The sequence below is a fragment of the Sylvia atricapilla genome, chromosome W, assembly GCF_009819655.1.
Source record: "Sylvia atricapilla isolate bSylAtr1 chromosome W, bSylAtr1.pri, whole genome shotgun sequence".
Classification (NCBI taxonomy): domain Eukaryota; kingdom Metazoa; phylum Chordata; class Aves; order Passeriformes; family Sylviidae; genus Sylvia; species Sylvia atricapilla.
This window is the reverse complement of record NC_089173.1, coordinates 19,647,445-19,719,533: the sequence shown is the minus strand read 5'-3', so window position 1 is coordinate 19,719,533 and position 72,089 is coordinate 19,647,445. Positions and strand designations below refer to the sequence as shown.

At 45.7% G+C, this 72,089-nt stretch overlaps 1 protein-coding gene and 1 pseudogene across 1 annotated transcript; one reads left to right on the top strand and one right to left on the bottom strand.

The window, feature by feature from the left end:
- The first annotated feature begins 20,882 nt into the window (after positions 1–20,882).
- LOC136373434 (interferon-like) lies at positions 20,883–21,590 on the top strand (annotated as a pseudogene).
- Positions 21,591–27,559: 5,969 nt separating this feature from the next.
- On the bottom strand, positions 27,560–54,234 carry LOC136373433 (uncharacterized). The gene is given in 9 exon segments (XM_066338332.1): positions 27,560–27,803; positions 37,527–38,152; positions 38,154–38,443; positions 38,446–38,494; positions 38,496–39,953; positions 40,100–40,298; positions 41,001–41,005; positions 50,176–50,310; positions 54,004–54,234. Coding segments are annotated over 9 exon segments (3,237 nt in total).
- Positions 54,235–72,089: the final 17,855 nt, after the last annotated feature.

Here is a 72,089-nt window from a genome sequence, read left to right as displayed (position 1 = left end):
GTAAATTAGTTGTGTGTACTTGTCCTGGTTTGGAGTAAATTAGGGAAGAACCTCCAAAAGGAGTCCCCTAAACCAAACCTCCACCACCCCTTCCGCCCCCCAGCCCTGGGTTCAGGAAGGAAAATACCTCGGAGGAAAGTGGAAAAACTGGTTTATTGACAAAAATACACTCCCCAACACCGAATAGTGGGAAAAGACGGGTTACTGTGACGATGGGGAGGGTGCTGACGCGTCTCTGTCTGGCCCGGGTCTTCTCCAACTTCTCAGGTCAGGTCAGGTCCGGAGCCGGTTCAAACCTTGGTGGGGAGGGGAGAGAAAGGAAGGAGGGGAAAAAAAAACGAACAGAAGCAGCGGGGGGGAAAGAAAAAAACGGCGGCAGGGGCAGCCGGAGAGCAGAGCGAGGCAAAGCAAAGCGAAGAAGGCAAAAGCAGCCGAGCCAGCTGAAGCAAGAGCCGAAAGCAGCCAAGAAGCAAAAAGGAGGCAGGAACTGCAGGCTCCTGCCCAAGAGGTCAGGATTCAGCTGCGAGACATAACAACATATCCAAGATATGGGATGGATATATGGGATAGGAGGCAGCTCAACCCAGAACATTCCACCCCTTATCCCATATATCCATCCAATTAAAACTTTCATCTCACTTACTCAGACCTTTAGCACTTACACATTTCCGTCCGTCTTACTTGCTCAGACCTTCGACACGTACACATTCCCTTCTGTTTCATGTCTAACTGATCTAACACGCAGACAATGGTAGTAACATTCAGCACGTATCAATCTTACCCCATATTCAGATCTCCCTGAGGTACACATCGCATTGTTCCATCTTTCTGCATTATCCACCATGTACAACCCGGTCCTTGAGCAGAGACAACTCCACGGATGGGTTTGCCCGTACTCGAGTCAGGGTTGATCCATACTGTCTTTCCCAACAAACCTCTAACATGGGCCACTGGGACTTCATCTACTACATTAAGGTGCTGGGACTGAGCAGGACCCGCTCGGTTGGTGGAACCTCGAGTGTTAACTAACCAGGTGGCTTTTGCTAAATGCTGCTCCCAGTTGTTTAAGGACCCTCCACCCAACGCCTTCAGGGTGGTTTTTAACAGCCCATTGTACCTCTCCACTTTACCCGCGGCTGGTGCATGGTAGGGGATATGATATACCCATTCAATGCCATGTTCCCTAGCCCAGGTTTTAATAAGATTATTTTTGAAATGAGTCCCATTGTCTGACTCAATTCTCCCGGGAGTGCCGTGCCTCCAAAGGACCTGCTTTTCAAGGCCCAGGATGGTGTTGCGGGCTGTAGCATGAGACACAGGATAGGTTTCCAACCATCCTGTGGTGGCTTCTACCATGGTCAGCACATGACGCTTGCCTTGACGGGTCTGAGGCAGTGTGATGTAATCAATCTGCCAGGCCTCCCCATACTTGTATTTAGACCACCGTCCTCCATACCAGAGAGGCTTCATCCGCTTGGCTTGCTTAATGGCAGCGCATATTTCACAGTCACTGATAACTTGAGAAATGCTGTCCATGGTTAAATCCACCCCTCGGTCTCGTGCCCACTTAGAGGTGGCATCTCTACCTTGGTGACCTGAGGCATCATGGGCCCATCGTGCTAGAAATAACTCTCCCTTGTGCTCCCAGTCAAGATCTATCTTCAACTCCCCTATCTTTGCAGCTTGATCTACCCGCTGATTATTTTGCTGCTCCTCATTAGCTCTACTCTTGGGGACATGGGCATCTACATGGCGAATCTTCACAGGTAGGGTTTCTAACCGGGCAGCGATATCTTTCCACTCTTCAGCAGCCCAAATTGGTTTACCTCTACGCTGCCAGTTCGCCTCTTTCCATTTCTTCAGCCATCCCCACAGAGCATTGGCTACCATCCAAGAATCAGTGTATAGATAGAGCCTTGGCCACTTCTCTCTCTTTGCAATATCTAGGGCCAGTTGAATGGCTTTAAGTTCAGCAAATTGACTGGATCCACCCTCTCCCTCAACGACCCCTACGACCTGTCGTGTGGGGCTCCATACAGCTGCCTTCCACCTCTGACCCATCCCTACGACACGGCAGGAACCGTCGGTTAATAAAGCGTAACATATTTCCTCTGCTGGCAACTGGTCGTATGGCGGAGCTTCCTCAACCCGGGTCACTGGTTCTTGTTCTTCATCTGCAACACTGAAACTTTCACCTTCGGGCCAGTTTGTAATTACTTCCAAAATTCCAGGGCGATTTAATTTCCCAACTTGAGCGCGTTGTACAATGAGGGCAATCCACTTGCTCCAGGTAGCACTGGTGGCATGGTGGGTGGAGGGAACCTTTCCTCTAAACATCCACCCTAGCACTGGTAGTCGGGGTACCAGGAGGAGTTGTGCTTCCATACCTATAACCTCTGAGGCGGCCCGAACCCCTTCATAGGCTGCTAGAATTTCCTTTTCTGTTGGAGTATAGCTGGCTTCTGACCCTCGGTAACTTCGACTCCAAAATCCCAGTGGTCGGCCTCGAGTCTCCCCAGGCACCTTCTGCCAAAGGCTCCAGGACAGACCATGGCTCCCAGCTGCAGAATAGAGCATGTTCTTCACGTCCGGTCCCGTCCTGACTGGGCCAAGGGCTACCGCGTGAGCAATCTCCTGTTTAATCTGAGTAAAAGCATGTTGCTGCTCAGGGCCCCACTGGAAAGTGTTTTTCTTGCGAGTTACCAGGTGGAGAGGGCTCACAATGTGGCTATATTCTGGAATATGCATCCTCCGAAAACCTATGACGCCTAGGAAAGCTTGTGTCTCCTTCTTGTTAGTTGGTGGAGACATCGCTGTGATCTTATTGATGACATCAGTGGGAATCTGACACCGTCCATCTTCCCACTTAATTCCCAGGAACTGAATTTCTCTAGCAGGTCCTTTAACTTTGCTCTTCTTGATGGCAAAACCAGCTTTCAGGAGAATCTGGATAATCTTCTCTCCTTTTTCAAACACTTCAGCTGCAGTGTTCCCCCACACAATGATGTCATCGATGTATTGCAGATGTTCTGGAGCCTCACCCTCTTCCAATACAGTTTGGATCAATCCATGACAAATGGTAGGACTGTGCTTCCACCCCTGGGGCAGTCGATTCCAAGTATACTGCACACCCCTCCAGGTGAAAGCAAACTGAGGCCTGCATTCTGCAACCAGAGGAATGGAGAAAAAGGCATTGGCGATGTCAATAGTGGCATACCACCCTGCTGCCTTGGACTCCAGCTCATACTGGAGTTCCAGCATGTCCGGCACAGCAGCACTCAGTGGTGGAGTCACTTCATTCAATGCCCTGTAGTCCACAGTCAACCTCCATTCTCCATCCGACTTGCGCACAGGCCAGATGGGGCTGTTAAAGGGTGAGTGGGTTTTACAGATCACCCCTTGGCTCTCCAACTCACGAATCATTTTGTGGATGGGAATCACTGCATCTCGAACTGTTCTATACTGCCGCCGATGCACTATAGAAGTGGCGACTGGCACCTGCTGATCTTCCACCTTCAACAATCCCACAGCAGATGGGTCATCCGATAGTCCAGACAGGGTGTTCAGTTGCTTAACACCCTCTGTTTCTACAGATGCTATTCCAAATGCCCATCTGAATCCCTTTGGGTCTTTGAAATACCCATTCCAAAGGAAGTCTATGTCCAGAATACACGGGGCCTCTGGGCCGGTCACAATCAGGTGTCTCTGCCAGTCCTTTCCAGTCAGGCTCACCTCAGCCTCCAACAAAGTCAACTCTTGTACTCCCCCTGTCACCCCGGCAATGGAAATTGGTTCTGCCCCCACATGTTCCGATGGCACCAAAGTACATTGCGATCCAGTGTCCACCAAAGCCTCATGTCTCTGTGGTGCCGATGTGCCAGGCCATCGAATCCACACAGTCCAAAACACACGATTCTCCCCAACCTCTACCTGGCTAGAGGCAGGGCCCCTCTAAGCCTGATTATCTTTCTTTCTTTGGACATATGTCCTAGAGGTTCCCTCCAGGGGATCAGACATATCATCATCGTCCCGGCTGCAGACAACTGGTGCTGCTCTCTGTTTAGTAGGACTCCCTCTTTGAATCCTACCTTCTTTCAATTTACGCACCCGTTGTGCCAGAGCAGCAGTGGGTTTTCCATCCCACCTCCTCATGTCCTCCCCAGCTTCACGCAAGAAGACTCACAACTCGGTTTGCGGAGTGCGCCTTCTCTCCCCAACAGAGGTACGCCCGCGTTGAACACCAGGGTCTCTAATTTGAATGGCCGAAATTTGGAGGAAGTCCTCCCTAATCTCTTCCCTGAGTTTTTTGTGATTTTCCTCTAATTTATCTTCCAATTTCTGCAGTCGTGTTTCCACAGCTGCAATCCTGGCGTGAGTTGGGCCATGTACTGAATCAGCATATGCTCGAAGCTTCCTTGCCATATCGTGCACGATTTCGTGTGTCTCCTCCCGCTTCATTATTGCTAGAGCAGAAGCGTATTCAGATGGTCCAAGTCGTACAAGTTTTCGCCACATCACGGGTGTACATGGTACCAAATCTGGGTTCTTAGTGTTTAGGTCATCTGAGAAGATAATCTCTGCCACTGCCATTTCTCTCAAGCGTTGAATCCCTTGTTCTACGGTCTTCCACTGGGTCTGCTGCATGTAGAGATCGTCTGCGCACAGGTATCTTTGTGCCACACTTCCCAGGACTCGTTCCCAGAGACTGCAAGGGGTAACCTCCCTCATCATTCCTTGGTCAATAACTGGATCATGTGACAGAGAGCCCAAATGCCTTGCTTCAGTGCCATCCAGAATTGTAGCTTCGCCTGCAGCATCCCAGAGACGGACTAACCAACTAATTATAGACTCATCTGGTCGTCGGGTGTAATCCTTTCTCAAACCTCGGAGGTCCTTCAGGGAAAAAGCATCAATAGTGGGTCCTGATCTTGTGCCAGCTGGTTGGACATTTGATCTTAGGCCAGTTGATCTGGCTCCCAATTGGGTGTCAGTTAGTTCGGCTTCTGATTGGGTGTCCTCGGGAGGCCTTGAGGGCCCTTCACCTTCATCATCATCATCCTCTACTGGTCGATCAGTCTTCCGTGCTCTCTTTGCCCCTGCAACTGCCAGTGTCTTAGACTCCCTGTCTGGTTTAGCTGTTGGCTCGGAGCCCAGGATATTAGCTGCAGCCTGAGTGACTGGGGTGGTAACTAGCTTATCTCCCTGTTCCCTTTCTTTTATCTGCTGTCCTTCAGTATCTAGCAGAGTACGGTAAACATATGCCAGGGCCCAGCTCACTGCAACAATCCTTTTCTCCTTACTATTACCACAGCACTTCTCTTTCAAATACTTCGCCACCTCAGCTGGGTTCTGAATTTGTTCAGATGGGAAGTCCCACACTATAGGATCAGAAAATTCCTTTAAAATTTGGCCCATATCTTTCCATTTCCCACTCCACTCAAGATTTCTCTTTGTTGGCTTTACCCCTAAATCAGGAGTCTCATTAGCTCTTTTAGAAATCTCAGCTTTCATTTTATATAAACTGCAGACAGTATAGAAAAGACTTACTAGATTAAATGCCAGAAAGATGGTCTCTTTAACACTCAGGGGAAACTGAACATTTTCTAATAGAGATGTAAAAAATTCAAAGGGGAAGAGGGAAGACAGAGGCTGAAAAAACTCTTCCCCTGCTTCTCCCCTAACAAACTGAATGCACCACCATAACAACGAACTATACACTCCTGGAACAGATTCAAGCATCTTAACAGCCCTCCTATAAAGCATCACAAGCAAGCCCAGCCCAATGAATATTCTGGTTAGTGCCCCACGGCCCCAAAAACTACATATTAGTAGCAATACCAGAGCTATTTCTGGGTAAGGGAATAACCCTAGGTACCACAGAGGTATTAAGACCTCAAAAACTCCTGGGGACCAGAAATATTGGCAGGCTTTCACCCCGAATGACATTATGAATCCAGAAAAAACCATCCCAATACACCCAAAAAACAACTAGAACCACCAATATTATTATTAAGGTTTTTCCACTTTCTCTGGCCTCGTTTCCCGGGCGGCGCACCAAGAAATGTCCTGGTTTGGAATAAATTAGGGAAGAACCTCCAAAAGGAGTCCCCTAAACCAAACCTCCACCACCCCTTCCGCCCCCCAGCCCTGGGTTCGGGAAGGAAAATACCTCGGAGGAAAGTGGAAAAACCAGTTTATTGACAAAAATACACTCCCCAACACCGAATAGTGGGAAAAGACGGGTTACTGTGACGATGGGGAGGGTGCTGACGCGTCTCTGTCTGGCCCGGGTCTTCTCCAACTTCTCAGGTCAGGTCAGGTCCGGAGCCGGTTCAAACCTTGGTGGGGAGGGGAGAGAAAGGAAGGAGGGGAAAAAAAAACGAACAGAAGCAGCGGGGGGGAAAGAAAAAAACGGCGGCAGGGGCAGCCGGAGAGCAGAGCGAGGCAAAGCAAAGCGAAGAAGGCAAAAGCAGCCGAGCCAGCTGAAGCAAGAGCCGAAAGCAGCCAAGAAGCAAAAAGGAGGCAGGAACTGCAGGCTCCTGCCCAAGAGGTCAGGATTCAGCTGCGAGACATAACAACATATCCAAGATATGGGATGGATATATGGGATAGGAGGCAGCTCAACCCAGAACAGTACTCCTCATGCAATTCGAAATATATTAAATCAGAAGGCTGAAAAATGGTTAACAGACTCTAGGATGTTGAAATATGAAGCGATCCTGATAGACAGTAATGATCTGACATTAGAAGTAAACAAGAGTTTAAATCCAGCACAATTTCTATATGGAGAACCAAAAAATGACTTAACACATAATTGTCTAGAAATTATCCAATACCAAACTAAGGTACGGGAAGATCTTGAAGAGCAAGCCCTTTTAGAAGGGGAAACAATATATGTGGATGATTCTTCCAGGTGTATACAAGGGAGAAGAATGTCAGGATATGATGTGGTTGATGGGAAAAATATGCAAACCATTGAAAAGGGAAAGTTACCTTCAAATTGGTCAGCTCAAGTTTGTGAATTGTATGCTCTAAAAAGAGCACTGGAATATTTGACACATAAAAAAGGGACTATATATACTGATTCAAAATACGCCTTTGGGGTAGTACATACTTTTGGAAAAAATTGGGAAGAAAGGGGATGACTAAATTCAAAAGGAAAGGGGTTGATACATGAAGGTCTTATTTTGGAGGTCTTAGAGGCATTAAAATTGCCTGAGGAGATAGCTGTAGTACATGTAAAAGGACATCAAAAGGGAATGACCTCTGAAATAAGGGGGAATAATCTGGCAGATCAAGAAGCTAAGGATGCAGCAGAAAATGGAACCCAAAAGATTAAGCTAATTCTGACTTCAAATGAGGAGGAATTGGAAACTCCAAAATTCAGTGAAGCAGAAGAAGAATTAAGTAAGATAGGGGGAAAGTTAGATGAATCAGGAAGATGGAAACTTCCTGATGGGAGACAGTTACTTAATAAACCACTCACTACGAAAATATTAGAACACATGCATCAAAAAACCCATTGGGGTACTCAAGCTTTGTGTGATCACTTCCTAAGAAATTATGGATGTATTGGGATTTTTAGACTGGCAAAACAAGTAACTGAAAGATGTATAATTTGCCAGAAGGTAAATAAAAAGGTGATGAGAAAAACAACATTAGGAGGTCGAGAGTTAGCTCTCCGACCGTTTCAAAGCATCCAAGCAGATTTTACTGAACTTCCTCAAGTCCAAAAATGGAGGTTTTTATTAGTAATAACAGATCACCTGACTCATTGGGTGGAGGCTATTCCCACTGTCAAAACCACAGCTAATGTGGTATGTAAAATCCTTTTGGAACAAATTATTCCCAGATATGGAATGGTCAATAGGATAGACTCGGACAGAGGAACACATTTCACGTCAAAAATCTTACAGCAAATAGTTCAAGCCTTGGGAATAAAGTGGGAATTACACACCCCATGGCATCCACAAAGTTCAGGTAGGGTAGAGAGGATGAACCAGACTTTAAAGAGAACCCTAACAAAACTAGTAATTGAAACCCAAATGTCGTGGGTGAAATGCCTACCCTTGGCTTTATTGAGGGTTTGCACACAACCCAGATCAGACTTGGGAGTGTCACCTTATGAGATGATGTTTGGATTACCCTTTCTGACCACTCAATATGAAACAGCCACTTATGATGTAGGGGAAATGAGTGTTAGGAAATATGTCAACACAATTGCAAAAACCCTTGAAAATCTGCGGTTGAAAGGGATAATCTCTCAAACCACACCGTTAGACTTTAAAATCCATAATATCCATCCAGGAGAGTGGGTACTAGTTAAAACTTGGAAAGAACAATCCTTAACTCCACAATGGGAAGGTCCCTTTCAGGTATTGCTGACAACTGAGGCTGTGATCCGGACCAGGGAACGAGGGTGGATCCACGCCAGCAGGATCAAAGGACCCGTGGAAGAACCAAAGGAATGGACTGTAACTTCGAAACCGGGTGATACCAAACTGACTCTAAAACGAGGACGGAGTGGTAATGAACTGGGGAGAACCTAAATAACCCAAGAAATATACAAAGAATCACACCTAATTGGGAAATAAAGCCAAACTTTCAAGTTCAGCCTGGAAGAATTCCAGAACACCTCTATTACCCCCTCTGGGGATGAATACTTCCACTTCAAACAGGAGGATCAGGACTGTTACAGTTAGAGGATTCTTATATTCTCACCTTAAGACTTATACACAGAAGAGGAGTTACTACCTTCATCAGAATTATACTATATACCCTGCTTGATTTATCCCAAAGAGTTAAAAAGTAAATGTTTAAATTGTCATTATTGTAATTCACAAAAGTAACATCCTTATTGTATGAAGTAACAAATGTATTCCCCGTCCTGGTAGAACTAAGAACAACTGAAACAATAACTTTGCCCTGTATGGGAATAACTAGTGCCTGTTGAGTGGGAAAACATCTGAGGAACAGTGGAGAAATTGAGGTAAGAAGTATCAAAGAAGACTTGCCTGGAAATTAACAAAAGGAAGGTGACAAGGAAATAGAGGGCAAGACTGGGTTGGCCACTGTACTTGCCACCAAGAAGATCATATACTCCTGCTGTGGGTTGCAACCCCATAGGCATGGAAGGTGGAGGTACAAGCCATACCAGACCTCTGTTATACCTTTTTTTGTCACTCATTCTTCTTTTCCCTTATGGGACATTGGCTAAGTCATGCCACAGGTGTTATCGAAAGTTGTATATGGAAAGACACCGAGGTTCCTTTCTTATTACACATACCCACATCAACAATCACTGTTATAACCCATCCAAATTAGAAAATTGTATTCATAATGGGAAAAAATATTGGGTTGTGGAAAACCTGGGGGCAAATGGTGACAGATTGGGAAGTAAGTGTCCAAAAGGAGAAAAATGGATTTGTCTCACATATGCTGTTGGGAGTAAAGGCCAAGATTTAGTAAAAGAGCAACTGGTGAACAAAAAGACAAAGCTAACACAGAAATCAAAGCCGATACAGATTTCACTCCAAGATTTGTATACAAATCTGGACCAACAATTAAAAAGAGAGATAGATATCTCAAAACCGGGGAAAAATCTATTTGTGGAATTGGGGGAAAGAATAAGCCGGGAACTTAATGTAACTAACTGTTGGGTCTGTGGAGGGGCTTTGATGTCAGAAGAATGGCCATGGAAAGGCAGTAGCTTAGGCCCAGTTGAATTCCTTAAGTGGAACCAGACAAATATAAAAGGGGAAAACTGACCAGAAGGGTGGATTTTAAGCTCAACAGTGATAGGGGAAGAATGTCTCTGGCGTACTGGAAAAAACTTTCTTAATGAAGTAGGAAACACTCCCTGTAAAAGATATAAGGTAAGCAATGGAACTTTTACCAGGTGGATCCCAGAGAAACCAACTTGGTATTGTACTCAAAAGAAAATGAAAAAGGGAAATTGTGAATATAATAATGAAGTTGAACTTTTTCAATGTAATGATACAGAAAAAAATCCTTTTTTGGGATCCCAGAAATATCCAAATTTTGGGAAAATATAAATCAACAAGAAAAGAATTACTGGAAAGCACCAGATGGCTTATTTTGGATATGTGGAAAGAGGGCATACCCAAGACTCCCCTCTAGATGGAAGGGAAGTTGCACTTTGGGAATCATACAGCCAGGATTCTTTCTTTTACCAGGATCAAAGGGAGATCAGCTAGGAATACCAGTGTATGAGGACTTAAAAAGAGATAAAAGGGATGTGATTGGAGGATTCCAAAAATGGGGAAATGATGAATGGCCCCCGGAACGCATATTGGAAACATATGGGCCAGCCACCTGGGCACAAGATGGGAGTTGGGGATATCGGACCCCAATTTATATGCTGAACCGCATCATAAGACTCCAGGCTGTTGTAGAAATAATAGCAAACAAAACTGGTCAGGCGTTGGAATTAATATCAAGTCAACAACACCAAACCAGGGCTGCAGTATATCAAAACAGGTTAGCTTTAGATTATTTACTAGCTGAAGAAGGGTGTGTGTGTGGAAAATTTAATACGTCTGATTGTTGTTTAAAAATAGATGACAATGGAGATGCTGTTCTGGATATAGTCAATGATATCAGAAAAATAGCTCATGTACCAGTCCAAAAGAGGGAATCAATGTTAAAAAGCAGTTGGTGGGATAACTTACTGGGCATAGAATGGTGGAAAAAACTAGGATTTTTTTTCTCTTATTATGCCAGCTGGTGGATGGGGTCCGCCGCTTGGGACCCAGAGAGCCACAGCCACCCCAAAGGATGTCTCGCTAGAAACTGCTCCTTGGGGGGCCAGGGCGCTCCTCAGCTGGGTAGAGGGGCTTCTCAGCATCGGGCAGAGCAGTGATTTTTCAGCTCAGTGATTTCAGCTTTCAGTGATTTCAGCTCAGTGCTCTCAGCTCATGCCCTTGTGAGTTAGCCCCTCTTTTAGCCGGTTGTGGTGAGAGAGAGAGAGGTCTCGTATGGAATTTCCGCAGGTGGTACTTTATTGAGAGGGTACCAGCGAAAGGGGTCCAGGGACGAGGAACCTCTGCTGGCCAGAGGAAACTCAGGGGTTTTTATGGGACACCAGGGTGGGAGGAAAAGGGTACAGAACCAATCAATTGTAACAGATCTACATAAAATCCCGAGGGGGCTTGTGGGTCTCCAGCCAGGTCGCCGTGGCTAGGAGGTTTGTCTTTGTCTTAGGTGCTCTGGCTGAAGTTGCAAAATTCTTCCTTGACTCCTCAGCTTGGCTCCCTCCAGGGCAGAGCAGCCGGGGCTCCACCCACCTCCACATCTTATGTGCTACTGCTGGACTTATATTTCTTCCTTGTTTAATCCCCTGTTTTATTCGGCTGATCACAAACGTAGTTCAAGGCATGCAAGTGATAACAATGCCTGTGGAACCAAAATTGACTACATCTGGAACAGCACAAAAGATCATGGTGTTAAAGAAACAAAATAATGTAAAAGACCCCTTTGAAGAAGCAAAATTGATCTGTGAAAAAAAATGAACGAATAATGGAGGCTAGTAAACAAAGAGAATGGCTCAAGCCAAATGATTGTTAAAAAGAAAGAGGGAGGAATTTGTTATAAATGCCTATTATAAAGTTGGCTTTTCGCAAGATGTGTGTTATATGATTAATAACTTTGTGGTAAGGATATAATTTTTTATTTTCTGCTGTTAGTAAAGAAAATTAGGCATAGTGGTAGTAGTGATATAGTATGCTTAAACTGTCTGTTTGGCTGGGATAACATCCAGTGAACATGTAAAGAAGACCCTGCTATTGATACACCAACTATCAGCATCCACCATCTGAAGAAAGCATGGACCAAGGCCCGAGCTGGAGGTGATAATGAAGACGCAGCCAAGAAACACGCATGCTCTAAAAAGGCGGACTCGAGGAGGGGCCATGCAAAACAGTCCCTGGAATATGGAAACTAGTTCATGGAAAAATATGAATATTCAACAGACTGATACAATAGAAAGGGTATTTAAAAAAAGTCTGTGAAATAGCAATTGGTGGACTTGGCCAAATGCCAAGTCACCTGGCCGGCTGTACTTTGCTTTTTTTCCTTATCTCCTAATTGTCTTATCTTTTTATTAAAACCTATTTCTTAAAATCTACCAAAAAGTGAATCTCGTTTTTCACAGTAACTGTTGGGATTTTTTTGAGAGTGTTATATTTGGATTGATTGAGGGTGAGAAATTCCAGACTGGGCTCTTTGGCCTGCAGAGCCTGTGGGCCCCTGAGCCCACAGGGCCTGCAGGCCACAGTGACGCAGTTAGAAATTCACAGTTGTGGTGTAGTAGAAAACTCACCGCTTATATTAAGGTGTTCTGGGAAGTAATGAGTTTCTAAATGTAGAGTTGTATTTCTAACACTTTAGCCACCTTAAGACTTAGATAAATAAGGGTTGTTTGCATTCTTTCTATAGCCTGCAATTATTAACTATGTAGTAAACCTATATAACTTGCTGCGGGCTGATAATAAAGGGGAATTCGACATGGAGGCCGTATCGGTTGGTGTGTCGTCTGTTCCGTCCGATCTCCTAAGAGTTAGGGACCCTTGCTACAAGTAACTGATTTTATTAGTGCTTGGCTTTTATTGTGACAAGAGTCAAGCTTACAGAAAAAGTCTGTCTGTTAAAGCTACAAAAATAATGCTGGCAGTATTACATTACTATGCAGAATGATGGATGAGGAGAGGGCACAGTGGACTGCAAACAGCTTGAAAAGAGCTTTCCCCTCCCACAATGTTCTGTAATATACAAACATGATTTCTTCTGCTACTTTTTTTGTTATACAAAAAATACCTTTGCCTATTTTTGCAATCTTAGAGGGGAACAAGTCCCTATGTACATCTTCTATTACTTAACATGTGACTCAATTGTCTTTTGCAACATGAAGCTCACACTGAGCAAAGGAAGAATTTCAATGACCTTTGGCTCCTTTATCACCCATTTGTATTCAGTCTCTGGAAAAACATTAAACTTTTATCTAAGTGTTCCAAGCTGGGCAGTTAGTGAAATGCGATTAATATAATCAACAGTTCATAAGGGAGCTCTCAAGGAGGGTTCAGTATTGCCTTGGAAGAAGGAAATTATCCAGCAGAATATGGCATCTTTTGCTGGCAGAGATCAAAAGAATAATTATATAACTAAAGCTGTCAGAGCATCCTGACATATCCATCATCCCTCACACACAGCCGCTGGTACTACCATGTATAGTGACAATATCTGAGCCAGAACTGCAAAAAGAGTAACATCAGTAATATTTAAAGAATGACAGTGTAAGGGAAACACTACAGTATAAATAAATGCCCTAAACCCAAAAGCAGTAGCTATGAAGTAAAGAATATAAACCCCATTGGAAGAGGACACACTTAAAAAGGAAAGTTTCCAAGAGTTCATGAACTGCTCCTACACATAGCTTCTGCTGAAACATGCCTGGGCCATGCACTTTGCTTCTAAACACTACATAGCACATCATTCTGCCTTTCTTGTCTGAATCTAAAGGGAAAACTTCTCAGCTGCATCTGGCCTAGATTACTGTGCCTAGACATCAAGCTTTCCCGGAGCTTGTACTTGTATTTGAAACTTGTATTTGCTCCATGTTCAAGGGGCAGTCCTCTTTCTTTTACAACATGTAAAGCACCAGCAGAGCACTGTGCCCTTTGCAGGGTTCTTCTCTGCTTGAATGGCACCGAGCAAATTACAGCTTTGAAAGGACTAAAGACATGGAGAGACATGTGCAGAGAAAAACATGCCAGGACAAAATCATGTTCTTCATGTCCCCAGACTGTGGTGCTTTGTTGAATGCCCTGGATATAGAGCACAACACACAGTGGTTGTGTGTAGTATATGTGTTGTAAAGCGACAATGTGGAATGCCATTGCTAGGCTTTCAGTTCTCCCTGGATCACCTAAAGCAAAGAATGAAGTGGCAGAGCAGGGGGCTTGCCTGAGCAGCGTACCAAATTGCAGAAGTCCAGGAAAAGATGGTTCCCAGAATCAGCTGAGCATGCTCTTGCTGCTGGAAAAAGTATTGTGCCGCTGTTGAACTTCATCTCAAAACGTGGTGCTAGTCTTTCTTACACCTTCAGTGTTGCAGAGTTCTGCAGAACAGAAGGCCTTCTTAAAGTTTGTGTTCTCCAAAGAGTACTGAAACAGCACATAGCACACTGCCTCGCTTCCTTCTCAGAGAGGCATGCTCGTCTACGTTTTCCACTCTCGCAGTTCAGTTGCCAACTTTCAGCAACTGCTTTTACAGAAAAAAGCTCTAGTAAAAAAGCCAGTGCAGGGCTGCACCTTCTGCTTTCCTCACATAAGTCACAGCCAACTCATCCAATCACTGTGTCCTTCCATTCTCCACTGCATCTAGAATTGTGTTGTCCACATCTCAGAGCCTAAAGGCAAGGTGCAATTGCTTCCACAGAAGGCTGCAAGAGGAATAGGCAGCAGCACAAGTAGCTCTTGTTGAACTGCTTCCTTCTGACTTACCACTATGTATTCGGCTGCATGGGTAGTGGCAGCCAGACTTTTCTTACAGTCTGTACGCTGTGCACGCCAGACCTTCTAACTTTTACCAAGGCTATTTAAGAGATAATTTCCCAATACCAAAGTGACACCTATATTATTTATGCTTTTGACCCAATAGTGGCCATTCGAGGTTCACGATGCAGACATCCTTCACCCAATTAGAGAAAGCCACCCAAATCCATGAAGAAGACAGAAGAAGGCGAAGAAGAACTCAGACAACACCCTGAATCCTCCATCTTCGCTCACACACATCACTATATACCAAAACCCCAAACCTAAGTTTTTACCCTGTGAGATCACACAACACCACTCTAACTACACATCCACAACCCCTGTCTCATCACACAATCTTGGAAGCACACTCTAAGGCTTCAAGTTGAATGTGGTGCCTGCCCGAGGGTCAGCTACCCTCAACACAGAAAGCCTGAAATTTTCAGCCTCCAGGGTTCCAACATCACCCCACTGGGTTCCTGGTGTCAGTATGGAAGAGGCATTTGGCACTCCAAGGGCGGCAAGAGTCCTAGGCTTTGAAACTTTGACCAGGGAGAAATCCTGCATTGCTCATAATTTTAGGAGACAGAACCCCAATGCCAGCCACAGGGCCCTGGTCGCAAATGGTGGCCCTTTTCCATGGGAAAGAATGCTCACCCTCCCAGGTTCCTGATGTCAGTTTTTATTCCTGTCTCGCTAAAGACAGCTCCTTAGGGGGTCAGGGCGCTCCTCAGCTGGCAGAGGGGCTTCTCAGCAGGAGGGCAGAGCAGTGATTTTTCAGCTCAGTGATTTCAGCTCCTGCCCTTGTGAGTTTGCCCCTCTTTTAGACAGCCGTGATGAGAGAGAGAGAGGTCTCGTATGGAATTTCCGCAGGTGGTAACTTTATTGCAAAGGTACCAGCGAAAGGGGTCCAGGGACGAGGTACCTCTCCCAACCAGAGGAAACCCAGGGGTTTTTATGGGACACCAGGGTGGGAGGAAAAGAGTACAAAACCAATCAATTGTAACAGATCTACATAAAATCCCGAGGGGGCTTGTGGGTCTCCAGACAGGTCGCCGTGACTAGAAGGTTTGTCTTTTGCCTTAGGGGCTCTGGGTGAAGTTGCGAAATTCTTTCTTAACTCCTCAGCTTGGCTCTCTCCAGGGCAAAGCAGCTGGGGCTTCGCCCACCCCAACAAGTTTTCAGGAGGGGTTTGGCACTCTAAGGGCACCCAGAGTCCTGGGGTTTGGCAGCCTTGGTTTCTGAGAAATCCTGCCATGTTCATAATTTTAGGTGACAGAAGCCCAATCCCAGCAACAGAGCCCTGGACACAAACAGTGGCCCTTTTCCATGGAAAAGAAAACTGAGCCATCCAGGTACCTGATGTCAGTTTGGAGGAGGTGTTTGGCAAACTGAGGGCAGCCAGAGTTCTAGGCTTTGGAAGCCTTGGTCTGGGAAATATCCTGCAATATTCATGATTTTAGGAGGCTGAAGCCCACTCCTGGCCACAGGCCCCTGGAAAAGAACAGTCACCCTTATCCATAGGAAACAGATCTCACCCTATTGTTACAATTCAGGACAGCTCAAATAATGATACGTAAAACTCCGGTTTCTTTGAAGGGCATTATAACAAAAGTTTATTGAGAGGCACATCCTTTGATACAGTATTTTGGTACAATGAATATTATTGGTCATTTGGAACAACACCTCTCGACCATTTCTTAAAGATAAACAGCAAGTTAGAAAAAACACTACCTGCTAACGGTCTTTCACCTTCCAAGGATTGTTTTTTATTCCTCCTCACAATCACAAGCCAGTGTGGGAAAGCACTAAGTTCCCACAGGCTCTGCTGCCTGATTCCTAAGATTTTCTCCCTGACCAGGGTGTCAGCACACACATCACCCTGCGGCTGCCCCTGAATCCCTGGAAGCGTCCAAGGGATGTTTACATGGGGCTTCCTGCCAAGGAGGGATGGGGTGGGATGGGACTGGATGGGACTGGATGCATAGGATGGGGTGGTGAAGTGTGGAGATGGAAGTGTGGGGGTGGGAAGAAGTTTGTGAGGGGTGGGGATTAGAATGGGGGGATAGGGTGGTTTGGGTTTTGCAGTGTGGCACTTGAGGAAGGGACAGCAGGGGATACTTTTGAGGATAGCTCCTGGTGCTTGTAGTAATTGTGGGGCCTTGAAGTGTCTTGTGCACGGTTGCGATGCAATTAGAAAGGCTGAGGTAAAGGTGTGAGACTGTGGAGGGATGAGGTGAAGTGGCAGGGATTCGGAGAGAGTGAGGGCACCTCCAAGAAAAAAAGAAAGAAAGAAAGAAAGAAAGAAAGAAAGAAAGAAAGAAAGAAAGAAAGAAAGAAAGAAAGAAAGAAAGAAAGAAAGAAAGAAAGAAAGAAAGAAAGAAAGAAAGAAAGAAAGAAAGAAAGAAAGGAAGGAATCTAGGTGTAGTCATTAGCAGCTCCTGGAGCCTGAAATGTGATGTTTGCTGGCACCAGCAGTACCCAGATTTGGTAATTTGCCAGTGCCAGTAGTTGAGATCCAGAAAAGTGGCAGCGCCTGCAGCGCCCAGGTGCAGCAGTTGCTGGCACCAGTAGCAGCCAGATGCGACAATTTCCTGCTACTGGGGCGCTTGGGGGTCTGGCTGAGCAGGAAAGGTGAGCCTGAGCCAAGACATTTCCTTGTGGCTGCGGCAAAGCCTGGGCACACCAAGACCTTGCCAGCACTGTGGCCTGGGCCAGGAGGGATTGTTCCACAGGAGTTTGAAATGAATAAAATGTAAGAAATTCCCATTTTTGACACAGTCTGTCATTTGTTAAGAAAGTTATGCTGTTTAAAATGTTATGCCAGTTGTAACCTGCCTGTTAAGAAAGTTATGCTGTTTGTACCAAAATTTGTACCCTCAAAACCTTATTCCAAGTTGTATACCCCCTCTAAAATCCGGGTTCCCTCCACCTTCTGTCAGGCTAGACTGTCACCATTCCTGCTGGCTCCTCGAACTGCCGGCCCCGCCTAATAGGAAAATCCAAAGACTTCCATGGTGCACCGCTCCAAACCGAAGTGCAGTTGCTGGCAAAAGGACCCAAAAGCCGTGACCCAGCACAAAATCCAGATAAAAGAGAGACACTACAACACCGAGAAGACCCTCAGCTACCTAGGGACTGATTCTGCTTCTGCCGCCTCTCCATGACCACAAAAAGACTGAGCAAAGGTGACGCCCCTAGACCACCCGAGCCCAGTGAGTTCCTGGGGATTCCCGCGAGGCTGGAACTCCCGACTCTGCGGCGAGAGCAGCAGATTCGACTGGCACCTCCTCCTCAGCGGCGGCCCGAGCGGGAGTGGCCACGGGAGCGACGGCGCAGGCTACCCCTCGAGTTCCCCCTTGAAAGAGCTGACTAATAAAGGCCTTTGAAAGGAGCAGGTCTCCTAGCCCCATTTTTAACAATTTGGGGACTCGCCGGGATCTAAGCCATGCCCAGAAGAGGACCAGGACAGGAAGGCGCAGCCCAGCCTTGAGCCTCCTGGACAGCTGGACATCCCAGACCAGAGGACGACGCTTGCTAGCCTCGTGGGACGCCACTGAGAAGCATCGGTAAGAACAACCAATAACAAAAATGGAGACGAGCGAGTGTGGAGTGAATGAGAGGGGGGCCAGCATCACGGACCCCCCAAGTGATTTTGGACTGCTGAGTACCGCGTTTCCGCACCCCCGTGAGGGGGCCGGCCGGGAAAAGGAGGAAGCGAGTGGACTGGGAGTGACTGAGGCGTCTCCAGGGGCATAGGGGGCCCCCCTCCGGATGTGCGGAGGAATTTAGAGTGTGAGTGGCAGGTCAAGGATAATGCTTGGGCCAATTTCAAGCATGCAAAAGGGCTCGAGCAGGGTGAGGCACGCACCACACTGGCTGAGGTTATAGCCCGGGGTGTCATAAGAGACTAGCGCTGGCTGGGGTAGCGGCTGGAACCCTAAGGGTGGGTTGTCCAGGCTACTTTCGGGGCTTGTGAGTGGACACTGGCTGGGGGTAACTGCCGGGGTGTGGAGAGAGAAATAAAGCACTGGCTGAGGCTATGGCCTGGGGCATCTGTGTACCAGCTGCGGTAGCAAAGACAGGCTGCTTTTGGGGTGCTTTGGACACTGGCTGGGGTAGCTGTCAGGGTGCTGTGATAAAAGAGTCTGCATTGGTCGGGGGTATCTTGGGTACGCTTTCTGGGTTCGAGGGTGTCGTATTGGTCGGGGGTGCCCAGGGAAGAGGTACGCTGTCTGGGTATGGAGAGGTAGAACTGGTTGGGGGTGCCCAAGAGGACGCTGTCCGGGTGCAGAGGAGTGAGAGTTAGGGGAGTCCCAAAGTGCGAGGGACTTAATGATAGGGTGAGTGAGTGAGTCGCACACTGTATTGTCCAAATCCTGGCAGTAGGTGGTGACTGGAACCCTGGGCCCTGGTTGACCGGCTGCTTACGGGGATTTGCCTGACGTACAGGAGAGAAAAGGAGTGCTGGCTAAGGGGTAGTGGCTGAGGCCCTAAGGGCGGGTCACCAGGCTACCTGTGGGGCATTCCGAGCTCTGGCAGGGGTAGTGCCCAAACCCTGAGAGAGGGTCCCTGGGGCTACTTACAAGTGTTCAAAGAGTGAGCGAGAGTTAAAATTTGGGTTGCCCGTCTTCAGATTTATGTTTTTGTAGGGGCACCTTAAAAGAAGTTTAGTTAAAACAAGGTCAGACAATTTTGCTTTGTGTTGCCCTGAAGTAAAGTTTCTGTCAGGGTAAGAGCACCGTAGTTTTTATTTGAGACCCAGTGAAAATGGGGGCATACATAAGTAAGCTGGAGCCAGATGAAAAGAGAGAAAAAGATAAGAAATATTCCACCAGACAGTCCACTAGGACAAATGTTAGAAATATGGGAGGTTGATGAGGCCACTAAAAGCTTGGACAGAGTCAAGATGATCCATTATTGCATAGAGGCTTGGCCTAACCTAGATTTACCTGAAAAATGGCCATGGTGTATGTTCTGGGTTGACCTGCCTCCTATCCCATATATCCCATATCCTGGATTACATTGTTGTGTCTGGCAGCTGCCCCTCCCTCTCTGGCGGGAGCCTGCAGTTTTTTTTTTTTTTTTTTGTTGTTGTCAATAAACTGATTTTTCCACTTTTCCTCCAAGGTATTTTTCCTTCCCTAACCCAGGGCTGGGGGGCGGAAGGGGTGGTGGAGGTTTTGGTTTAGGGGACTCCTTTTGGAGGTTCTTCCCTAATTTATTCCAAACCAGGACATTTCTTGGTGCGCCGCCCGGGAAACGAGGCCAGAGGAAGTGGAAAACCCTTAATAATAATATTGGTGGTTCTAGTTGTTTTGTGGGTGTATTGGGATGGTTTTTTCTGGATTCATAATGTCATTCGGGGTGAAAGCCTGCCAATATTTCTGGTCCCCAGGAGTTTTTGAGGTCTTAATACCTCTGTGGTACCTAGGGTTATTCCCTTACCCAGAAATAGCTCTGGTATTGCTACTAATATGTAGTTTTTGGGGCCGTGGGGCACTAACCAGAATATTCATTGGGCTGGGCTTGCTTGTGATGCTTTATAGGAGGGCTGTTAAGATGCTTGAATCTGTTCCAGGAGTGTATAGTTCGTTGTTATGGTGGTGCATTCAGTTTGTTAGGAGAGAAGCAGGGGGAGAGTTTTTTCAGGCTCTGTCTTCCCTCTTCTCCTTTGAATTGTTTACACCTCTATTAGAAAATGTTCAGTTTCCCCTAAGTGTTAAAGAGACCACCTTTCTGGCATTTAATTTAGTAAGTTTTCTCTATACTGTCTGCAGTTTATATAAAATGAAAGCTGAGATTTCTAAAGGGGCTAATGAGATTTGTGATTTAGCGGTTAAGCCAACTAAGAGAAATCTTGAGTGGAGTGGGAAGTGGGAAGATATGGGCCAAATTTTAAAGGAATTTTCTGATCCTATAGTCTGGGACTTCCCATCTGAACAAATTCAGAACCCAGCTGAGGTGGCGAAGTATTTGAAAGAGAAGTGCCGTAGTAATACTAAGGAGAAAAGGATTATTGCAGTGAGCTGGGCCCTGGCATATGTTTATCATACTCTGCTAGATACTGAAGGACAGCAGATAGAAGAAAGGGAACAGGGAGATAAGCTAGTTACCATCCCAGTCACTCAGTCTGCAGCTAATATCCTGGGCTCCAGGCCAACAGCTAAACCAGACAGGGAGTCTAAGACACTGGTAGTTGCCGGGGCAAAGAGAGCATGAAAGACTGATCGGCCAGTGGAGGATGATGATGATGTTGAAGGTGAAGGGCCCTCAAGGCCTCCCGAGGGCACCCACCACCAAGCCTGATCAGACTCCTGCCATGCAGCACCCATGCAGCACCCACAGCTCTGCCTGCAGCATGGTGCCCTGGTGCTCCTACTCCTCCTGCTGGCTTTTGCCACAGCCCTTGCTTGCCACCACCTGCATCCCTGTGACGTCACCTTCCCCGGGACAGCTCCCAACCCACCACAGCCCTCCCACCACTAGCATGTGCCATTTGTCTTTGACATCCTCTTCCACATCAACCACCCACAGCAAGCTGTTGCCACTGCCCCCCACATCCTCCAGCACCTCTTGTACATCCTCAGCAGTCCCAGCACTCCCCAACACTGGGATACCCAGGCATGGCAGGACCTCCTCAACAACCTCCAGCATTACATCCACCACCTGGAGCAATGCATGACAGCCAATGGTATGCTCTTTGAAGGCCAAGGGCCTCACAACCTACCATTCAGTATCAACAAATACTTCAGGCTAATCCAGGACTTCGTCTGCACCCACAACAACAGCACTTGCCTCTGGGACCATGTCCAACTCAAAGCTTGCATCTGCTTTGAACGTGTGGACACACTCATGTGGCAGATGAAGAGTCAACCAGCTCCTGTCCCCCACCAAGCACACCTGCATCAAATGCCCATCTCCAGCCAACATCAGCAACCACAGATTGAGTGGAGGCAACAGCAGCAAGGGCTGGGATTTCTCAGCACTGCTCATACCTTTTCCAGTCAGGAGCCTGTGCCAACAGGGAAACAGGCATGACCACAGTGAGGCTGGGGCCAGGCTGCAACACAGCCCATGCACTGGAGCAAATTGCTGTGCTGTAAGGAGAAGAAGGTCATCATACATATATGTGAAGGGCAAAGACAGGGTCTCCACAGGCAAGCAGGGATGAACCACCCTCCTGCAGCCCATCCCACTGATGCCTCCTGCCCTGATTGAAGGCTCTGGACAGCAGGCCACTCTCAGGGACCCACCACACTCCTCCAAGTCCACAGATATCTCCAACTGATGCTAGACTCTCAAGCACACACTCACCCAAACAGCATGCTGCCTGCCCTGCACACTCCTCCTCTTCGGCCACCACCCCTCTCCCTTCCAAACCATTTCCCACTGCCAAGATATGAAAGCCATCTCCACCACCCCATCACAATCATTCAGCAATGCTACAGCACTGCTTGGGGCCAAGGGTGGCATGAACAAAGTGCACCTGAAAGAGGCAAGGAGGGGGCCCACCAAGGCCCGGGGAGATTTGGACAAGGAACAGCACCTCAGTGCTACCAAACCCACCAAAGAAACCAAAAGATACACCCCTCAAACACTACCACCCAACATGGCTCAAACCGACCAGCATAGATGGGGCACAACAGCATTCCACATGATGGAAACTGCTCATTCACCACTATTACATTACAGTCGTTGGTTGGAGACAGACACATGACAGGACTCACCGAGGGTCGGCAACAAACAGCCCAGTTTATTGTTCAGAGCCCTCTTTTATAGGGGGTGCAAAACTCTCAAGCTAGAACAGCTGATTGCTTGGGGTCTCAGCACCGCCCAGCTCTCTGGCATATATCTGCATACAGGGTTGAAAAGGATTGACTGGGGTTCCCTGTTTGGGTTCAAATCCATCCCATCATTGCTCACCAGGGACTTGTTTACTTCTAGGCTGGTTGAGTTTGGGGGTCTGTTACACGCAAATTAATCTTTGCAGCTACAGACCGGCTGCAGCCATGAAAATTCCCCCTTTTTGTTTTATTAAAAAAATGCAAAGTGTTCTCTGTTCTCCTACCTGCAAGGGCCCTTTGCAGACAGGCTGACAAATGACACCATGGGCCTAGTTCAAATGAGGCTTTCCACCCAACTCGACAAACCTAGCTCCCCCAGCCAGTGATGTATCCCATGTACCGCTGGAGAAGCAGCACTCACGTACAGGAGCTGTCAGGCGAGATCACCATAAACACAGTCCTTCAAGCTAGCATGTCACAGGCCAACTGCTTAGAAGTTACAAGTACAACTTAATACTTCAAACAAGAAACCATTCAACTTTTAGAATCATCAGAAGAACCCAACTAACAGAAAAACAATTTATAAACAAACAAAATCTTTAAATAAACTGTCACTTCAAGAGTCCCAGATTTCCATGAGGTATGTGCACAAGTTGTTTTAATCACTGTTCTACATACGACTCCACAACATCTGTTCAGGGGCCATCAGGGGTGTGCTGCTTGTGGTTCCAGGCAGGACATACACATCTGGCAGGTGTCCAACGCGTCCCAGTGTCTATAGAGACACAAGTATATCCCCGTCCCCAGGTAATAAGATCCCACGGACCTTCCCACCAATTTATGATAAGGTTTCACACCATTACCTTGGGTTTGAGCTACTGAGCATCTCTGGATGATTGTAATAAAAGAAAGTGATTTTAAATTACTGAGTTCTGGGAATTTTCTGATACTGTCAAATGATTTAGGGTATAAATAGCTTTAGCTACCCTACTCTGTGGGGTCTCACCACACATTCCTTCTTTTTGTTTAATAAGTATACATTTTAAAGTGCCATGTGCATGCTCCACAATGGCTTGACCTGTTGCTGAGTGGGGAATACCAGTGTGGTGTGACACACCCCAGAGCTGTAGGAATTGTCTTGTATTTTGCGAAATGTAAGCAGGGCCATTGTCTGTTTTGATGGTATGGGGGATACCTAAAGGAGCAAAGGCTGATCGCCAATGTGCGATGGCATCCCGACCTTTTTCTCCTGTGTGAACTGAAGCCCATATTGCTGATGAAAAGGCATAAATGGATACATATACATATATTACACATCTGAATTTAGGGATGTGTGTGACATCAGTTTGCCAGATTTGTAAAGCACGCAGTTCACGAGAGTTTACCCCCATCTGCAGTGGTACAGTGTGGCCTTGGCACAGGTGTTAACTATATTACGAGCCTCTGTGTTTGTCAGCTTGAATTGTCATTGTAATGCTTGAACACCTTGGTGGGAAAAATCGTGTGATGCCTTTGCTTGTGCAAGCATGTCTGTGTGTGGTGCTGTCCAAGCAGGGCCAGCTAGGCAATCTGCTTGAGCATTGCCTTCTGCAATGAAACTTGGTAAATTTGTATGACTTCTGATGTGTAAGATGTAATAAGGGTAAGTTCTGGCTTGGATGGTATAGCACAGAGTTTTTAGTAAGTTAAATAGTTGTGCATTGTTAATTTCTCTTAATAGTGCTTGATCTAATGTCTGTGTGATGTCAGCAACACAGGCAGTCAGTCATAACATTTAGAGGAATGTGGGGAAAATGTTGGAAAGCCATAGCTACAGCACGTTGCTCCAACAACTGAGGGGATCCATTCTCATAACCTTCCAATGTTTGCCACTCACCTTCCTCTTTCCATGTTACAATGGCTTTTCCTGTTTTTCCAGAACCATTGGTAAACACTAATACCTTTAAGGGATGTACGGCAATTTAGAGGTTTTAGAGACAGTGCAGTTTCTCCACTTAAATGCAGTAATTTATGACTTGATAGGTGATAAACAATTTGTCCTGAGAAATTTTGCAAGGTGCTTTATAAAGCTGTGCTGTTGGCAAAACATCATTCAAATTGTTCTTGTGTCACCGGTATAATAATTTTTGAAGGATCTCTAGCATTTAATTGCAAACACCTGTAACGGCATTTGATAATTAACTGTGCAATTACCTCAAAGATGGTAGGTGCTGTCTTTTTTGGTTGATGAGGTAAAAACATCCACTCTAGAATGTGCAAAGGGTCAAGCCAGTGAGTATTCCACTATCCAATAATACCAGTAGGGTGAAAATCAACAATGAGAATGAATATAGTGATGCATACCTCTGGGCATATCTGGTGGACTTGTCTGTTTGTGATAGCCTGCTCTACTATTTCAAGAGTGGCTTTTGCCTTTGGAGTTAATTTTCTGGGGGAAGTTAACTCAGGATCACCTTTTAGGAGGTTAAATAAGGGCATCAGTTGTGAATTGGTCAATCCTAGATAGGGTCTAATCCAGTTTATGGTACCCAAAAGTTTTTATGCATCATTTAGGGTTTGAATTTTGGTTGAAAGTTGAATCGTTCGTGGCTGAATGGTCTGATTCATTATTTTGAGTCCCAAATATTTCTAGGGTGGTTGCTGCCACACCTTTTTCAGTGCTACCTGCAGCCCAAACATTTTTAATACTTGCAGCAGGCTTAGCTGAATCTGTGAGTTCCTTTTTGGTTTGGGTTGCTATCAAAATGACATCCATGTAATGGTAACAGTATGCCCCTGGAAAGTGTTGTCTCAATGATGAGAGTTCCTGTGCAACGCACCACTGACAAATTGTGGGGTTGTTTTTCATACCTTGTGGCAGAACTTTCCATTGCTAATGTTTGACAGGTACAGTGTTATTAAGGGAAGGCACTGTAAAAGCAAACTTTGGGGTATCATCTGTGTTTAATGGAATAGTGAAAGAACAGTGTTTTAAGTCCACAGTTAAAATGTCCCAGGTGGTAGGTATCATGGTAGGGTTGCAAAGCACTCATGCTCGCTATTACAGCATTAATTTTTCTCAAATCATGGAGCAACCTCCATTCACCAGATTTCTTTTTTATGACAAATACATGGGTGTTCCAAGGGCTCATTGAAGGTTCAATGTGTCCTTGAACTTGTTCTTGTACCAGGGCCTTTAGGGCATCCAGTTTCTCTTTCTCAAGGGACTGTTGTGGTACCCACACAGGCTGAGTAGTGAGCCATTTTAGAGCTAATGTGGGATACCTTATGCCTTTTAATACAGTGGCCCCTGTTAAAAATCCATCCCCACGTGGACTCCCCATGCTGCTAGAACATCCCTCCCCCACAGGTTTAGTGATGCAGCAGTGATATATATAGCCGAATCATAGCTGTTTGACCCTCTGGATTTTTAACCAACACAAGTTTGCTACTCAAGTAGCTCTGTGTGGTCCCTCCGAGGCCAGCAACAGTAGATCCCGCAGTTGTGGTAGGCCACCATGAAGGCCATGTGTTGGCAGATATGAGAGTGATGTCTGCCCCTGTGTCAATCATCCCACTGACCTTTATTTGTGAAGGCCTTGCCTGAGGCATCGTAACAGTACAAACCATATTAGGTCTTTGGTCACCCACGACCTAAGTCCAGTACACTTGGGACTTTCCCGTTGATCTGAAGCCTCGGACTCTTAGCTCCCTAGAATCTGGTTTGGGGACAGAAGACTTAATAGGAATGAGTTGTGCAATTCAGGTTTTAGCAGGGATAGTTACGGGTGGAGTAGGGGTTCATACCATGATGTATTTGTCCAGTAAAATCAGCGTAAATAACACCTGGGTGCACAAAGATACTTTGCAGTGTGGCACTGGATCTCCCTAGAAGCCGTGCACTCAGTCCTCTCCCTATGGGCCCCTGGGCCTCAAGAGGGACTTTATGTACCTTTAATGAGTTTACAGTTATTGGGATTGAGATGGAAACATCCATGCCAGCTGATCCTCTTGTCCTTGCTGTCAGCTGGTCACACAGGCTTGTACCGGAGGGTGAGAAAATACTTGTCATGCGTTTCCCTTTCGCACTTGGTCTCCCGTTTCCCTGGTCTTTTAGAAATTGTCTATTAACATGAAATTTAGACTTGCATACCTTGGTTGCGTGTCCAGACCTCCCACATTGGTTGCAGCTTAAATTTACACTTCTCTGTCCTTGAAATGTCCTCAAAATGTCCTCTGTGGAATGGACTTACAGGGACAGTCCATTTTCATGTGGCCTTGTTGTCCACATCTGTAGCAGTGGGGTATCAATTTAACAGCAGCTGTAATAGAATTAGCTAACATCTCCGTGTTATATGATCCAGTTCTAACCATAGCACACACATTAATCATTTCCTGTAAAGATGAATTGTCTTTGGGTAATGCATCTATAACTTTTCTGCAGTGTTCGTTTGCATTATCTCGTGCTAGTTGTAGTATTGACTCTTTGCTTTGCTTTTTGCTATTTGTTTTTCCATAGCATCCTGTAAACGTTCTATGAACTGCATATATAATTTGTTGGGGCTTTGTCTTATAGTTGAATATCTTTGAGTTGGCACAGACATGTTTGTAATTTTCATTAGAGCTTGCATTCCTAAGTCTTTTACTTGGGCTAGTATTGAGAGGTTTAGGCGGGCCTGCATCTGTGGACTTTCTGTGGGAGGCAGTCCCATTAATTGAGAAACCCCTGCCCCAAAGTATGGGTCTTACTGTGAGGCTTCTGAGTTTAGAAGTCCCCATTCTTCTGCTAAATTGCTACAGGCAGCATCAAACATCATACATTGCACTGGAGTGCAAATGAATTTTGCGATTTGCTTTGTGTCAAAGGGGGTTAATTCACTGGCAGTTATAGATCGAAGCATATTTGCAACTGTAGGCGATCCTAGCCCATGTTTAGCAGCTAATTGGCATAGTTTGGAGAGGACTTGACAATTGAAAGGGACGTGTTTGTCAGGGCCACTCACATTATCTCACTGAACTGGGAATGCTGCAATTGTCCCACCCCACTGTGGACAGTTCTCTGATGATGGCGAAGACATAGGCACAGAAATTCACTCAGCCCCCTCTATAGCCCCACTTGCAACCGCCATTTGCTTTACCTCTTTCCAAAAGTTCACCGGGTTGTGAGTGAGGATGGCATCCAATTGGAACATCGATGGAGCTGGAGCTGATGCTGGCAGTGTTGCAAGGGTTTCCTTTCTGGGGCTAGTAGTAGGGCGGTGACTCTGGTTTCCTCTGTGGGGGTCTCGTGTATCCATCAGTGATATGCTTCCTTGGGGCTGTTTGAGCCTTGTTTGCTGGCTCGGTGGGGTCACAGTGGCTGCAGAAGCGGGGCCGGGACTGGGACCAGGGTCCGGCACTGTGGCATTGGTATTTCCTGATTCTGGTGTATTTCCAGTTGTGACGTAGCTTTGGCATCCGGGCATCTGTAGTGACATATCCTCGGGCCCTAGTCACAAATTGCAGCAGCAAATGGGCATGTTCAAGGGAGGCAGGATTGTAGGTGCAGTTTTGCAGCCAAGCCAGTCAGCTTCAGGCAGAGGCAGCCCGAGGGTTTCTGTGGCAATGAGGGGCATGTGCGGTCCCAGCACGGGCTGCTCAGGTAACTGCGTGGGCGCAGAGAGTGTGGGCAGTGGGTGGCTGTCCCAGGGGCCGCAAGGCACTGTGGCGCAGCCCCCAGGCACCTGCCCAACATGGCAGTGCGGTTTGGCATGGCACAGCAACTTGGGGCAACCACGGGGCAGTCTGGTACAGCAGCGCGGGGTGGCTTGGGTTTAGCTGCTCAGCAGAACTCCTCCATGCCCCCATGGCTCTGCCTCTTTCTGGGGCCCTGCCACGTGATGGGGTTGCACAGTTCAGCACACTGCCATGAGGGGCTCTGTCTCATGGCAGGACTCTTCCACCCGCTGCGATTCGGCTGCTTCCCCCGGCTCCGCTGTCCACTGGGGCCCCACCACACGGCAGGGTTGCACAATCCAGCATGCTGCTGCCTGCCACAGTTTGTCCATCCCCCCCAGCTCTGCCGCTTGCTGAGGCCCTGACATGGGGCAAGGTTGCACAATCCAGCTCAGCAAAGGCACAGCACTGGCGCAGGGTGCCTGTTTACCACAGTGCGATAGCGCAGGGTGGCCATTTCATCTGGCAGCTATCCTCCAGGCCCTTGGCAGGGTGCGTACGCCTCCTGCTGCCTCATCTGGCACCCAGTTCTCACCATGCATCTTCACATCTAACTGCCTCAACAAGTCCAAAATAAGTTTCCAGGGCTGTAGAACCTTAATGGCACTTTCGTTGCCTTTAGAAGCTGCTTTAATTATAAGTCTGCCATTCTGCACCCAAGTATTTATATCAAGTACTTCCTCTTTGGTTGTGTCCGACCCATGGTTCTTAGCCCAGGTTAGCAAGGCTAATAAAGCCTGCTCCTTATAATTTATCCCCCATTCCTGAAGAAAACGAGTCCATACCTTCACAGCTGGGTGTTCTTCCACCAAGATACACCCATCCATGTCTTTGGCAGTGGTTTTCTTCTATTTTCAGGGATATTTATAAAGGAATCCGGATTTGAGTGGTTTTTTACTGCAGAAGGCTTTGCTCACCTTTTGATTTTTCACCTTTCCGCTTCTGGTTAGGCTCTGTTCACCATTGTCTGTCTGTCCCGCTCTTGCACGCAAAAATGGCTACGTCAATCACATTGGGGTCACCACATATTACATTACGGTCATTGGTTGGAGACACACATGACAGGACTCACCGAGGGTCGGCAACAAACAGCCCAGTTTATTGTTCAGAGCCCTCTTTTATAGGGGGTTCAAAACTCCCAAGCTAGAACAGCTGATTGCTTGGGGTCTCAGCACTGCCCAGCTCTCTGGCCAATGATATGTCTGCATACAGGGTTGAAAAGGATTGACTGGGGTTCCCTGTTTGGGTTCAAATCCATCCCATCATTGCTCACCAGGGACTTGTTTACTTCTAGGCTGGTTGAGTTTGGGGGTCTGTTACACGCAAATTAATCTTTGCAGCTACAGACCGGCTGCAGCCATGACACCACCAGCATCACCTGCTCCTTTACCCTCCAACCACCAAACCAAAAATATCTGCCACAGGAACTGTGCCCGTCACACTGTCCCCCCTGGTTTCAGCTGGGATAGAGTTCAGTTTTTCTTAGTAGCTAGTACAGTGCTGCTTTAGATTCAGTATGAGAAAATTGTTGATAACACACTTGTTTTAGTTGTTGCTAAGTGGTGCTTACCCTGAGTCAAGGACTTTTTAGTGTCTCATGCTCTGCCAGTGCAGAAGTACATAACAATCTGTGAAGGACCATGCCTAGAACAGCTGATCTGAACTGGCCAAAGGGATATTCCATACCATAGAATGTCATGTTCAGTATACAGAATCACAGAATGGTTTGGGTTGGAAGGGACTTTAAAGATCATCTAGTTCCTACCCCCACCCCATCCCCCCTGTGCCATGGGCAGGGACACCATCCACTAGATCAGGCTGCTCAGAGCCCTGTCCAGCCTGGTCCAGAACACTTCCAGAGATAAGGCAGCCACAACTTCTCTGGGCAATGTTTCAGTACCTCACCACCCTCACAGGGAAGAATTTCTTCCGATTATCCAATCTAAATGTACCCTCCTTCAGTTTAAAGCCATTACCCCTTGTCCTATCACTACATGCCTTTGCAAACAGACCCTCTCCAGCCCCTTTTAGGTACTGGAAGGCTGCTACAAGGTCTCCCTGGAGCCTTCTCTTCCCAGGTTGAACAGCCCAAACTCCCTCAGCCTGTGTTCATAGGAAAAATGCTCCAGTCCCTTGATTATCTTCAAGTCCTCCTCTGGACTCGGTCCATCGGGTCCACATCCTTCCTATGTTGTGGACTCCAGAGCTGATTACAGTACTCCACGTGGGGATCTCACAAGAGCAGAGTAGACAGGAAGAATCACCCCCCTTGACCTGCTTGCTGGTCATGCTGCTTTTCATGCAGCCCAGGGTACACTTAGCCTTCTGGGCTGCCAGAAAAAATGCTGAGATATGTTGAGCTTCTCATCCACCAACATCTTAAAAGTCCTTCTCCCCAGGGCTACACTCAATTAATTCTTTGCCCAGCCTATATTTGTGCTTGGAATTGCCTTCACCCAGGTGCAGGATCTTGCAATTGGCCTTGTTGAACTCTGAGGTTTGCACAGACCCACCTCTAAAGTCTGTCAAGGTCCTTCTGGATGGAATCCCTTCCCCGAAGCATGACAACTGCACTACACAGCATGGTGTCATCAACAAACTTGCTGAGGGTGCAATCAATCCCACTGTCCATGTTACCAAGAAAGATGTTAAACAGCACCAGTTGCAATACCAACCTCTGAGGAACACCACTCATCACTGGTCTCCACTTGGACATTGGGCCCTTGACAGCAAGTCTTTGAGTGCAACCATCCAGCCAAGTCTTTCTTTTATTGCCAACTGTAGTGGGTTTACCTTAGCTGGATGCCAGGTACTCACCAAAGCCTCTTTTTCACTCCTCTCCACAGTTGGACAGGGGAAAGAAAATAGAACAAAGATTTAATGAGTTAAGGACCAGGAGAGATCACACCTCGAATATCATAATGGGAAAAACAGACTCTAATTAGAGATGATATCCCACGGGGTCACAGTGTCCTCTCAGGCATCCACCTGCTCCGGTGTGGGTCTCTTCTGCAGGCTGCAGATGCATCTCTGCATCCCCATGTATCTCCATGGGCTGCAGGGGCACAGCTGCTTCACCATGGTCTTCACCACAGGCTTCAGGAGAATCTCAGCTCTGGCACCTTGGGCACCTCCTCCCCCTCCTTCTCCACTCACCTTGATGTCTGCAGAGTTGTTCCTCTCACATGTTCTCATCCCGCTCTTCTCTGGCTACAATTACAACTGTGCAGTAACTTTTTCTTTATTTATAAATATGTTATCACAGATGAGTTACCACCATTTCTGCTTAGCCTAGACTTGATCAGCAGTACATCTGTCTTTGGAGCTGCCAAGCATTGGCTCTGCCAAACATGGAGAAAGCTTCTCAAGCAAGTCCTTCCGCTACCAAAGATTTGCCATGCAAACCCAATACAATCACATACCTATAGAAGCCTCTTGTTACCTTTGAGGTTCTTGGGCAGATTTACTTCTTATAGTGCTTTAGATTTCCTAACCACATTCCTAGCTGCTCAGACAATCTAAATTCCTCCCAGGCTACATGTCCCTGCTTCCATCCTCTGTAGAATTCTCTTTTGTGTTTAAGTTTGTCCATCAGTTCCTTCTTCATCCATGCAAGCTGTGGTTGGATAGGGACAGGCGCTCAGAAGATATCGGTTGTAACGGAAAGAGCAGAGAACACTCCAACCCCCCAAGATAAGCTATCACCCCCAGAATGTAACCTACTAACAACGTGCTAGTACTTTTCCATTCTCCCTACTAACTCAGGAAGTGTGGCAAGACCCCTCTGATGTAGTGAAGAACCCTAGAGTATTTAAACTGCATGTTTGAGATAATAAATGCTTGTAACCGTCCACCACATTGGTGTAAGCGTGTTACTATGCCCGAGCGACACACAAGCATGTGGGCGCCGTGCTGTCATTCCTAGACCAGGCCACCGCCTTTGCAGAAAAGAAACAGCAACAGCAAGCCTCCTGGCATTTTTGCTTGATTCCCTCTTCATTAGGATGCATTGCTCTTGAGCTTAGAGGAGGTGATCCTTGAACATCAACCAGTTCTCTTGGACCTCCCTTCCAGGGCTTTATCCCATGAGACTCTACCAAGCGTATCCCTGATGAGACCAAAGTCTGCTCTCCTGAAATCCAGAGCAGTGAGCTTGTTGTGCATCCTCCTTGCTGCTGCTCTAAGGTTCTCGAACTCCATCTATTCATGGTCACTGCAGCCCAGGCTGCCCTCGAGCTTCACATTACCCACCAGTCCCTTCTTGTTGGCAAGAACAAGGTCCAACATAGCACTTCCCCTTGTTGGCTCCTCTATCACTTGGAGAAGGAAGTTGTCATCAACATATGTCTGTAAACTCTTGGATTGCTTGTACCCTGCTGTGGTATTGTCCTTCCAGCAGATACTGGGGTGGTAAAAGTCACTCCCTCTCATGAGGACCAGGGCTTGGGAACTTGAAGCCACTTCCACCTGTCTGTAGAGGGTCTTATCAGTTTGGTCTTCCTGGTTGGGTGGCCTGTAGCAGACCCTCACTATAATGTCACCTGCCCCTGCCCTGAACAAGTGCAGAATCCAAAAAAAAAACTAGTAAAAATTTGGAAAACACATCTGTCACTGTTGAGGGTTAGGATTTTTCCTTCTCTTTTTCTTTCTTTCAGGGAATTTTGTCCCATTTGTTACCTAGGAGATGATAACGACAGGTACTTAAGAGACAAAAGAAATGGCCAAAGCGGGGACGTTGGCTACTCTCTTAGCTGAGGGGTTTTCTCCTGGGAAGGGCAGAGATACTGAGATTTTGGCTGGGGGGTGAGGGGCTGGGCTCAGTTTTTCTCTCTCTCTCAGGGACTGGAGTGGAGACAAGTGGGGTTTAATGCTGGACAGTTGCTGCCCAGAAGATTGGCTACCACTGTGGAGCCTTTGTCCTCCCACTGCTTGTCATACCGTGGGTGAGTGTACTAGTTTGAAAGCAAACTAGTGGGAGATCCCAAGTCAGAAATACAATTTAATAGGAAAATGAAAATCAATGCAATATTACAAAAACACTGACAGAGTCAGAATACAACTTGACACACTGTTGATTTGGCATTGGTAGCAGTTCGATTAAATGGTGATTGAATTGGGACCATATTAACACCTGACCTCACTGGAAAAGGACCCTCATCATCTACTCGAGTGCCCCAGGGGAAAACCCAGGACCCAGAGCCCCTCCTCCCTCCAAGGGAGCCTCTCCTGGCTGCTTTCAGGAGCTCAGCTGCCGCTGCTCAGCTCCGCTGTCTTCTGCCACTACTTTGGGTTTTTCACTACACTTTTGTTGCCCGGAACGAAGTTAAAACACAAACTAACAAGGAGTCAGTTTATGTCGTGCTTTATTCGGGGGCCGGGGACCTGGGGACCAACGTCCCAAATCAGGATTCCCAAAGATCCTCATCAAGACTCAGGTTTTTATACCTTTTTACAAAGATTACAAACAGAAAAATTTTTGATAAAGCAATGACGTTCAGCTACTAGGTAACAGGCTTCTAAAGTAATAAATTCTACATGCTTGTCTTATTTAAAACTATAGGTTAATTACCAAAATTTACCTTCCCCCGTCACTAGACCCCCTCCTAGTAATATTTCAAACTTTAAGACGGTTTTCCCTTTCAGCATGTTCTTCATGCTTTGCTAATCCCTTTGATTATTGTTTCCACAGACCCAGCATATTCCCAGGCTACCTTCCCAAGGCCTAGTGCCCTAATGCTAGCCAAGAAGCCTTAGCATAACTACTGCTATACGATTTTCTGATATTTTGGTAACATTTCCCCCCTTTTGAGCATTCTTCAAAAATCTTCTTTGCAAGGATGCTCAATTCTTCAAGATGTGGTTTCAACATACGGCAGGGGAGCAGTTCTTCTAGAAGTTGGAGCCATTACTTCACTTCGGGTTACTGCTTTCATGATCTTTTGGGTATGAGTTCTTTCCTGGATAATCATTCCCAGAAGGCACTTGTATGAGATTACTACTACAATAATGATTATTACAATCATGATCATATATTGTATCACTGAAGAGATCCAAACAGAGATCTGGATTCCAAATGAGCTAAATAAAGCTCCAACCCAATTATGTTCTGCCTCCTTTTCTACCTCCTGGACTTTTGATTCAATTTGGTCTAATTGGCTAATATCCCTCTCTACTTCGGTAGTCACATTTGGGATGTGTATACAGCAATGGTCATCCTTACCCTTCAAATACCCACACACCCCATGTTCCTTGAGTAATATCATATCCAATGCCATACGATTCTTTACTGTCATCCTCGTGGTTGCCTGTAACTGCAAATTAAAATCCTTGAATCCTTTTTTTGTGACTGCAGCCAATCTTTCGGTTTGTCCCATTAACTTATATAACATTTCCCTATTACGATAAGTTGAAATTTGGGCAAACAAAGATTCTAATACCCACCTGAATTTTACTCCTCCTGATGGTTCATGCCACTCATCCTCAGGACCTAACTCATCTCCGGTTTCTCGTCGGGTCCGTCATTTCATTTCCTCACTTGTTAATTCTGACTGTCTCCAAAATGGACATCAAGTAGGTACCCCTAAGGTTATCTGAGTGACAGGACCATCTATGGGCATGTGAGTAGTCCATTGTCCATGTCCCATAATCCAAACTAAATTCCCTGGGCTCCTAACCATTATATTTTTGCAATCCAATTGATTTGTCCCTTTTAAGGTTCCTTTAATAGTATGGTTATATCCTCGACATTCACATCCCCATTTCAATAATATTAACACCGGTACTAACCCGATTTGGTGTTCTGGACTATCACATGTAAACACTTGTGTGCAGTTCCAATTCCCTAATTGCTCCTTCCCTTTCCGATGAGCCGAGTCTCCCCTTACGACCCTCCCATGAGTTTGATTTTTCAAACCTTTCCATTCTATACATCATCCTATGTCCCCTAAGTAACTATATGTCTCCAGTAAGCTTGGTCCCCAAATGGCCTGCCAATTTTCCCACTGAACTTTATTTTCTTGACATACCATTTCATAATAATGCTCTACAATAGATTGATCAGTTTTCCGGATCTCATCATATTCACACCATCCCACGTCCTTAAATCTACCTATCTTTGTAAAAATCGAATTTGGAAGTGCTTTACAATCTGCACGTTGTCCTGGAGTTGACCACTGTTTCCGAACCACCGTCAGCCGTTCTACCGTTTTAGTTCGATTGTGTAATTCATTCCTACATTCCCGGGTCCCGTTCTTTACCATGGTTGGCATATTCGTCACAGGGATTACTCCCCATGGTATAGGATCTCCAGCAACGTGTGGTAAAGGTAGACAAGCCGTAATGGTTGTTACATTCTGAATTTGACCAAAATCCCTTATGAGTCCTACCACCAAATTTTCCTGATCAGCACTTCTGACTAAATGGTCAATTTCTGGTGTTTGTTTAGTCACTTTTGTCTCCGTCTCCCAGATAGACACGGTTATTGTCCCCATCCCCCACCATTCATCATGGGCTATCCAACAAATGTAATTTCCTTCATCTACCCCCCCCGCACATCCTTGATAGTCAGAGTCAACAACTCCGGTCTTTCCTGTAGTTTGTATTTTTCCCCAGAAACCAAATTTCTCTTGAACCACCATCCGTAATCCGAAAACTTTCTTCCCGATTCCAAGTTACAACTGAGAATGACATCTCTCCCTCTGACAGCTTTATAGACACTATGTTGAGGGCGTATCCCTACATTTGTATGTGGTCTGGCTTCCACTTTCCTTAACCCATAATTTCCATTAGTCTCACAGGACACTACACACAAATATTGTTCTTCTGTCTCCCCTATTCGAGGATTAGTGATATTCAACCATCCCTCTCCTGTCATTCCTTCCAACCACCAGCTTGTCTCTTTTGTTTGACTTTCCTATCCTTGTGTTTGATTCTGTTTCTACTATTTGACCTGTATCTTCCACCTACAAATCTTTTCTAACCTGAACATACAGCTTATCCGCAACGGAGGGCCATCCCATATATCTACTCGGGTACTTACGGGTATTACTGATATTGGATAATCTCCGACCGCTGCCTCATCCTCAGCCAAAACCTTTACTTCAAAATCCCCATATGCAAAACTGTTTCTTATCCAAACGATACAAGCAAATTGACCACCTTGATGTCTCTGAATGCCAGGTATTTGAAGGGTAGTATTTTCTCTTTGCTGATTCTCGTCCCAAAATTTTGTGACTCCGTCCTTTATTACCTTTCCTGATCGTCTCCATCCGGCAATTATGTCAGTGAATCCATCTCCCTGATTGTCAGAAAATAGACACGTTGATTTCAGAGTAGCATTTTCAGGTATTACCACTAAAGGCTCAGGAACATCCACTACCACAAAAGCATTTGACAGATTTGCAATATACAAAAACACAGTTATCAGTGTTTTGCTCTGAACACCATTCGGGTAGCAGATAGTGGTTGCACCTCCCATTTCGACGGGGCCTTCTTTACACGGGTATAGTGTATCCAACTGTCGATCCCTTCGACCTTCACTGCGGTGTAAGTTGTCATTATCACCTGGTGAGGACTGTCCCATGTTTCTTTTAATGGCTCAGCGTTCCAATTCTTCACATACACCTGATCTCCGGGAACAATGTCGTGAACAGGATTTTCCAACGGCGATGGGCGGTTCCACTGCAGAGCTCCTCGGATGGCTGTAAGAGTTTTGTTTAGTGACAGCACATAGTTCATCAACACTTGATCTCCTACCAAATGAGGGTTTCCCTGATAGGTGGATGCATGGTAAGGTTTGCCATACAGAATCTCGTATGGGCTTACACCAACTTTCTCCCTCGGTTTGATTCTTATTCTTAGTAGGGCCAGTGGTAAAGCTTGTGGCCACTGGATTTTGGCTTCCTGGCATATTTTCTTGATCTGCCCTTTTAGTGTCTGATTCATCCTCTCTACCTGTCCACTCGATTGAGGCCTCCATGGAGTATGTAAGTTCCACATGATTCCCAACATCCTAGCTATCTCCTGCACAATTCCTGCCACAAAATGAGGACCCCTGTCTCATGATAGCCCTAATGGCACCCCAAATCTAGGGATTATTTCTCACAATAACGTTTTAACTACTTCTTTAGCCTGATTTGTTCTGCAAGGGAAAGCTTCTGGCCATCCCGAAAAGGTACACACATAAACCAACAAATATTTATACCCCTGTGCTTTAGGTAACTCAGAAAAGTCTACTTGCCAATAGTCTCCAGGCTGTGGTCCAATTTGTATTTTACCCATCTGCACCTGTTTTCTTACCACCGGATTGTTCTTAATACACAAAGGGCACATAGCATTGATCCTTTTAGCCATTGTTAGCATCTGGTTAGAGATTATCTCATTTTTCAAGAATTTTGTCAGCGCCTCTGCTCCCCAATGGCATTTATTATGTTCTATTTCCAAAACTGTTTTCATGATCCTCTGAGGCAGTACCACCTGTCCAGTAGAAGTTACATACCATCCTCTTAAATTTTTCCGAGCTTGAACAAATGCTGCCAATTTTTCATCATCTGGCGAGTAGAGGGGTCGTTGATCCATAAACGGTGTGGCTGGATTGGTTCGTGTGGGCAGTAATACCAACTGAGTCCATACCTCTCGGGCTGCCTGCTTGGCCATCCAGTCTGCCAACCGGTTCCCTTGGAATGCTTTCCCTTCCTCGTTTCGGTGTCCTCTCACATGCATCACCGCAACAGCCTGTGGCTTATGAATAGCTTCTAAAAGAGCTTTTACTTCTTCCCGGTGTTTAATTAATGATCCTTGGGAATTCAGCAGGCCCCTCTCTTTCCAAAGGGCACCATGTACATGTACCACCCCAAAGGCGTATTTAGAATCTGTCCATATGTTTACCCTCTTCCCTTGACTTAATATGAGAGCACGTGTTAGGGCCCAGACTTCAGCCTTCTGGGCCGAGGTCCCAGGAGGCAAAACTTTAGCCTCTATCACTTGTTGCAAGGTGACCACCGCATACCCAGCATACCTGGTTCCATTCTCTACAAAGCTTGATCCGTCCGTGAACAGTTCCCAATCGGGATTCTCCAAGGGCTCATCTTTTAAGTCCTTTCGGCTGGCATATACTTGCTTCAATGACTTCCACACAGTCATGTGCCAGTTCTCCAGTTTCCTCTTCTGCTCTTAAGAATTCTGCTGGGTTAAGATGATTAGTCGATTTTAATTCAATATCATCCTACTCTCTCAGCAATGCCTGGTATTGTAACATCCGGCTTGAGGATAACCAATGCCCCCCTTTTTGTTCTAAAACAGTCAACACCATATGGGGAACGTATACCTCCATTTTTCTTCCAAGAGTTAATTTCCTGGCTTCTTGTATCAATAGTACTGTTGCGGCCACTGCTCTCAAGCATCCTGGCCATCCAGCACTGAGTCAAGTTGTTTGGAAAAGTATCCTACCGGGCGTTTCCATGATCCCTAATTTTTGGGTGAGCACTCCTAATGCCAAATTCTGCCTCTCGGTCACATAGAGTTGAAAATCTTTATTGAGGTCAGGCAATCCCAGTGCCGGAGCTTCTCTCAGTGCCTGTTTGAGGGACTGGAATGCTTTTTCCTCAATCTTGCCCCATTTCAGTTCGGGATTTTTCACAGCCTCGTAGAGAGGTTTGGCCTTTAATCCAAAATCAGGGATCCACAACCTGCACCACCCCACCATTCCCAAGAATGACCTCAATTCTTGATGATTTTGTGGGGTCGGGATAGCACAGATAGTCTGAATTCGATTGACCCCCAACTTACGCACTCCTTGAGAAATTTCACATCCTAAGTAGATAACTTGTGATCTTACCAGTTGCGCTTTTTCTTTGGACACCCGGTATCCAGCCTGACCTAGCATGTTCAGCAGATCGATGGTCAACTTCAAACAAATCTCCTTATCTGCAGTAGCGAGAAAAATATCATCTACATATTGCAAAATCACAAATGAGAAAGGTGACTCCTTTACCTGTGTTGTCTTCCATTCTTCTAATTCCCGAGCCAATTGATTCCCAAATATTGTAGGTGAGTTTTTGAATCCTTGAGGCAGACGACACCAAGTGAGTTGTTTCTTCCTCCCTGTCTCTGGGTCTTCCCACTCGAAAGCAAAATATTTCCTGCTTTGAAATGCTAAAGGGATGCAGAAGAACGCGTCCTTTAAATCAATTACTGAGAACCACTGAAATTTTTCTGACACAGATGTTAACAAGGTATAAGGATTAGCCACCACTGGATGAATGTCCTTAGTGATATTATTAATGGCCCTTAGATCCTGGACTAACCTATACTTACCATTTGGTTTTCTTACTGGGAAAATGGGAGTATTAAACTCAGATTCACATTCCTGCAAAATACCTATGGTCAGGAATTGGGATATCATCGGGGCCACTCCTTTCTTTGCTTCCAATTTTAAAGGATATTGCTTTATTCTTACCGGGCTGGCTCCTTCTTTTAATTCCACTACTACTGGTTGTGCAGCCTTAGATTTTCCCAGAATACCTGTTTCCCATACCCAGGGGACCACAGCCAACTCTATTTCTTTGGGGACTTCTACTGACTCCACTTCCCTAACCAAAAACAATTTAGATATGTTTTCTTCTGGTATTTCTAATTTCGCCCTTCCTTTTTCAAATGTTATTTTTGCTTGCAACACAGACAGCAAGTCCCTTCCTAATAAAGATTCAGGGCTATTGGGCATATACAAAAACTGGTGGTCAAATTCTTTCCCCCCAAATTTAATGTCCACAGGTCGCAAAAATGGTCGTTCTTCTATTTGACCTGTTACCCCAACCACTTGGATTTTAGAATCACTTAATGGCCCGACTTGTGTGTTTATAGCTGAGTATGTGGCTCCCGTATCTACCCGAAATTCCAGTGGTTCCCCCTCTATTTCTAAAATTACCTTTAAATCTCGGTCTAGTCAGCTTTGGTTCTGATAGCTTCCCATCATAAAGGCTTGAGCGACACCTTGCGGTCCTCTTTGGAAAGGACTCCCGTCACTCAGTTGGCCCGGACTCCCCATGGACACCACCCCGTTATCTCCCATACCTCCATTAAGGGGGCATTCATTCTTCCAATGTCCTCGATTTTTGCATAGGGCACACTGGTCAAATCCCAGTCTCGATCGTCCCCCAGTCTGCCCTGCCATTCCAAATCCCCCTCTCCCACCATTTGCCACCATACCCATTCCTCTTCTGCCCCTACCACGGCCTCTTCCTCTCCCTCGGAAAGTTCCTTCAGCAGCTTGCTGCAACACAGCCAACATGCTAGCTTGCTGTCTTTTAGCAGTTTCCTTTTCACGATTATTATACACCTTCCACGCCACTTCCAACAATTTCTCCAAATTCCGAGTTTCTTCCCCTTCCAACTTTTGTAATTTCTTCCTTATATCCTCCTGTGACTGTCCTAAGAATATCAATGCCAGCTGTAACTTCCCTGATTCCTCCTCTACTTCTAAATTAGTAAATCGCCTAGCAACCTCTTTCAACCGTTCCAGGAAAGCCGATGGGGACTCGTTTTTTTCCTGCCACACTGAATACAACTTTGACCAATTTAATGTTTTCGGGATCCCCGCCCGTACCCCTTCAATCAATAATTCCTGGTAAGCCTTCAACCTCTGGTATCCTCCGATCGAATTGGGATCCCACTCCGGATCCTCCCTGGGCACTAAATCATTTAAAGTGCCATCTGCTACTCGCAATCGTAGCATTTCCCGAGCCTTTTCAGACATTACTCTAAATACCATTTCTTTCTCAGTGGAGTCCATAACTGTATCTAACAATACCTGCAAATCATTCTAGTCAGGGTTTTGAGTCTTTATAACCATTTTTACCACTCGTGCAACCCGATCCGGGTCCTCGCGATACGAACCAGCTGATTGTTTCCAAATCATTAAATCATTTGGGGAAAAGGGCACTTTTACCATTATCCTGTCCCCCTGCGGTCCTACCGCTTCTCGCAAAGGAGCCATCAAAGAGGGTTGTACCATCCTCCCCCCTTTCCCTCCTACCCGACCTCTCCTGGTCCTTTCCGATAAAGGAGTTCTAGGCTTTTCCTTTTCCCTCATTTTCTCTCTACCATCCTCTTCCTCTGAATCTCCCTCGTCTGAAGATTTCAGAGGAGGAGCACTGGGTGCTACCAGCATTGAAACATCCTCCTCAGGTTCTTTGAATGTGATAGAACAGCACTTACAATTTTCCCTGCTTTTACAACCTAAACATTTGTCATCTGCAGTAACGTTCAACACCAACAAACCACACTCTTTCTGCCACTCCGGCTTTCCTTGCAAATAATAAAACAAATCCAAATACGGTATCTCATCCCATTTCTCATTATTCCGCAAAAAGTGCATCAAAGGAGTAATAATATCAGAATTCAAAGTACCATTCCGGGGCCATTGCATTCCCCCAGTCTCATATTGTGGCCAAACATGATTACAATAGTCCATTAATTTCTTTTTGCACAGTTCTTGCCCAAAATTACCCACTTTCCAATTTTTCAGTAAGCATCCAAGCGGAGAATCATCGGGGATCTCCATACCTACGGACGCCAATGCTTTGAAGTTTTTAAAGGGCATCATGACACACTTAATCAACAAACACTCACTCACAATTTTATTATCTCACTCACACAACTTGATTATTCCACCAATTCCACCAATTCTTGCCTTTTCTCGTCACTACGAGCGGCAAGTGCTGGTCCTGCACAGCTTCCTTGCCGTGTCTTACGGCCAGCGCCTAGGCTTTTACCACAACCACAGACGTCTTTTTTTTACCCAGCCCTGCGGGAATTACTCTCCCGTCTTATAGGGCGACACCCTTATTAGAGGAATAAAGTGATATGAATAAAATGTAAGAGATTCCCATTTTCTTACACAGTCTGTCATTTGTTAAAAAGTTGTACTGTTTCAAATATTATGCCAGTTGTAAACCGGTCTGTTAAGCTGTTTGTACCAAAGTTTGTACCCTCAAACATCTTATTCCAAGTTGTATACCCCCTCTAAAACCCCGGGGTCCCCCCCCCCCCTTCCGTCGGGCTAGGCTGTCGCCGTTCCCTGCCGGCTCCTCGAACTGCCGGCCCCGCCTAATAGGAAAATCCAAGGACTTCCATGGTGCACCGCTCCAAAACCGAAGTACAGTTGCCGGCAAACGGACCCAAAAGCCGCGACCCAGCACCAAATCCAGGTAAAAAGGGAGGCACTACAACACCGAGAAGACCCTCAGCTACCTAAAGACTGAATTCTGCTTCTGCCGCCTCGCCACGACCACAAAGGGACTGGGAAGAAGTGACGCCCCTAGACCACACGAGCCCAGTTGGGTTGCCGGGAATTCCCGCGAGACCGGAACCCCCGACTCTGCTGCGGGGAGAGCAGCAGATTCGCCTGACACCTGATCCTCAGCGGCGACAGGAGCGAGGGCGGCGACAGGAGCAGCGACGGCGCAGGCGACCCCTCGAGTTCCCCCTTTAAAGAGCTGACTAATAAAGGCTTTTCAAAGGAGCAGGTCTCCTGGCCCAGTTTATAACAATTTGGGGGCTCGCCGGGATCTAAGCCACGCCCAGAAGAGGACCAGGACGGGAAGGCGCAGCCCGACCTCGGACCTCCTGGACAGCTGGACATCCCGGACCAGAGGACAACGCTCGCCAGCCTCGCGGGACGCCACTGAGCAGCATCGGTAAGAATAACCGGTGGCGGGAGTGGAGACGAGCGAATGTGGAGTGAATGGGGGGGGGCCGGCAGCTCGGACCCCCCAAAGCAGGAAGCGAGTGAACTGAGAGTGACTGAGGCGTCTCTAGGGGCATAGGCGCCCCCCTCCGGACGTGCGGAGGAGAGAGTGAGTGGCACGTCAAAGCAGTGGGTGACAGAAAAGGCTTGGGCCAATTTCAAGCGTGCAACAGGGCTCGAGCAGTGTAAAGCACGCACCACACTGGCTGAGGCTACGGCCCAGAGCGTCTGAGTACCGGCTGGGGTAGCAAAGATAAGCTGCTTTTGGGGTGCTTTGGAGACTGGCTGGGGTAGCTGTCGGGGTGCTGGGACAAAAGAGTCTGCATTGGTCGGGGGTACCCAGAGAAGAGGTACGCTGTCCGGGTGCAGAGGAGTAAGAGTTAGGGGAGTCCCAGAGTGTGAGGGACTTTTAGGTAGGGGTAGTGGCTGAGGCCCTAAGAGCGGGTCACCAGGCTACCTGTGGGGCATTCCGAGCACTGGCAGGGGTAGTGCCCAGACCCTAGGAGAGGGTCCCTGGGGCTACTTACGAGTGTTCAAAAAGGGAGTGAGAGTTAAAATTTGGGCTGCCCGCCTTTAAACTTATGTGTGTGTAGGGGCACCTTAAAGAAGTTTAGTTAAAACAAAGTCAGATAATTTTGCTTTGTATTGCCCTGAAGTAAAGTTTCTGTCAGGGTAAGAGCACTGTAGTTTTTATTTGAAACCCAGTGAAAATGGGGGCATACATAAGTAGAGTGGAGCCAGTTGAGAAGAAGAGAGAGAAAAAGATAAGAAATATTCCACCAGACAGTCCAATAGGACAAATGTTAGAACTATGGGAGGTTGATGAGGCCACTAAAAGCTTAGACAGAATCAAGATGATCCATTATTGCATAGAAGCTTGGCCTAACCTAAATTTACCTGCAAAATGGCCATGGTGTGGAACTAGAGACCCCTGGATGTGTTCACAATTAACTCAATACTTGAAATCTCGAGGAGATTCAAGTATTGAACAGATACCCTATGCTATCTGTTGGCAAAAACAAGTAGTCAAAAATAAAACAACAAAAATATGTAAGTTACAGCAAGGGAAACAAGGGAATGAAAAGCAGAAGAACCAAAAAGAAGCTAGCCATAATTGGGACCCCTTAGAACATTTGCCTCCTCCTACAGTTTATCCCGAAGTAATCCTCCAACCTCACCTAAAAATCATACCTTCCCAAACTGTAATCCCTGTTCCTTCCCCAGCTTACCCCCCTCCAATTTATAACCCCTCTTACCCTCTGCCATTCCCTAACACTGGTCTAACCTCCTCTCCTTCACCATCCACAATCCCTGCACCCCCTCACAGCTGGGAGTTAGGTCTGGCACCTAACAATGCATCCTGTCAGGCAATAAAAAACCCAGAAAGTTACCCTTACAGTAACACCAGGTCAAAAACCAAACTCTTTCCCCTAAGGAGGTCCCATTGGGTGGGGCAGTTGGAGGAATAGGATTTGTCAATACACCTTTAACAGCGTCAGAAGTCAGAAGTTTTAAGAAAGAGCTGGGGAATCTAGTTGAAAACCCAGTGAGAATTGCCAACCAGATTGACCAGTTTTTGGGCCCAAATATTTATACATGGGGAGAACTAAACTCCATCTTAAATATACTATTCAATCCAGACGAGGTTCGGCTGGTTAGGGCAGCAGGGATGCGCATCTGGGAAAGAGAAAACCGAATGGGCCCACCCGGTGACCAGAAGTTGCCAATAGCTGACCCAGGGTGGGACCCAAACAGAGGAGAAGAGAGGAGAAATATGGAAGATTATAGAAACCTAATGATAAGAGGTATTAAAGAATCAGTTCCTCAGAGTAGCAACACCAAATTAGCTTTTAACAGGATGCAAGAGAAAGATGAAACCCCAGCAGCCTGGCTGAGCAGGCTCAGATGGAATTTCCAGCAATATTCTAATTTGGATCCAGATAGCCCAGAGGGACAGATATTATTAAAGTTACAATTTGTCACAAAATCCTGGCCAGATATCAAAAAAAAACTTGAAAAGATGAAAGACTGGCAAGACCGAGAAATAAATGAATTATTAAGGGAAGCCCTAAGAGTATACCTTAAGAGAGAAAAAGAAAAAACAAAGGCAAAAACCAGGATTATGGTAGCCGTGGCCAGGGAAAGTGTAAAGGATCTCAGAAAGGATACTAAGAGTAAAAGAAACACAAAATCTTTACCAGGAAAGGTAAGAGAAAGGAACCCACCACCTTGGGATACTCTTCAGAGACCAGGAGAGACCCGAGCCTGTTATTATTGTGGAGAAATAGGACACTTTAAGAAACATTGCAAAAAAATGTCATTTAATGAGACTGTCATGAGGGAACAAGAGGCATTAGAAAAATTATTGAGGAAGGAGGTCAAGGAGGATTGGGGGTGTCATGGGCTCTATGCGTTAGGGGACCCCATGAAACATCAAGAAGGGCCCATAGTAAATTTTGAAGTAGGTCCCCAACATGAAGAGTTTGAGTTTTTAGTGAATACTGGTGCAGATAAATCATGTATTAACCAACTTCCAGCTAAAATTGCGATTAAAAGAAAGACATGTGGAGTCCTAGGAGCAGAAGGGGAGCCTTTCGAGGCTTCAGTTATAAAAAATGTAGAAATTAAAGAAAATTCCAAAAGATGTGTCACTAATTCGATATATCTACCCAAAGTAGACAGTAGCCTGCTGGGAAAGGACCTGCAAGTTCAGTTAGGAGTAAGGATTCTTCCTAGAAAAGGAAGAATGGTGCTACAAATCATGAGGCTGACTGTTAGAGACTTAGGAGAAGTCAAGCCAGAAGTCTGGGCCGAGGAGGGAAAATATGGATATTTAGATATCCCACCTATAGAAATAAAAATGCAAGAAAATACGCCTCCTATAAGGGTCAGGCAATATCCTATTTCTCTGGAAGGGAAAAAAGGACTAACCCCAGTTATAACCCATCTACTCACAGAAAGAATATTAGAACCTTGTACGTCACCCCACAACACCCCTATTCTGGCTGTAAAAAAAGCAGAAAATAAGTTTAGATTAGTGCAAGACCTAAGAGAAGTAAACAAAAAAACAATTACCAGGCACCTGGTGGTACAAAACCCCTACACACTCCTGAGCAGGATCCCTAAAGAACATTCCTGGTTTACTGTAGTAGATTTAAAAGATGCTTTTTGGGCCTGTCCTTTGGCAGAAGGAAGCCGAGATTGGTTTGCTTTCGAATGGGAGTGCCCTGAAAGTAAGAGAAAGCAGCAACTAAGATGGACTCGTCTTCCTCAAGGGTTCCCTGAAAGCCCAAACCTTTTCGGGCAAGCCCTAGAAGAGTTACTAAGGCAGTTTATCCCTAAAAATAATGTACAAATCCTGCAGTATGTAGATGACCTCCTAATATTGGAGAGAGAGAAAGATGAAGTGAAAAAAAACAGTATTAATCTCCTAAATTTTCTAAAGGAAAAAGGCCTCAAAGTGTCAAAGAACAAATTACAGTTTGTAGAATCACAGGTCACATGCCTCAGACACCTCATCGGGGAAGGGTGTAAGAAATTAAGCCCTGAGAGAATCTCAGGTATACTCTCAATCCCAGCTCCAACCACAAAAAGAGATATAAGAAAATTATTAGAACTATTTGGTTATTGCAAGCTATGGATAGAAAAATATTCCCAAAGTGTTAAATTTCTCTATAAAAAGTTAGTCCCACCTGAACCTGTAAAATGGACAGATAAGGATGAAGAACAATTGAAAGACCTAAAGACAAAATTGTCTTCAGCCCCTGTCCTGAGTCTCCCAGACCTTAAGAAAAAGTTTGACCTATTCATTAACTCTGGAGGGGGAATAGCTTATGGAGTATTAACCCAAGAATGGGGAGGACACAAAAAGCCTGTCGCATATCTTTCCAAACCTTTGGATCCAGTTGCAAGAGGGTGGCTGGCTTGCCTCCAGGCTGTAGCAGCCACAGCTGTTCTTGTAGAAGAAGCACAAAAACTGACACTGCAGGGAAAAATCATTGCACACACACCCCATGATCTCAGGACAGTGTTGATCCAAAGGGCTCAACAATGGCTGACTGACTCTAGAATTTTAAAATATGAAGTGATTTTAACCGGCACCAGTGATTTGGAGCTAATCACATCAAAAAGTCTAAATCCTGCCCAGATCCTCTCAGGGGAACCCACACCAAACTTAGAGCACAATTGCCTGGAAATCATAGATTTACAAACAAAAGTAAGGGAAGATCTTGAAGATACACCTCTACCATGTGGGAGGGTGCTATTTATTGATGGATCATCTAGGATGACAGAGGAAAAGAGAATATCAGGCTATGCAATAGTCGAAGGTACAGAAAAGGACAATTTAAAAGTTATAGAAAAAGAAAAACTGCCCCCCCATTGGTCTGCCCAGTGTTGTGAAGTCTATGCCCTCAAGAGGGGATTAGATTTATTAGAACAAGACCAAGGTACAATCTACACAGACTCAAGATATGCATTTGGAATAGTACACACATTTGGAAAAATCTGGGAAGAAAGAGGCTACCTAAATTCAAAGGGGAAAAATCTGATACATAAAGAATTAATTAAATTTGTATTAGAATCTCTTATGAAGCCCCAAGAAATAGCAATTGTACATGTCAAGGGACATCAAAAAAAGTACACATTTGAAGGAAAGGGCAACCAAGTAGCTGATCAAGCAGCCAAACTAGCAGCTCAAAGGCTGGGAGAACCAATAAAAATTCTTACTTTAAATGATGTACCAGCTAACAAAGTTAGTGAACCCATATATGATGAAAATGAATTAAGAGAAATAAAAAAGTTAGGTTTACACCAAGGGAAGCGGGGGGAATGGCTGACCCCAGATGGAAGAAAATTCCTAAATAAAGCAATAGCTCGAAAAATGCTGGCAGAAATCCACAGCCTAACACACTGGGGCACCCAAAGGTTGTGTGATCATTTCCTGAGAGAACACCTATGTGTTAGAATCTATAACCTGGCCAAAGCAGTTACTGAAGGATGCCTAATTTGTCAAAAAGTAAATCAAAAAGTAATAAAAAAGCCCACACCAGGAGGAAGACAAATAGCATTAAGACCCTTTCAAAGCATACAAATAGACTTCACAGAAATGCCTCCAATACAAGGACATAAGCATCTTTTAGTTATAGTTGATCACTTAACGCATTGGGTGAAAGCCTTCCCTACAAAAAGGGAAACAGCACAAGTAGTAATAAAGATACTACTAGAACACATCATCCCCCGATATAGACTGATAAATAACATCGTTTCAGACAGAGGCCCCCACTTTGTAGCACAAGTCCTGCATGATATTGTTAAAGCCTTAAAAATGAAATGGCAGTTACATACACCCTGGCATCCTCAAAGCTCAAGAAGAATTGAGAGAATAAATAAAACCTTCAAAAATGTATTAACTAAATTAATAACAAAAACTGGAATGAATTGGCTAAAATGTTTGCCCCTAGCACTCTTGAAAATCTGAGTTCGACCAAGGTCAGACATAGGGGCTTCACCATACACAACTATCCCGAATAAAAAGACCATTGCCACTTCCCAGTGACTCTGATACCCCAGCAAAGACTCCCTCCAAATAGACCCAGACACACTTAAAATAACCTTCAAAAGACAACCAAAGCCCAATTAGAAACAAACAAACAAAAAAAAAACCAAAAAAAAAACAAAACAAAAAAAAAAAAACCCGTTGTTCAAAATCTTTCCAAGTTGTTATCAAAAACTGTCATTTAAAAATGTTCTCTGTAAGTTGTTCTAAGTGTTAAGCTGTTTTAAAAAGGTTGTGATAATAATATCATTACAGATCTCTTATAGGGCACACCACAGAAAGCCTAATCAAAAACTGAACAAGTGGGGGCACACTGAAAGAAACTCCATAAGGCCAGCTAAATAACTTCCCAACCCAAGAGGCAAGACCAGGTGAGATCGAGATAATGGTTCATACTGGACTCTTGGGAGGACTAATTATAGTCCTATTGATGAGCAAACCCACCGAAGGAGCATGCTCTAAGAATGACTATCCCACTTCCCTAACCCAAGAGGCAAGACCAGGTGAGATCGAGATAATGGTTCATACTGGACTCTTGGGAGGACTAATTATAGTCCCATTAATAAGCAAACATGCCAAAGGAACATGCTCTAGGGGCTACCATCTCATCTATGATGAAGAGAATCTGCAGTCCCTTATAAGAGTTCACACTCATGTGAGTCCCACGTGTTTTAATATAACCCAAGTAAAAAATAAAAAACAATATTGGATGGCAAAAATTGCTGCAACGTTTATGCAGCACCTAACGAGAGAGTGCCCTATAAGAGAATTGTTTTACCAAAAAAAAAAAAAAAATTAGACAATCCAAAGGGAGTTGCAAATTTAATAAAAGAAAAGCCACTGAATGAAATTGATGAACCCCTTAATAAAAACTTACCTATTGACTTATTTATTGTAATAAGCATCCTTGCCAGCTTTCTACTCCTTCCCTGCATATTCCCCTGTTTAATTCGAACTGCAACCATTCAAGCAAGCCCCAAACCTACTGAAATAAAACTAGAACCCCAAACTGAAGAACTGAATAAAGCCAAAAGAATATATAACCAATACCAGAAATTAAAAAAGATATACTCCCATGAATCAAAACTGCCAATTGATGCGGGCAAAGGCCCGATCAAAGAAATAGAGGGGGGACTGATATGAATAAAATGTAAGAGATTCCCATTTTCTTACACAGTCTGTCATTTGTTAAAAAGTTGTACTGTTTCAAATATTATGCCAGTTGTAAACCGGTCTGTTAAGCTGTTTGTACCAAAGTTTGTACCCTCAAACATCTTATTCCAAGTTGTATACCCCCTCTAAAACCCCGGGGTCCCCCCCCCCCTTCCGTCGGGACTAGGCTGTCGCCGTTCCCTGCCGGCTCCTCGAACTGCCGGCCCCGCCTAATAGGAAAATCCAAGGACTTCCATGGTGCACCGCTCCAAAACCGAAGTACAGTTGCCGGCAAACGGACCCAAAAGCCGCGACCCAGCACCAAATCCAGGTAAAAAGGGAGGCACTACAACACCGAGAAGACCCTCAGCTACCTAAAGACTGAATTCTGCTTCTGCCGCCTCGCCACGACCACAAAGGGACTGGGAAGAAGTGACGCCCCTAGACCACACGAGCCCAGTTGGGTTGCCGGGAATTCCCGCGAGACCGGAACCCCCGACTCTGCTGCGGGGAGAGCAGCAGATTCGCCTGACACCTGATCCTCAGCGGCGACAGGAGCGAGGGCGGCGACAGGAGCAGCGGCGGCGCAGGCGACCCCTCGAGTTCCCCCTTGAAAGAGCTGACTAATAAAGGCTTTTCAAAGGAGCAGGTCTCCTGGCCCAATTTATAACATAAAGCACTTGTCGGGCTTACCTCACAGTCGTCCGTCAGGCGCGGGGTCGGGCACGGGTTGATGTCTCCCCAGAAATCACCTGGTGCCGGCGTGGAGTTGATCAGCTCGCGAACCGCCCCAGCAGCCTTCGGAGTCCTGCCGCGGTCGCCAGAAAACTGTTGCCCGGAACGAAGTTAAAACACAAACTAACAAGGAGTCAGTTTATGTCGTGCTTTATTCGGGGGCCGGGGACCTGGGGACCAACGTCCCAAATCAGGATTCCCAAAGACCCTCATCAAGACTCAGGTTTTTATACCTTTTTACAAAGATTACAAACAGAAAAATTTTTGATAAAGCAATGACGTTCAGCTACTAGGTAACAGGCTTCTAAAGTAATAAATTCTACATGCTTGTCTTATTTAAAACTATAGGTTAATTACCAAAATTTACCTTCCCCCGTCACTAGACCCCCTCCTAGTAATATTTCAAACTTTATCTTTAAGACGGTTTTCCCTTTCAGCATGTTCTTCATGCTTTGCTAATCCCTTTGATTATTGTTTCCACAGACCCAGCATATTCCCAGGCTACCTTCCCAAGGCCTAGTGCCCTAATGCTAGCCAAGAAGCCTTAGCATAACTACTGCTATAAGATTTTCTGATATTTTGGTAACACTTTAACCTGATACCCCGTGTCTTCCCGACTCCCTGTGGTTCCTGCTACAGCTGCAGTTTCTGCTACATTTTGTTTGCCACCTCCAGGGTCTGCTTGCCTCTGCCATTCCAGCCTGCTGCTCTGAGGTTCCTGCTAAAGCCCATCTTGCCACTCAGAGGCGCACCAGGACTGGCTGCTTCTGTGGGTTTGTAAAGGAAGCCCCTTTTCTTTCTCTTCTTGCTGGCTCACCCATCATTACAGTGTTGAGAGAGGAGGCTGAGCTCAAGCCACAATGCCCTCTGCAGCTGTGGGGGAATCATCGCACCTGCCCTGCCCCACTGGGAGCCAAAAGCATCCCTGCCAGCTGTGACTATAACTACACCAAAGGGGAAAGTGCCTGACAGCTGAAAGAAGGCTGCTATTTGGTTTCTTTTTTTTATTTGTTGTTGCTGCTGTTGTTGTTGTTGTTTGTTTGCCTTGGTATATATAGTCTAGTAAAGAACTGTTATTCCTTTTCCCATATCTTTGCCTGAAAGCCCTGTAATTTCAAAGTTATAATAATTTGGAGGGAAGGGAGTCATATTTTCCATTCCAAGGGAAGCTCCCACCTTCCTTGGCAGACACCTGTCTTTCAAACCAAGACAGTCACCCTGGCAATTCTAGAGAGACACAAATCCCTGCAATATGCTGGGCCCTGGCCCAGGCCTACCGAGCCCTGCTAACCACTCACTGCTCTCAGGGAGACAAGAAGGACTCTGGATCTGACAACAGGACAATAGGCCGTGCAACTACTCCAACCCCTGTGACAGGCCTTGCAGCTGAACCAGAGAACCAACATGTGCCGGTATCAGTTGCCCCTACACAGAAGAAATGTACAGAGGTCAGCTCATAAAAGAGTTTAGTAAAGGAGGAGAAGGAGGGAGGGCGAAGAGGATGAAGCAGCAGGACCATCACAAGTGCCATTCACAGGAACAGGAGTAAGAGGAAGAACAAGTGGTAACCACCATTCAAGCTCTATCCTTAAATGAGCTGCAGGAGACATGAAAAGATTTCAGCTGTCATCCAGGCGAGTGTATTATTACTGCCTGGCTGTTCTGATGCTGGGATAACAGAACTAGCAGTTTGGAAATAGAGGGTAAGGAAGTCAAGCAGCTGGGATCATTTGCTAAGGAAGCAGGCATTGACAAAGCAATGGAAAAAATGACACAAGCCCTCAGTCTCTGGAGGCAACTCCTATCAAGTGTGATGGAAAGGTATCTCTAGAAGGAAGATATTCCATGTCTCCCAGGCAACTAGACTGCAATTGAGAAAGGTATCTTACACCTGAGGGAATTAGCCATGTGAGAGATGATTTATTATGACCTGGACAATGTGTAATTACACAAAGATCCAGACAAAGTCCTATGACTACAACCCATGAAGTGGACATGTGTACAGAGCACAACAATGGTGCATGACAACCCATTAACAACATTAATCTGGAAAGACAACACACCACTAACAGTGGATGAAGTGGTTCACCATCTCCAGGAGTATGAAGACAGTATTTCTTCCTCCCTCATATCAGCTGTGAAAAAACTGTCTGATAAACTGACCCAGGAGTTCCAGCAATTAAGAGATATCACAAAATGGATAAGGTTGGAAGGGACCACCAGTGATGTCATCTAGACCAGCCTCCCTGCTCAAGCAGGATCATCCCAGAGCACATGGCACAGGATTGTGTCCAGATGGTTCCTGAATATCTCTAGTGAGGAAGACTCCACAACCTCTCGGGGCAATCTGTTCCTGTGCACAGTCACATGCACAGTAAAGAACTTCTTCCTCATATTCAGGTGGAACTTCCTGTGCATCAGTTTCTGTCAGGAAAAAAATTAGGGAGGCCAAAGCTCAGTTTGAACTTAAAATGGCAACTTCTGTAAAGGATAATAAAAAATGTTTCTACAAATATATTAATGGTAAAAGGAAAGGTAAGGCCAACCTTTGCTCTCTATTGGATAAGGGAGGGAACTTAGTAACTGCAGATGAGGAGAAGGCAGAAGTGCTTAATGCCTTCTTTGCCTCAGTTTTCAGTGGGAAGATGGCTTGTCCTCAGGATAATTGTCATACTGGGTTGGTGGACAGTGTCAGGGAACAGAATGGCTCCACCATTATCCAAGAGGAGGCAGTCAGAGAACTGCTGAGATCCTTGTATACTCATAAAACTATGGGCCCAGATGGAATCCACCCCAGGGTGATGAGGGAGCTGGCAGATGAGCTTGCAAAGCCACTCTGCATCATTTACAATCAGTCATGGCTCACTGGTGAGGTTCTGGACGATTGGGAACCGGCCAATGTGACAGCCATTCACAAAAAGGGTAGGAAGGAGGATCCCAGTAATTATAGACCAGTCAGTCTGACCTCAGTACCTGGCAAGATAATGGAACAGTTTATACTGAGTGTCATCATGCAGCACCTACAGGTTGGCCAGGGTCTCAAGCCCAGCCAGCATGGGTTTAGGAGAGGTAGGTCATGTTTGACCAACCTGATCTCCTTTTATGACCAGGTGACCCACCTGGTGGATGCAGGAAGGGCTGTGGATGTTGTCTATTTGGACTTCAGCAACGCCTTTGACACTGTCTCCCACAGCATACTCCTGGATAAGCTGGCAGCCCATGGTTTGGACAGGAGCACTCTTTGCACCTCGAGTACTGTGTCCAGTTCTGGGCCCCTCAGTTTAGGAAGGACGTTGAGATGCCTGAATGCGTCCAGAGGAGGGCAACAAAGCTGGTGAAGGACTTGGAAAACAAGCCATATGAAGAATGACTGAGGGAGCTGGGGTTGTTTAGCCTGGAGAAAAGGACACTCAGAGGTGGCCTTATCACTCTATAACTTCCTGAAGGGTGGTTGTAGTCAGGTGGGGGTTGGTCTCTTTCTCCAGGCAGCAACTGATAGAACGAGAGGACATAGTCTCAGGCTGCGTCAAGGGAAATATAGGTTGGATATTAGGAAGAAGTTTTTCACAGAAAGAGTGATTAAATACTGGAATAGTCTGCCCGGGGAGGTGGTGTAGTCACCATCCCTGGACATGTTTAAAAAAAGACTGGATGTGGCACTCGATGCCATGGTTTAGTTGAGGTGTTAGGGCTGGGTTGGACTCGATGATCTTGAAGGTCTCTTCCAACATACACATTCTGTGATTCTGTGATTCTGTGAATGTCTTCCTGCCACCATTCCTTTACCCTGCTCTCCTGGGTCAGAGATCCCTGAGGGCTTGTCTTGTCAGTGCAGACTGATACAAAGGCAGCATTCAGTAACTCTGCCTTCTCTGCGTCCTCTGTCACAAGGGTCCCCCCTGGATTTAGTAATGAGCCCACATTATCCTTAGTTTTCCTTTTGCTGTTGTTGTATTTGAAGGAGCCCTTATTGTTGTCCTTAACATCCTTGGCCAGATTTAATTCCAGATAGGCCATGGCCTTCCTCATTTCATCTCCTTTCTACTTACTCTGACAACCTCTCTATATTCATTCCAAGTGGCCTGACCCTGCTTCTATCTCCTGTGTGTTTCCTCTTATGCTCGAGTAGTGACAGGAGTTCTTTATTCATCCACGCAAGTCTCTTGCCCCTTTTGCCTGACTTCTTGCTGATCATGAGGCATTGTTCTTGAGCCTGGAAGAAGTAGTGCTTGAATATTGACCAGTGTTCTTGGACTCCTCTTCCCTGCAGGGCCCATTCCCATGGGATTCTTCCAAGAAGATCGTTGAGGAGGCCTAAGTCAGCTTTCCTGAAGTCCATGGTTGCGATCATACATTCGCCCTCTTCCTCCTTGCTTGATACTGAACTCCATAATCTCATGGTCACTGTAGCCAAGGCCTTTATTGTTTATTAGTATAGGGTTAAGCAGCTTGTTGGGTTCTCCACCCCTTGTGTCAGAAAGTTGTCATCAGTGTTTTCCAGCAACCTTCTAGACTGTTTATGCTTCTCCCTCTTTGGTCCTATATCTCAGTGTATTGGGTCTAACTGAGATAGAGTTCATTTTTCCATAGCAGCCCTCACAGTGCTCTGCTTTGCATTGGTAGCTGGAAGGGTGTTGAGAACACATCGGCATTTTGGCTGCTGCTGACCAGCACTATCCCTCTAACATTCCTTCCTCCATCAAGGGGGCTGGGAGTGCGCAAAATCCTGGGAGGGGACACAACCAGGCCAGATGACCCAAACTAACCAAAGGGATATTCCATACCATATGACATCAGCTCAGATATAAAAGCTAAGAGAGAGAGGAGGAATGGGAGGACATTCGTTATTCTAAAATGTTTACTTTCTGGAGCAACCACTATGCGTGATGAAGCCCTGCTTCCTGGGAAGTGTCTGAACATGGCTTGATGATGAGAAATAGAGATTAACTTTTTCCTTTGCTTATGCACATGCAAACTTTTGCTTTTTTTCCTTTGCTTTAGTAAACTGTCTTATCTCAACCTACAATTTGTTTTCCATCTTATTCTCTCCCCTGTCCCACTGGGAAGGGGAGTGATAGAGCAGCTTAATGGGCACCTAGCACCCAGCCAAGGTCAAACCACTACACTCAGGAACTGAGAGCAGGTGTCCTTTTCTTCTTGAGAGAGTATACAGAAGATACACACCATGGGATACCCTGTGCTTTTACTTGTGGGACCACAGAGAAGGCATGAGGAAGTGGGATGGAAAACCTACTTTGACCCTAGAAGCACAGGTGCAGGAATTGCAGGGAAAAACAATCACAAGCACAACAAGCCCATCTTGGGTTCATCCAGGAAAGTTGCTGCTCCAGTGGACAGATTCCCAGGCAGAATGGAAGGGCTAATTTCACTACTGATTCTATGGAACAAAGTTCTAATCCATTTTTACATGAACTAAATGGAGAATCCTGTAATCAGTATTAAAGAGGCTCTGCCTCTAGCCAGATGGAAGAGAGGGACAACTGGGTTTACTGGACTGTGTGGATCCATTGGTCTGAAATGTCAGACCCACAAGAGTATAAGCCTCTAGTAGATACCAGTGCACAGTGTACTCTAATGTCATCAAGCTATGGCAAGTTGAATATGAGTCAACAGTTTGCCCTGGCAGGCAGGAGGGCCAACTGTGTCCTGGGGAGCACCAGGCAAGGCATCGCCAGCCAGTCAAAGGAGGTGATTTTCTCACTCCACTCTGTACTGGTATGGCCTCATCTTGAGTACTGTGTGCATTTTTGGTCTCCACAGTATAAGAAAGATATAAAGCTATTACAGAGCATACAAAGGAAGGCTGTGAAGATAGTGAAGGACTTTGAGAGGAAGTTGTATGAGGAGTGGCTGAGGTCACTTGGTCTGTTCAGCCTGGAGGAGACTGACAGGAGACTGCATTATACAGCTTCCTCACAAGGGGCAGGCACTGATCTCTCCTCTCTGGTGATCAGTGACAGGACCTGAGGGAATGGCACAAAGCCATGTCAGGGGAGGTTTAGATTGGATATTAAGAAAAGGTTCTTCACCCAGAGGGTGGTTTGTTGGGGTAACAGGTGTTGGTGTAAGGAAAGAGTTAAACAGAGAGCAACAGCAGTGCTAGCAGCAGCAGCATATCTCTGGACAGAGTGTACCTGAGACAGAACTGGATGAACGAGTCTCTACTTCAACATAAAACTGTACTCTCTTCACGCTCCTTTACCATGTCTTTGGAGAGAACAATGGAAAATGTCAAGAGGACAGATTTATTGTAGAACTATGATTACGTCTGTAAGCTGTTACCAAAAAATGCTCTTTGGAGTAAAGATATATATACTGATGCTTCCAAATAAGTTTCAGATTCACTCTCTCTGCTGGTGGGTCTTGTCCCTTCATGTATCACAGTGGTTGAGCACTGGAACAGGCTCCCCAGGGAAGTGATCACAGCACCAAGCCTGCCAGAGTTCAAGAAACATTTGGACAATGCTTTCAGGCACATGGTGTGATTCTTGGGGGTGTCCTGTGCAGGGTCAGGAGTTAGAGTTTTATGATCCTTGTGGGTCCCTTCCAACTTGGGATATTCTATGATTCTATAAAGGGGCAGAACCCATTTGTATTTCTGGAGTGAAAGGGGGATCCCAAGAGCTGACTGTATTGGAGGCTGAAATCAGCCTGACTGGGAATGAATGGCAAAAGCACCCCTCTGTGACTGGCCCAGAGGCTCTGTGCATCCTTGGCATAGACTATCTCAGGAGAGGGTATTTCAAGGACCTAGAAGGGTATCGGTTAACTTTCTGTATAGCTGTCCTAGAGACAGAGGAAAGTTATCAGCTGCCTACCTTGCCCAGTCTCTTGGAAGACTCTTTAGTTGTGGGGTTGCTGAAGGTTGAAGAACAGCAGGTGCAAAAAGTGCACCAGCAGCAATATCATGTCAACTGAGACTCCCGGATTCCCATCCATAAGCTGACTCATTGACTGAAGAGCCAAGGAATGATTGGCAGGACCCACTCACCCTTTAATAGCTCCATATGGCCAGTGCGAAAGTCTAATGGAGAATAGAGACTGACAGTGGATTATTGTGGCATGAATGAAGTCACACCACTGAGTGCTGCTGTGCTGGACATGTTGGAGCAATATGACCTGGAGTCAAAGGCAGCCAAGTGGTGCCACAACTGATATGGCTAATGTGTTTTTCTCAATCCCTCTGGCAGCAGAGTGCAGGTCACAATTTGCTTTCACTTGAAGGAGCATCCAGTACACCTGGAATCGACTGCCCCAGGGGTGGACACACAGCCTTACCATCTGCCATGGACTGATCCAGACTGCACTGGAACAGGGTGAAGCTCTGGAACACCTGTAATACACTGATGATATCGTGTGTGGCAATACAGCAAAGTAATGTCAAGGAACCTGCCCAAGAGATCCAGGTTTTAGGAATAAAATGTCAAGATGGACATTGCCAGATACCAGTGAATGTGATCAACAAAACAGCAATGTCTCCACCAACTCAGAAGAAACACAAGCTTTTTTAGGCACTGTAGGCTTTTGGAGAATGTACACTCCAAAATATAATAAGCTCTCTCTACCAAGTGACCCAGAAGAAAAATGTTTTCAAATGAGGCCCTGAGCAATGAAAAGTCTTTGAGCAAATCAGAGGAGACAGTTCATACTGTAGCCCCTTGGGTCAGTCAGGACAGGGCAAGATGTAAAAAAATATGCTCTACACTGCAGCTGGGGAGAATGATCCTTCCCGGAGCCTCTGGCAGAAAGCACCAGGGGAGACTCAAGGTTGACCCCTGGGGTTTTGGGGTTGGGGATATGAAGCCCATTATACTCCTACTGAAAAAGAGATACTGGCATCTTATCAACGGGTCTGAGCCACTTTGGAAGTGATTTGCACTGAAGTACAGCTCCTCCTGGCACTCCGACTGCCAGTGGTGGGCTGGATGTTCAAAGGGGGGGGGGGGTCTCCTCTGCACATCATGCAACTGATGCTACATGGAATAAGTGGGTCCCACTGATTATACAACAAGTTCCAGTAGGGAACCCCAGTCATCTGGGAATCTTGGAAGTGATCATGAACTGGCCAGAAGGCAAAGGTTTCAGAATGTCACCAGAGGAGGAGGTGACATGTGCTGAAGAGGTCCTACTACATAATAAATTACAAGAAAGTGAGAAGCAATATGCCTTCTTTATTGATGGATCCTGCCATCAGTTTGCAGAGATGAAAGCCATCCAGTTGGCCTTAGACATTGCTGAACAAGAGAAACGGCCAATACTTTGTCTCTGTACTGATTCATGGATGGTGACAAATGCCCTGTACGGGTGGTTGCAGCAATGGAAGCAGAAAAACTGGCAGCACAGGGGCAAATCCATCTGGGCTGCTGCATTATGGAAAGATATTGCTGCCCAGGTGGAGAACCTGGTTGTGAGAGTACATCACGTAGATGCTCATGTACCCAGGAGTCGGGCCACTGAAGAATATCAGAACAACCAGCAGGTGGATCAGGCTGCTGGGATTGAAGTGGCTCAGGTGGATCTGGATTGGCAACATGAGGGTGAATTATTTCTAGCTCAGTGGCCCCATGACACCTCAGGCTATCAAGGAAGAGATACAAGATATAGATGGGCTTGTGATCGAGGGGTGGACTTGACCATGGACACTATCACACAGGTTATCCAGGTATGTGAAACATGCTGCAATTAAGCAGGCCAAGCAGTAAAGCCTCTTTGCTATGGAGGATGATGGCTGAAATATAAATATGGGGTGGCCTAGCAGATTGATTTTATCATGCTCCCACAAATCCACCAAGGCAAGCGCCATATCCTTCCAATGGTGGAAGCAATCAGAAGATGGCTGGAAACATACCCTGTGCCCCATGGCACTGCTCAGAACACTGTCCTAGGACTTGGAAAGCACATCTAATGGGGACACATTACTCCAGAAAGAATTGAATCAGACAATGGAACTCATTTCCAAAATAAGCTCATAGACACCTGGGCCAAAGAATATGCCATTGAGTGGGTGTATCACATTCCCTATCACGCACCAGCCTCAAGAAAGATTGAATGATGTAATGGACTGTTAAAGACTACACTGAGAGCAACAGGCAGTGGGCCTTTCTAACACTGGGATACAAATTTAGCAAAAACCAACCTGGTTAGTCAACACCAGAACATTTGCCAATCAGGCTGGCCTTGCCCAATGAAGACTTTTGCGTATTGTAGAAGGGAAGGAAGTTCCTGTAGCACACATTAAAAATAAGCTGGCTTATCCCTACGTCAGGCAAAGGCAAACCCATCCATGGGATTGCTTTCACTCAAGGACCTGGATGCACTTGGTGGGTAATGCAGGAGGATGGGGAAGTCTGTGTGTGCCTCAAGGGGATTTGATTTGGGGAGAATTGCCAATTATTTAAACTGTATGGTGTTAATAACTATATATAACACTGTGTATTATCACCTCTGTAGCAGCTATATGCATCATCACACTGGGCACCTTGTGACATCCATCTTTGCCACATCCATTCTGTAATTATGAACCTGACTTCCCTCTGATTGGCACATTAATAAAGAATGAACTTTCATAAACCAGAACAAGTGCAGCAGTGATGGAATCAGAACTGGCTTCAATATGCAACACCATCCACCATCTTTCCTGCCTGAAAGACTATTAGGACAGATGGACTCCAAAGTCATGGACTAAATTAACTCAATGGACTTTTATAGGGATGTTCCATAGACTAAGGGAATGATATCTATCTTGTATATCTATCAAAAAATAGGAAAGGTGATGGGATATCGGGAAGTGTGGGACTTGGCATGATGCAAATGGTATGGAATAAGGGGTGGATACTGTCCTGGTTTCATCTGGGATAAAGTTAATTTTTTCTTAGTAGCTGGTACAGTGCTGTGCTTTGGATTTAATATAAGAATAGTGTTGATAACACATTGATGGTTTGGTTGTTGCTAAGTGGTGTTTACCCTGAGTCAAGGGCTTTTCAGTGTCTCATGCTCTGCCAGTGGGCGGGTGCACAAAAAGCTGTGAGGGAGCATGGTCAGGACAGGTGACTCAAACTGGCCAAAGGGATATTTCATACTACAGAACATCATGCCCAGTATATAAACTGGGGGAGTTACCACAGTCCAGTGGAATTTTGTCTGGTGTGCTAATTCCAAACCTCCATTTGGGCCTGGAATTAACACCTTCCTGTTTGCCATCTGTGCCTGTTGTGGTGGCTTATCTTGTGGGAACTTCCCTCTTTGACAGTATTTTGAGACAAGTAAAATGCATTCTTTAAGTCCTGACAGTGATCAAGTGCTTAGACCCGGAGCTACCTCCTCAAATGATGTCTGGACTTGGAGAGTTCCTGAGATTCCCAAGAAATACAAAATTTTACAAATCATCCAAAATGTAAAAAAAAAAAAAAAAAAAAAAAAAAAAAAAAAAAAAAAAAAGATGTATTGACACAAAAATATAGATGACAAATATACCAAAACTAAAAAAAAAAAAAAAAAAAAAAATCACAACCAATACTGGCAATATACATAAGGAAAAGAGATTTGGGCAGGAAGGGAAATTCAGTGGAACACAACAGGCATCAGAGCTCACTTGGGAGGGAAAGGAGAAACCACAAAAAAAAAAAAAATCAGCAGTAAAACTGCCCCACATGTTGCTATCCCAACACTTTCACATCCCCCACTGAACCACTACAGCCAACCTGCTCCCAACACAGCACTAACCTCCCCAAGCATAGCCACCCCACCAATGCACTTCCCCAAGACACCACAGCCAACAGCCAAAATTGAAAACCACAGTGGGAAACCTGTTCCACTCAGAAAGCGAGGAAAGGAAAGCTATGACACCACAGAAAGCCACTCACATGGCAGCACCCAAAGCATAGCATCCACCCACACCACCACCAAGCCTGACCAGGCTCACACACCCAGCACTCATAGCCCCACCTAGGCTGTGCTCACAGACCTACAGCCCTGCCTGTGGTATGGTACCCTGGTGCTCCCGCCAAGCCTCACCACCACTCATGTCTCCGCAAAACACCCTTCCCCTGGGACAGCCTCCAGCTCCTTCAGGCCATGGCTCCTAGCATGCCACAGCCCTGCCACCACCAGCAGGCACCCTTTCTCTTCCCCAAAACCCTCCTCCACACGTACAGCAGCTGCTGCTACCACACTCTGCATCCTCCAGAAGCTCTTCACCACCCTCAGCAGCCCAAACACCCCCACCCACCATCACTGGGATGCCAAGATATGGCATTACGTCCTGCACCACATCCAGCAGCTTCCGCAGTATGTCCCAGCCAGTGGCATACTCTTTGAAGGCCAAGGGCCCTGCAACCTGCTGCTCAGCATCAACAAATATTTTGGGTGCATCCAGGACTCCCTCTGCACTCACCACCACAGACCCTATGCCTAGGACCACATCTGCCTTGAAGCTCACACCTGCTTCCATCTCCACAACCACACCCACATCATATGTGATTAGCCCAACTACCCTGACCAACATGTAGAGTTCCACCCATGCCACCCATCACAGTTTCTGGACTACTACCCCATCCCCACCCCTGTCTTCCCACCTCCACAATCAGTGGCAAGATCCACCACAAGAACAGCCATGGACCCTGGGCCTCCACTGAGTAGTCATTTATTCTATTTAATTTGAAAAGGGTTTCTAACTATTTATCCATTTATTTATTTGACCAAAAATAAAGACCTGTTGCAAAAAAGCATGTCGGTGCCTCTTGTCTCAGGAGCACAGGGACAAGCCTTTGGGATCAGGAGAAGTGATCTCCACTCAACACCTGCTCCAAACAGAACTCTACAGTTCCCATGCTTCACAGCCCTGTGCACTCTTTGTTTTGGCATCTCTCCAAGAATGAAATTTTCTCAACTTCTTTGGAAAATCTCTGCCAGGGTTTAGCCATCATCATCAGAATAATCTCTTCAGCCTGTATCTCCTCAACATTTTCCACCTTCCATCCCAGTTTAGACTGACTAATGATTAGCATTGGAGTCCTCAGTAAAAGGAAGGCATGGACCTGTTGGAGAGTTGGAGTTGTTCAGCCTGGAGAAGTGTTATAAATGGGTAATATAATGATTTGCTCTCACAATTAAGAGATAAATATTGTATGTATATTAAGAGAAGTGTTGTTGATGTATAGTTATGTTGTTGTAGTTTGTTGTTTGGACACCCTCTGTTCTCCCCATAGTCCTCTTTCCCCCCTCTGTATTATTGCCACCGGACAGCCTTGGTTGTTAGGGTTGTCAGGGACATGTGAAGGGAGAGCGTGTACATGTGCCCCTTGCATGGGGCAGTTGGAAATGGAGAAAGCTTGTTGCTGGGGAGGCATGGCATGACAACACCTCACCTCCAATCAAGTTACAAGAAGGTCTCCACCAATGGATGTTGAAGAAGAGTTGACTGGTAGATTTTGGAAGGGGCCAGGGTTGGCTGATGCAACACCAGGGGTATAAAAGGCAGAGCAGTCAAATTTGTGGACAAGCCTGTGGCAGTCAGCCACACTCCCAGATCTGTCCTTTTTCTTTATTCAGTCCTTTGTTGTATTTGTTAAGGTTTAATAAACCTTTAAAATTTTAAAGTGAGAGGTCGTTTCTCACAGAAGGCTCCAGGGGAAACCTTATTGTGGCCTTTTAGTACTTAAAGGGGTCTTATAAGACAGATGGGGACAGACTTTTTAATAAGGCCTGTTGCAATAGGATGAGAGGTAATGGTTTTAAACTAAAAGAGGGTAGATTCAAACTAGATATAAGGAAGACTTTTTTTATGATGGGGATGGTAAAACACTGGCACAGGTTGCCCAGAGAGGTGGTGGATACCCCATCCCTGGTGTGCTGGTTTTGCACGGCAGTGATTTTTCTAAGAAAAATCACTGATTAAACCAACCAGTGACTAGCTTTGAATATTGACAACCTGATTAACCTATTAGAGAGCTGGATACGCCTCTGTGGCCACAGGTTAAAATCAGAGGAACCCCGGGAAAAAGCTCTCTTTTCTTCCAGCCTTGGAAGAGGTAACAAGCAAGCCCGGCTCCCTCCTTGTCGTGGGGACCAGGCTGGCCAGGGCCTGCCAGGGGCCAGGCCCCTTCCCGGGAAGCCCGCTGAGCCCCGGGTTGGGCTGGGCCTGGTGACTGCCGGGCAGGAGGAGGGAAGGAGAGAATGCGCTGTTCCAGCTGGATCGGGTCTCCAGCGGCTGTTAACATCCCGCCGTTAAGCCGCCCTGCATCACAGCCCCGGGAGGCCTGGCAGGGCCAGGCCGGGCTCCCCCCCAGCAGCTGCAGGGCAGAGGAAGGGGGGAAAACCCCAGCCACGGGCATGCTGCTGTGAGATCCTAGCTGTTCCCCTCCCTCCAGCATGCTCCAGCCATCGCTACCAAGGCCCCTTGCCATGGGAGGGGCCCAGCTGTGTGTGAGATTCATGCAGCTGAGACCAAGGGTGGCTCTGCAGCTTTGAACTATCATGCTGTCTGCAGATCTGGGAGAATGTTAACTCCTTGCACAGATGAAACTGGCAAAACACTAATGCTCTCTCTGAAATCAGAGAAAGGGACAGAGTGGAGACATGTAGAGAGACAATATGAAGACATCAAAGTCAGCGAAGGAAGAGCTGAGTCTTAGATGGAAAAGAGAATGAGAAGATGCCTAGTCTTGGGCTGAAGTTCTTTGGTAAAGCCATGGTAACGGACTGTAATATACTAGAATATCCCTTTAAATCATGGAAATATGCATTGAGGATATGAAAAGAGTGTTCAGATTGCAGATATAAGCAAAGGTATTTGTGGTGGACTAAGCAAATATTGAAGTAACTGTTATCTTATGAGAAGTTTGAACAGAGAGAGATGAGATGAAATTCTGCCCCCAGGAAGAAGAAGATGATCTCTGTTCCTAGAGATAAAGATGATCTCAGAGAGAGATGAAGAGAAGCTTTTCTTTTGGAACCACTCATCTTTTAAATGGTACCCCATGAGTTTACATGGCCCATTAGGCAGCTGCGGGGAAGGCTGATATGGGAGAGACCTCACAAATGCAGATTCCTGGATGACTGCTTTTGTGAGAATTAAAAGCCACAAAAGAACTGTCTGTCTTGTGAGAAGTTTCCATGGCAGACCAAAAGAGACTTCTCTCTCTAAATGAACTGATGAAAGACTGTTTTATAGGTGGTAACTGACCTTAAGTTTCAAGTTTTGTCTCTATACGTTGTCCATGAAAATGGAAAGGTAAGTTGTGGGGGAAGAGAGATATTCTGAAGGTTTTATTCTGATTCATATAATTTTTTTCTCACTTGTATTTTTGTTAATAAAGCTATCTTTATACCCTTTTAAGTTTTGAGCCTGCTTTGCTTTTCTCCTAATCCTATCTCACAGCAGAAAAAGAGTAAAAAATCCTAGTAGGTACTCAAACCACTACACATAAATCGGGAAACAGAAAATGGCGAACCTGAAACCACTACACCTGGAAACATTCAAGGCCAGGTTGGATGGGGCTCTGAGCAACCTGATCTAGTTGAAGATGTCCCTGCTCATTGCTGGGGGGGGGGGGGTTGTAGGAAACTGAATGTTATAATTTATGGCTTAAGCATCTTCATGAAAGACTTTTGCCTATATTATAGCAAAATAATTGCTATAATATAGGCAAAACATAAGCATCATAATAATGATTCTTCAGGGCAGTGGCCAAAGGTGGTACATTCAGGTGGTACATTCAGGCCTCACTGGGGTTGCGCCAGGATCCTGGAGGGGCCCCAGCCGCACCCAAACTCCAGCTGCAGGGCCACTCCACACAGCTGGGCCCCCTCCCCTTGGCCAGATGACTTGGTAGCGGTGGCCAGAGCTGTCTACAGTGAAGGATTTTTCAGAAAGCCATGCTGGGGGGGAGAAGGGGCCTGGCCCCTTGGCAGGGGCCGTCCAGCCTGGCTAGGCCTCCTGGTGTTGCAATGGAGGAGTGACTTTAGCGGCAAGATGCTAACAGCCGCTGGGGCCTTCTCTCCTACTCTCTCCCTGCCCAGCAGCTGCTGGGCCTGGCCCCACCAGGGCTGCAGCAGTGGCAGGGCCTGGCCAGGCCGCACCAGGCCCAGGGACCACGCGGCAGAGTGGGGCCGACCCCGCCAGCACCTGGTTATCTCTTGCCAGTCTGGAAGAAAAGAGCTTTCCTGGGATTCCTCTGATTTTTAACCTGTGTAGTCCAGAGGTGTATCCCCATATTTAATTGATTAATCAGACTGTCAACATTCAAAGCCAGTCACTAATTGGTTTTTGCCACAGCTTTCTTCAGTCAATGCAAAACCAGCACACTGTACAAAAGCTGCAGAGAAAACCACCAAAATGCTGAATGGGGCCCTGTACTGCTCATTGATGGAGATAAGATAAAGTAACTCAGGGGGAGAAGGATACATTCACAGAGGGATCAAGCTTAGTACCTTCGGGGTGGAGACCACAGCCCCGGGGCTATCAGCTGCCAGGCTTGAACAGATCCTCACACCAATGGTTGTGGGGGAGGAAGAGAGGTTTTGGCTGTGTAATGAAAAAGCCTCTGGTTTGGGGCAGTGAACACCCATCCTCCACTTTGCAGAGGAGCTCAGCTGTGGGGCTTCTTCACCCTGTGAAAAGCTGCATCCACATGAAGGAGAAGCAGATGGGGTGTCATGGCCCATCAAAGGCCCCATCCCAAAGGGGTCCCTGGACCCTACACCAGAGCACTGCAGCATGATGCAACAGATCCACAGTGTTGCAAGGGACAGTATCAAACTTGCCCTCCCCAGGAAAGGCATGTGGGCATTCCCACCTGGCCCAAATGTATATTAATCCATGGGATTCTGTACTTTGTGGTGGCAGTGGGCGGCGGGTGACTCACCACCAAGAAGACCAGATAGAGGGGAACACTGAGATGCTGTTGGGACCCCTGAAAGGGTGATATGTTTCTACCTAACCCCTGTCACTCTCTTCCTGTCTCCCCACCTCACCTCCCACCACTTCTTTTTCTATTTCTCCTTTCCTTTTCTTCTCTTTTCTCTTTTCTTTTCCTTTTTTTACTATAAAATAAAATATATCAAGTTTTTTTGGCACCAACATCTAACCTCGTTTGATTTTAAACATTTTTGGGGGTATATTTTGAACCTTTCTAGGTCTGATCCATTTTATTCACAGAGGCTTAGTTTCCTCCGGTCTTCTGTGTTAAACTGGTTTGTAACAGAGATTGAACTAGATTACCTTTAAAGATTCCTTTCAACCCAACTCATTCTATGATTACATGAAGGAGAGACACAGCAGAGATCACTTTGGCTAGGCTGAATTCAGCTACTCTTGCCACTTCAGGCACTTTTCATGCCAACTGTCTCATTGTGTTGCTTGAAAACACCTTGCAGCATGAGCTATTCTAGGACAACATAGACAAGGTCCAGCCATGGACCTTCTACATCAGTGTACCTCCTGCAGGGACAGTGTTGGAAAATATACCAAGTTTAATTTTTTTTTTTTTTTTTTTTTTACTTTACTTAGGTTTGTTCACCTTTGCCACAGGGTAAGGGAATTAAATTTTTTTTTACAGGGTCTTGTTCCACCAGGTGTGGAAGGACTTCCTCCCCCCTCCTCTCTCTACCACAGATGGCTGTTATAGATGGGAGAGATAACCCAAGCGAGTCAAAGGCCCAGCAAGGGGTTGTCTCCTGAAGCCAAAAGGTCTACAGCCCAACCAAGAATCAACATCTTGATATGGAGAGCAGATGTGGGAAGATAAAAGAAAAATAAATTATCATTGACCAAAGATACTACTCTTTATTACTATAAAAGTCACACAGATTATCATGGAGGTAGAAGGCTCTTACACACTCCCTGGAAATGTGTAAGATGGCTACTCCCCGAAGCCTGTATGCATCTTTGTGGCTACTTTTCTGGAAATTGAGGGAAAGGATTTCGATGTGTGCCCCATCAGCAATTGGATGTTAAGATACATTGAATCCGAATCTATACTATTTCTTTGCTAGCTGTAAATAGGTACCTTTAATTGTGCACTTGAATCCTAAGTCGTATGTAACAAAAGGTTAACCATAAGTAACACTGTAACGAGATGTGCAGGTAAAGTAAGCAAGATAACAAAGAAAGCAAGATAGCAGGGCAAGTGAGATAACCAATGCCATCAACAGCAAGATAGCAAGTTTTAATGAAACTTGCAAACTGTAAAATTAGCTAAAAGCAAGTTAGACTGAAAAAAAAAAAAAAAAAAGAAGCACCAGGAATGCACTGTAGAGGTGAAAACTTCAAACATGAGGAAGACTACAGAAGCCTTCATCAAAAGACCACCAGAACACTGATGACCACCACAGAAGGAACTGACACATACGTAAAAGCAACAAACTTGTAAAACCATGACACAGCTTTATGCAAATATGAGTATGATAATGATATGTTGTAATTGTGATGTTGCACCAGAGGACTTTTAAAATGTAACTGTTATAAATGGGTAATGCGATGGTTTGCTCTCACAATTAAGAGATGAATATGTGTATGTTAAGAGAAGTTTTATAGATTTATAGTTATGTTATTAAAGTATTTTGCCTCCATAGTCCTCTTTCCCTTCTCCCTTATACTGTTGTCACTGGTGAGGGCATTTGGGGGAGGGCAGGCTTGTTACTAGGAGGTACAGCATGGCAACACCTGACCTCAAATCAAGTTGTAAGAAAGTTGTGATGAAGTATGTTTGTTCACTAAATCGGGGTGAAGGGAAATAGATGTAATAAAGTACATTTGTTCACTAGATCGGGGGTGAAGGGAAATAGATGTGATAAAGTACATTTGTTCACTAGATCGGGGGGGGGGGGGTGAAGGGAAATAGATAAGGTATGTCTGCTCACTGAATCAAGGACGAAAGGAGACAGATAAGTTGTATAACTTTACTGACCCCTTCCTGTTGAGATAAACATTTCCAGGGACATGCTAATTGCGATGATTAACCACATCTGAAGAAGACTAATCAAGACCCTAGCAACACGAGATGGACATGCGCAAAGTACATCAAGGACAGTCACGTCAACAAAGAACAGAACTGTATAAGAGGACACCAGAGACCCCGGATCAGCGCGGCAGTTTTGCGGGACGAAGAGCCCCCTGTCGCCCAGCGCTGAAACCGCTTTTGTTTTGCTTGCTGTAATTAATAAAAAAACCCCAATTGGAAACCACAATTGGCTTTTGGTCATAAATTGGTAACAAAGTGATCTCCACCAATAGACAACAGAGAAGGAGTTGACTAACAAGACTTTGAGAGGGGCCAAGAGTATAAAAAGCAGAGCATCCATTTTATAGATGAGCACGTGGCTGCTAGTCACAGAGACTGCTTTTCTCCCTATTCAGTATTTTGTTGTATTTTGTTAAGGTTTAATAAACCTTTGAAATTTTAAAAGTGAGTGTTCTTTCTCACATAACTGAAGGCTAAAGAAGAGGGAGTGAGTTTTTGGCAGAAAGATCCCACTCACTCCCAGTGCTGAATAAACAAATACCTGTTCTATAGCCGTCTGACTATAGAGTTTTATTTTCTTGCCTAGTTTTGGTCTCCGCACTGTATGTTATCAACTAGTAGTTACCTTTTTTTGTTGTTGTTTTATGCCTGTGTAGTAAATAGTCTATTTAAAGTCTCAATGTCTGTTGATTTTGTGTTTATAAAATAAATAATTCCTTCTATAATAAACCTAATTGGCCATTATTAAAGTGCTTGCAGATGAGAGTGGGTTTTGGGCTGCTGGCCACGCCAATAAGACTACTATCTGCTGCCAAAGGCCTGGGCAAAAGGCAAGGACTTATGTAAACTCTCTTATCTATTCATAACACCAGGGGAGGCCTGATGAACCTAACATCCCAACAGACTCTGAGTAGCACAGAAGATACACAAAAGATAACAACCATCAACGGCCATCAACGACCATTAACGAACCATCAACTCCAAACATCACAATCCAAATACTAAGAACTACATAACTTGGAACCAATGAACATTGAACCAATGAATTTTTGTGGGTTTTGACTGTATAAGTATCTGAAAAATCTAGTAAAGTCCATGTGTCATGGAATGATTTTCTCTGCACAATCCGGGCTGTGCGTGGACGAAATTATTTCTGTTGCCCATCCTGGCCAGAACAACATCCTGGCCAGAAATAAAGTAATGCCTTGATTCTCTAACACTAAAAATGTTGTTAGCGGGTTTCTGTTTTTCCCGCAGTTTTGGTTACAATGGCACCTAGGTATGCCAAAACATCATGCATATGCCAGCACCCAAAGTATAGCACTCCCCAACACAACACTGCCTAACAAGACCACCAGCCTGTCAATACCACCACAGAGACATTTTCCCTGCTCCAAAAGCTTTGATAAAACATGAGACAATTGCTCTTGTTGAAGCAGAATGTGATCCTTGCTGTTGGAGAGGACCTTAAAACTTCAGCAAGTGAAACCACCACATCCTTCTCCTCCTACTAGAGCTCTAACTAGATTAGTTGGTTCAGCTCCATCTCCAGAGGACTCTTGGATACCCCTCCTCTTGGGGCACAGGAGCTCAAGGCCATGCCAAATGCAAGACCTTTTGCTTACGAACAGCCTTATAGGGGGCACTTTCTTCTTTGCTCCCCAGTCACCTCAGGCAAAAAGGTAGAGAAAGCACAAGACTCCTGTTTACAGGCACACACACATGGGACCACAGCCAGGGACCCAATCCAGCAGGAGGAGGAGCAATATGTACCCGAAGGAAAAGCCTTTCTTCCTTATTCTCAGGAGCTTCAAACATAGGAGCTGGGGCAGCTGTATACAGGAACACATCCAACAGTCAAGTGCCTACACACAGAGCCACCTCCTCAGAAGCTGCCACTGCCACCACTGCACTGTCCCCAAAGCCCCTCCAGGTCCAGGAGGGGGCTCCCCAGGTTCTTCCTGGAACGCTGTTGCAGAAAGAACTCCATAACTAATAATAGTTGTTAGAGCGGTATGTATTTATTGACGTTGAGATGCGTGGGGAATAATTTCACTAAACACACGCATACCCACTCCCACACCCCCCCCCCCCCCCCCGGGAACTTACTCTTCTTATTTTTTGAGGCTTTACATATGCATGACATTCTACAGGCTCTCTTCATACATATTCATTCCCTGATCCCACCCATCCTCGCTTGGTATGGTAATTAGTCTACGTCATTCTGGGCATGCTCAGTCTTTAGTGGTGATGGTCTCTGGGCTGTGGTAGTGGTCTTCTTTCATTCACCTCTTCACCTTTATCTCTCCCATGTGTGCTTTGGCCTTCTTGGCACGTTTTCAAGGGAACATATCATCTTAGAGTCTGTATTCTTCTCTTTATCTGCACCCTTAGCCCTGTTATTCTGTTGCTTGGGCTAGTTCTTCTAGTTCATAAATATGTGCAAAAGGGTAACAGATACAGTGTTCCGTATTCACTAAATGCCATTTCATATATTCTAAAATACTATTTGGAATGCATTCTAACATACAGTATATGCTCTTTAATCTACTATAAAGGATCAATTGAGATTTCTCAAATTCATGCCTCACTTCCAAACATCATTTCATAACCCTTCCAAATGTGAAAAGATCAGCTAATATGAAAACAAATGCAACACACAAGGGAAAGGAAAACAGACCACAACCAACACCAGGTCATTACAGACAAGAGACTCAGGCAGCAAAGACTCAACCATTGCCCTGGGCAGCCTGTTCCAATGCTTGACAATGCTTTTCATGATGAAATTTTTCCTAATATCCGGTCTAAACCTCCACTGGTGCAACTTGGGGCCATTTCCTCTTGACCTATCACTTGTTACATGGGAGAAGACACCAACACTCACCTCACTACAACCTTCTTTCAGGTAGTTGTAGGGAGCAATAATGTCTCCTGAGCTTCCTTTTCTCTAGGCTAAACAACCCTAGCTCCTTCAGCCACTCCTCCTAAGACTAGCCATAACTGCACTAAGATAACTACACTACTAACTAGCATTTTCAGCATGCTTTATTTGCTGGGTTATAAAATAAAGTTACCTGAGTTCGAGACAGGTGTTCAGGCTGTGCAGGTGGACAGGGTTTTGCCTAGGACATCCCTGTATTTACCTTTGACTATCTGACTCTGGCTGTCCCCAGACTCCACATGAAAAACCTAGTTCTGACTTGAATCTTTATCTATGGCATTCATCCAGTGACACTTATTTTCAGATCACTGCTCGTTGCTCCATTTCTGCATCTAGAGATACACCAAATCACTTTATGACTTTTCTCAGTAACATACTAGCATTCTCTTCAATATCCTTACCCTACTTTTCTGAAAACAAAATTATTTACCTTTCTGCAATCTAGGCTGAGGCTCTGTGAATCTAACTCCCAGCTTCACTCATGCCATTTATATTCTCAATCCAGGTAAAGAAGAAAACTTCATATACTCTCCCTCCTGCAGCTCACCTGCATTTGTTGCCATGATGCACATGCAAAGATCACCTATGAGTGTTGTAAAACATACCAGTTTAAAAATTTTTGTGTATCTTTAGTCAAGGGATTTTTTTTGCCTTTGCTCCGGGAAAAAGAATTTTAAGTTTCTTTCCAGGGCATTGTTCCACCAGGTGGGGTCTGATGAACTCAATATATCAACAGACTGGGAGTAGCCCAAAAAGATAAAGGGCCATCAGGGGCCACTAATGGAACATCAGTGGCTATCTAGGAACATCTACCCTCAGATGCCACCTCTAGCAGAGTTGGAGACATCTGGTCCAGAAAGGACTGAGAAGAAAATCAAAGAATGAAGACCTAATTAACATCGGAGGGGAGGAGATTCAGATCCAATGGGAAACAGAATACTGGGGGTTGC